General features: G+C 38.7%; 3 protein-coding genes and 1 pseudogene across 6 annotated transcripts in view; all 4 read right to left on the minus strand.

The window, feature by feature from the left end:
• Positions 1-7,418: 7,418 nt before the first annotated feature.
• On the minus strand, positions 7,419-38,512 carry LOC122640861 (metal tolerance protein 9-like). 4 transcript variants are annotated; one of them, XM_043834125.1, is made up of 7 exons: positions 21,322-21,523; positions 21,100-21,221; positions 20,766-21,011; positions 19,342-19,422; positions 18,668-18,898; positions 18,225-18,594; positions 7,419-7,431 (listed from the first exon to the last, which is right to left on the minus strand). In XM_043834125.1, exons 1-6 carry the CDS (start codon positions 21,494-21,496, stop codon positions 18,250-18,252), a joined length of 1,200 nt encoding a protein of 399 aa, XP_043690060.1. In that variant the 5' UTR covers positions 21,497-21,523; the 3' UTR covers positions 7,419-7,431; positions 18,225-18,249. The 4 variants fall into 4 exon arrangements, with proteins under 4 accessions (XP_043690060.1, XP_043690061.1, XP_043690059.1 ...); XM_043834126.1 differs by lacking the exons at positions 7,419-7,431; positions 21,322-21,523 and adding exons at positions 17,994-18,171; positions 38,424-38,512 and having other exon boundaries at positions 18,224-18,594; XM_043834124.1 differs by lacking the exon at positions 7,419-7,431 and adding an exon at positions 17,994-18,174 and having other exon boundaries at positions 18,227-18,594.
• Positions 36,335-38,598, minus strand: LOC122639228 (annotated as a pseudogene).
• A 6,521-nt stretch (positions 38,599-45,119) lies between these two features.
• On the minus strand, positions 45,120-51,926 carry LOC122640978 (ras-related protein RABB1b-like). Its single transcript, XM_043834283.1, has 6 exons — positions 51,764-51,926; positions 51,463-51,602; positions 46,537-46,619; positions 46,233-46,437; positions 46,018-46,086; positions 45,120-45,488 (listed from the first exon to the last, which is right to left on the minus strand). Exons 1-6 carry the CDS (start codon positions 51,807-51,809, stop codon positions 45,396-45,398), a joined length of 636 nt encoding a protein of 211 aa, XP_043690218.1. The 5' UTR covers positions 51,810-51,926; the 3' UTR covers positions 45,120-45,395.
• An 8,817-nt stretch (positions 51,927-60,743) lies between these two features.
• LOC122640372 (copper-transporting ATPase RAN1-like) overlaps positions 60,744-72,089 on the minus strand; it is a 12,355-nt gene continuing 1,009 nt past the window's right edge. Inside the window, exons 2-9 of the mRNA XM_043833539.1 lie at positions 65,886-66,500; positions 65,346-65,775; positions 64,853-65,178; positions 62,857-62,915; positions 62,429-62,771; positions 62,090-62,290; positions 61,716-61,973; positions 60,744-61,461 (exon numbers count right to left, since the gene is read on the minus strand). Coding sequence (XP_043689474.1) covers positions 60,985-61,461; positions 61,716-61,973; positions 62,090-62,290; positions 62,429-62,771; positions 62,857-62,915; positions 64,853-65,178; positions 65,346-65,775; positions 65,886-66,500 — 2,709 coding nt within the window. The 3' untranslated portion in view covers positions 60,744-60,984. The remainder of the gene's footprint in view (positions 61,462-61,715; positions 61,974-62,089; positions 62,291-62,428; positions 62,772-62,856; positions 62,916-64,852; positions 65,179-65,345; positions 65,776-65,885; positions 66,501-72,089) is intronic.

Genomic DNA, 72,089 nt, shown 5'->3' on the forward strand with positions numbered 1-72,089 from the left:
GACTTGATTGCCGATCTATGAGGGTCGATCTTTGAGGTCGGCCAGGTCTATGAGGACCGGTCTTACGACTTGGTTGCCGACCTATGAGGGTCGGTCTTAAAGGTCGGTCACGGTCTTACGACTTGGTTGCCGACCTATGAGGGTCGGTCGGGTCTATGAGGACCGGTCTTACGACTTGGTTGCCGTCCTATGAGGGTCGGTCTTTGAGGCCGGCCAGGTCTATGAGGACCGGTCTTACGACTTGGTTGCCGACGACTTGGTTGCCTTCCGTCCTATGAGGGTCGGTCTTTGAGGTCGGCCAGGTCTATGAGGACCGGTCTTACGACTTGGTCCGCCTGACGTGTTGTAAGTGCGCTAAGCAAGTAGAGAAAAGACTTTATTTCATTGAATCAAGAATGTCGAGGCCGAAGCCGAATACATAAATGCTTGTCATGAACTGTGCCGAGAAAAATACTTAAGAAAATTACTGAAAAAATTTCTTCAAATTTTCTGAGTTCCAAGGCCCTGGTACCGTCTTTGTTGGGTCTTCGTCACTAAGGGGGAACGGGATGAGGTCTTCCACGGGCCTTTTGCGTCTTTTGGTGAGCTCATCCCGCTAGTCTTCGGGGAGGTGCTCAACGCACATAGCCATTCCTCGGACATTTCCTTTGTTTTGCTTTACAAAGGTGGCGTAGCACTCTTGAGCTCTCTTTTGATCACCTTGGATTCTCCGATGCCGTTCTTTGTGGGGAATTTCATCTTCAAGTGTATTGACGAGATGATAGCTTGGAGGCCGGTGAGCGATGGGCGACCAAGTATGGCGTTGAAGGCCACCACCGACCGTACCACCATGAACTTGACTTGGATCGTCGCTTGGTATGGAGCTTGCCCGAACGTGATCAGGAGGTCTATCGACCCCTTAATCGTGGCGGCAGCCCCCGAGAATCCCTGGAGTGAGGTGGCTTCTGGTTTGAGCACCTCATCCCCAAAGCCGAATTGTCGATACACGTCCAACGACATAAGATCCACGGATGCTCCCGTATCGATCAATACCCGTTGAACGGGTCTCCTCGCTATTTCTACCTGCACCACCAAAGCATCATCGTGAGGTAAACTTATACCTTCGAGGTCGGCCTCAGAGAAGGAGATCGTCACCTTCGGCCTTTTGCTCGACATCTCCGCGACTCTGACAAATCGTGCATTCGCCTTGGCTTTTCGGGTGGATTCATGTCCGGGCCCTCCGAGGATGGCGTATATGGGAGCTCCTTTCTCATTGCTCGGCCCGGATCCGTCATCCTTCTTTTCGGCTCGGACCTTGTCCTCGTCGTGCTCAGTCCTCCGGCTCTCAGACCTCGGCTTAGACTTCCTTTGATCGCTGTCTTCTGGTCGTCGACTTCCATGTTCTTCTCGGCTCCCCTTGATGTACCGCTTCAAGTGCCCTACTTTGATCAGCTCTTCGATTCCTCATCTTGCGGATGAAAACCTCCGATGCTCGATTCGCCCATGGATGAGCCTGCAAAAACCAAGCGATGAGCACAAGAGAGTCGGTGTGGCTCCGGCCAAGGACTCTCCGACGCTCAAGTCAGGTCTCCAATGCAACAACGTAACTGCGTAGTGAAAGCAAGATGAGGAATGGTGCTCCATACCTGGGTATTTATAGAGTGAGGATGAGATGAGGCAGTTGGGAGAGTCCTAGTATGGTAGGAGTCCTTTTTTTGGAAGGCTCTCTCACGTAGAGCGGAGTGGAGAGCTATTTTCGGGGTCGGGCTCTTATTAAGGTAAGAGTCCATGTAAAGTGTGATTTCATATTGCGTTGGGATCGTTGCTCGATCCTTATCTCGTGATTCTCGAGATGTGCTGACGTGGCCCCGCGATCCCTGGCAGGTCGGTCTTGGCAGTCACCTCGGCCTAGGAGGTCAGCCTGTTAAGTCGGTCTCGGCAGTCAGCCCTGCCTAGGCTGTCCTGTGTATGCTCGGTCAGGAGTTTATGGCTGACTTGTGCGAGCTCGGCCTCAGCCCCGACTGACTTGTGTGAGCTCGGCTCTGTCAGGTGACCTATTGGAGATCGGGTCGGCCCGATTTCCTATTCAGCTCAGTTCGATTCTTGGACTGACCTCAAGTCGGCCACGTGGCAGCTTCTAATTGGTGAAGTGATTTTATGCCCTATCACGGCTTTAGTGCTCGACCTCGGCCTCGGATTCAGTTCTAGTACGTTTACGTGGTAGCTTTTGGTTGGTTGGGGGATTCTATGACGCATCACACACAATGCGCACAAGGATTTACGTTGTTCGACAAAGTTGCCTACGTCCACGGTGAGATGAAATATGTTTTACTATCAATGGAGAATAGGGTTAACTTATAACAAAGGCAGTTAAACTTTCTATCTTTGTTTCTTTTTTTGGGTAAAATGAGTTAAACCTTTCTATCTTGAGAACGTAAAATCATATGGTATCTATTGTTATATGTGCATACTAGATTATTAGCAGTAGCCAGCTTGGAGAGTGTCCAACCAAAGGTAAAATGGTACATTGCTAAAGAGTATGGAATGATGACAACATTACACTTTTATTCCAATCCAATGGCTTTAAAAGTAGTTGTGTGGAATATGCACTACCCACGCAACCAAGTAGAGTTCTTTCTCCCATATTTTATAGATAATTACTCTAATTAAAGAGTATGGAATGTCAACATTACACTTTTATTCCCAAATTAATTATCAAAAAAATATATATATTTATTGTCAGAATCAACAATTTTATTACGGAACACTGTGGTAGGATAAATTTTGGACTAAAGGATTACAAGAAGTAATGAATGAAAGGCAAGGGGGGGGGGGGGGGGAGAAGCCACCAGAAACGGGATAGAAAGAAACAGGAGGCACCCTTAGTTGCTAAAAGGTGAGTCTCATGTACAAGAAAGTGAGAAACTATAGTAAAGGAAACATAAGTAAAATAATGAGATAAAATTAAAACATCATCTACAACGGCCAAATGACCTAGTCCAAAGAAGACGAAAAAGCGCCTAAAGGCCAACACAACAGGACGACAGAACCATTAGGTGGATAATCTGCAAGCTACATCTGAGAAGATAATGGTCACAAATAGCCAAACTAGCCTTACACTAGGCCCCAAGAAAGCGACCATCAAAGTCACGTATAAGACCTAAAAAATGACTAATGTTTGATTTTCCAAATCAATTTACTGATCATTAATGTAAACTACCCCACAATAGAACTGTAGATCTTTCTTGTGTGTGTATGGGTGGGGGGGGGGGGTTAGAAGGATAGTAAAGATACCAATCTGAGAGGGCGAGAAGAATAATTAATTGTATATTTTGGATATTATTCTATAAGAAAGAAGAAGTTGTTTCTTGAGCGATTGATTCCCAAGTCTTTAGAAATTAGGAATGGGTTGATGTGGGACCAATGACAGGACGCAAGGCGAAAGCTTCTTTTAATGTAAAGATTTATTTATGTAAAAATATATAAAATTAAATTAGGAAACAAATTAGTTATTTGTTAACAGAAAATCCGTATTTTTAATATATAGATTTACCCACTAAATAGAAGGGACAATTAATACATTTAAATTAGGTTTTTTTTTTTTTTTTTTTTTTGAGGGGGTGGGGGGGGGGGGTTTGTTAAGATGAATCTAAATTAGATTGACAAGTCTTACTACCATAAGAGATGGAGGGTAAGTATTTTAAGGTAAGGGAAGGGAAGGGAAGGAGTAATTTTAGGAGGTGAGGGAGTGAGAGACGTAGGTGAAGATATATGAGACTCCCTCCCCAATTAATTGGTATGCAGGATTGGATGACGGGGAAGAGTGAGATAACTTGATCCAATATTCGGCCATTAATTAATTACTGGATTATTTATAAAATCCTTACATGTATGTGGGTGCTTAAAAACCCTACTATTTTGAAGATAGATCGATCAGCCGCTCGCTCGCTCGTTCAAGGCACGTACTTCTCAAATATCCTTTGTTTTTTTTTCTTTTTTCAACACAGTGTGCTTGTTTGTCTTCATTAATAATAACAATGAAGTGAGAATCATTGAAAAAACACTCCGCAAGAACTACTATTTTACTTAATTTTATGGTTAATTAACCAACTATGCAAAAAGAGGAAGAGGTGTGCAGAGAATGTTCACGTACATGATTCTGAACGGCAGCTGTGAGTCATTCACATATGCTCATACATATATGAACATTGATCCCCTTCAAGAAGTGCATCACCATCATCATCATCACTAGTCCCCGATAAGACTCCCTCCTAGCTACTTTAATTAATTTTGTGTGTGTGTGTGTGTCTGTATATTTATTTACTCACAGTGATCATCTCGATCTCATGTATTATTTATTTATTAGCAGGTAGCGTGCAGGTTTAATAAAGATTCCCAAACAAAGTACAGTACTACTTGGGTATCTTAATTTCTTCTTATCATATCTCAAGTTAGCTAGCTAGTTAGCATGGCGGCTTCCCTTCCGATCATACATTATTCGGTTATTCCAATGGTGTAGCAGTAGTAGTATTCGAGAATGAGAATAATAATAACAATAATAATATTACAGTGGGAGGTGGAGCAGTGATCCCTGGAAGAGCAGATAGACTTCCATCCGCAGGAGGAGTTAGAAGAGCATTTTGCATGGAAAAAGATTGTGGAAGGGAAGTATTTCGCTTTCATGAATTTAGACCAAAGAGAGTTGGAGGGTTGTAACAGCTCCCAACCTTTCTTGGCTAACAATGCTTGGTTCATTATGGCCGACAATTTCACATTTAAGCCCCCTTGTCTTTTAGGAAGACAAATTGTATTCCAGAAGATGGTGGGAACCTGTTTGGAACAGCCATTGGACCAAAAGAAGCTTCTACTGATGCGATCTAGAGATTGGTGTATGGATGAAGGAAGCTTGAAACAAGACATGGCATAAGGGGCATAGCTAAGAGAGTAGATTGCACAAGAACGATCTTCCCTGCAAGACTAAGAAATTGGGTCTTCCAATGTTGAAGCTTCTTGGAAACTCTAGAGGTAAGATTATAATAATAAATCTTAGAAAGTTTCCCACCCATGTAAGGAATCCTTAAATAATAGTCCAAAGAAGAGGTGAGAATAATTTGAAAGAATTCTTCCAATGCATTAACTGCATGCATCGATGTGGCAGACCTCTTTGACTTTAATGTATTGGGGACATCATTTTCATCACAAGGATTCCTTAGACTCTATTATTATGTCTTTAAGACCAAGAGTTACATATGAAAAGCAATGGAAGCTACACTACCTCTTGATTTCCCTTAACCAGCCTGGAAAATTATAGAACTAATTAGTGTGGTCCTAGGCCAATTTGAGGCATTTTGGAAGGATTATGCTCATTCTGAATGGTGCCAAGGATGCTGCAGGCATCATTTTACATATTAATTTGGAATCGATCAGCAGAATCGCCGATTGGACTCGGAATCGATCGAGACCGATACTGATTAACCCCAATTCTAGGTGTATTGAGTTCGATCGAGTTGGATTGATTAAGCCAATTCCGGCCACGTTCAACCAATTCCCCGATTGATTCTAGGATGATTCGAATCAAAATCGATGGAAACCGATCCGTACCCTATTCTGAGTTTTTTAATTTTGGATGCAAAAAATTGAAAGGGAGGTAGTTCAATGGGGAAATTAAGAACAAATAAGTCTTCACTGATCCATGTTGAGCATTCAAATTATCTATATATTACCATTCATAATTGATTGAAATTGACTCAAGTTTGTGATTAGTCAGTCAATATTGAGTGTTGAGCGGGGTTAATTTGATCTATGAAAACAGGGGAACCTCCACATTTCCTTCTCTGTTATTTCCATGAACGATCGAATTTGAATCCAAGTTTGTGACCAGTGATCAGTCAACATAGAGTTCTGTTGAACAACAGGTATAATCTATGAAGATGTATAAATAGGAGAATTAACCTCCATTTTTCCTTACCCATCCTTGTAAGCTTGTTCGTTTCTCCTACATATTTTTGTTTGTTATATCCCAAGACTTAATATGGGAGATCTCCCCATGGCTCATCTTCTCTCCTTCTGTTTCTTCTTCTTCTTCCTATTGCATTTGACTCAAACCCAAGCAACCCTCTTGATGGAGCACCATATTTGCCTAGATAGCCAGAAATCTGCTCTCTTGCAATTGCAGCTAGACTCCTTTATTAATAATACCAATCATGTGAGTTTATGGAAACCAGAAACAGATTGTTGCTCATGGGTAGGCGTCGCATGCAACATGACCACTGGTTACGTGATCGGTCTCGACTTGAGATTCAACTACGGAGGTATCGATTCCGACAGCAGCCTCTTTGACCTCGATCATCTCCAACAGCTCAATCTTGCTTACAGTGACTTCAGGCTCGCTCCAATCCCATCTGGTTTTCATCGGCTTTCAAGCTTGACCCATCTCAACCTCTCCAATACCTGTTTCTCTGGCCTAATACCCTGGGAATTCTCACGCCTAACAAGGTTGGTTTTTCTTGATCTCTCCATCCAAAAAGGTAATTGTGCTCCAAATCTAGGCTTAGACCAAATCCGCATACAACTGGAACCACCAAACCTTAAGGCATTGATTCAGAATCTGAATTCACCTCTCTACACAAGGAAGCGATTGGTCTCAAGTCCTGGCGGAGGCACTTCCCAACCTCCGTGTGTTGAGCTTGTCTAACTGTCGTCTTTCAGGTCCCATTCACTCCTCTCTCTCGCAGCTTGTCTTCCTCTCCGATCTCCGACTTGATGAAAACAATATTTCCTCTGAAGTACCAAAGTTCTTGGCAAATTTCTCTCATTTGAAAATTCTTAGTCTAAGATCTTGTGGATTGTATGGGGAGCTCCCTAGCGGTGTTTTCCAGCTACCCAATCTTCAGATCCTTGATGTGTCTTACAATTTTCATCTCACTGGTCAATTGCCTGATTCTATTGGAAATCTTCGGTTTTTGAGGAAATTACGACTTTTGGCTTGCAATTTCTCTGGATCAGTCTCACCTTCCCTAACAAACCTTACCCAACTAACTGAGTTGGACCTTTCAACGAACACTTTCACAGGTTCATTTCCATCTTCTTTAGCCAACCTTACCCAACTAACTGAGTTGGACCTTTCATGGAACACTTTCACAGGTTCATTTCCATCTTCTTTAGCAAACCTTACCCAACTAACTGAGTTAGACCTTTCAAGAAACAATTTCACAGGTTCATTTCCATCTTATTCTTTAGCAAACCTTACCCAGCTAGTCATTTTGGACCTCTCCTTCAACAAATTTAATGGTTCAGTCCTTATGTTTAAATCAATTTCTCATCACCTCTCAAGACTTGAATACCTCTCTCTGGGATCCAACAATTTTAGTGGCATCGTGAACTTGGACATGTTTGGGAACCTTGAGAACCTTAAGATTCTTGACCTTTCAAACATCCTATTGTCACTGGAAGCTGGCAACAATACCAGTTCTACTCTTATTCCCCAGCTTCAAGGGTTGTACATGGGATCTTGCCACATAAAAGAATTCCCAAATTTCTTGAGAACTCAAGATAAATTGCAGAGTTTAGACCTTTCAAACAACCAAATCCAGGGATATGTACCTAGTTGGGTATGGAAGGGGACTCTTTCTTTTTTGGATCTTTCTCACAACAACTTGAGCGGTTCAATTCCGGAGGAATCAATATGTATCTAAAAATCTTTGTTGCCTCTTCCAACAATTTGAGCGGTTCAATTCCGAAATGTCTAGGCAACAGTGGCACCCTCTCAGTATTGAATCTAGAAGGGAATAATTTTCATGGAATAATACCGCAACATTTTACAAGTGCAAACTGCAGCCTGAAGAGGCTCAATCTCGGTGCAAACAAATTAGAAGGCCAAGTGCCCAAGTCATTGGCTAATTGCACAACACTAGAGATTCTAAACCTTGGGAAGAACGAGAGAGTTGATACTTACCCTTCCTGGTTGGAGAAATTGCCTATGTTGCAAGTTCTTATATTGCGGTCCAACAGTTTCTATGGCCCCATCGAACCCCCTCGAACCTCTGAAGGATTCCCAAAGCTGTCAACAATTGACCTCTCTTCCAATAGATTTACAGGTAATTTGCCAGCTGAATACTTTGGAAGCTTGAAGGCAATGATGTCCACAAATGTAGATACTACATCAGAACGATATTACAGTGCTGAAGATTTCTACTATATAGGATCAATCACGTTCGGAGGGAGGGAAATAATTATTCAGAGATTCATGTCGTCCTCCTTGGTAGCTCTGGATCTTTCCAACAACAGATTCCATGGGGAGATACCAGAAGTGATTGGAGATCTGACATCGATTAGGGCTCTAAACTTGTCACACAATGACCTAACAGGCCAAATCCCATCATTGTTTGCAAGCATGTTACAACTTGAATCATTGGATCTCTCATGTAACAAGCTCTCTGGGCGAATCCCTCCGCAACTTACTAGTCTTACATTTCTTTCAATCTTCGATGTCTGCTACAATCATCTTGAGGGACCTATACCACGAGGCTATCAATTAGATACATTTTCAAAGGATTCTTACATTGGGAATGAAGGATTATGTGGTTATCCCTTATCAAGGAAATGCAGATATGTCGCTGAGGAAATTGTGTGCGGAATGTCAATTGGAATTGTGGTAGGACCTGAAATTTGATTGGAAATTCAAGATGTATGGATGGAGAATGATATAGTTGGAATTGTCATTAGGACATAGCTAGTCATCTTGATCTCGATGAAACATGAGCGACATACAAGGACAACTTTTCCGTTGCCACCACCAACTGGGAGCTTGGGAGTGAAAAAGGTGTGATCAATTGTGGTTTCTTTTCTTTTTTTTTCTTCTTTCTTTCTTTCTTTTTTTTTCCATCCACTATATATCTATATAAATAAATTTGTAATTTCCTTTTTATTTTTTTTCTTTCTTGGGTGGTAAGAAAAGGTACTGAGTCCTTTATTGTGTAATAAAACCTTAATTGAGTTAATTTTGTCTACTGTTGTCTAGAACCCCAAAAAAAAAAAAAAAAAAGAAAATGATCATTTAGTCTAGCTATCTTAATCTTATACTGAACAATTATCACCTCCAATTTGCAGGCACCTTCAATTCCTCCAATTCCTCTAATAGGGGGGAGTGGATCCTACCTTGGGCAATGTTTTCAGGCAAGAGGTAGAATGGTCATTTCTATCCCCATGTGAGGAATTAGAAGAATTGGAAGGGACAACATACTACTGTTCAATCCAATAATCAAATCCCCTTCTCGTAATTGGCTAAGAAGAACTAACCAAAAAGTCAGCCTAAGCCAAACCCCATAGAAGACTAGGGTCGAGTCCAACTGCAATAGCCCAATACAATAGGCCTTGAACTTTACACACGCGGGTTGATGGTTGAGGGTTCAGAGTCAAATGTTGTGGAGTTGTAGTGGGTAAAATCAACTCTCTCAATAGATATCTAGACGGATTGGTATATGCATAAGGGTGTCAATAGAGCACCAACCAAAATGAATGTGACCATCAATTTGATATAGCCATTAAAAAAAAAATGTGTTGAGATATTGGATATACATAGATAAAAAATATAAATTTACATTAGAAAATAAAATATAGAATAATAAAAAAGGGGAAATTCATGCATAACATGTGCGTAGTGCTTAGGGTTTAGCTATCCACAAAATTTGAATTGAATGATGAATATAGGGAGTTTTCATGTGTTTCATTGATGTCAACGGTGAGTTGCAAAACCTCATGAATTCTGGGTTCATTTTTAAATCGATGCCAAAAGATGAACTTAGCTTTGAGTTTTCTTGTATATCATCAAGGTTATTATTGAACTAACATTTTTTAAGTGATAAGTTTGATAAAAGTATAAAAAGGAAAAATGTTAATTTTTCGGGTATATGCTATTATTTGAGGTGAACCTTCTTTTTTTTTTCCCGATATGGTTCGATATTAGGTTGATCAGAACCAATACAAATATATATTGGCTGATACTTGGCTAATCCAAACCAATATGGTATTGGATCCCAAAAGCGATAGTTTCAAGACTATGAAACCGATCCCAACCAATACGGCTGGTTTGAATCGTAGCAGAGACCAAAACCGTCTCCGATACTAGTGTGTTTGTATGAAGTGTACCATTAATGTCCATTATCGAAGAAGTTGAGCCCTGATTACAGCAAAGATCGAGGTTGATATGCCATGAAAATGCATCATATCGATCAACATTAGGAAGGAATATCAACTACCATAATAGCATCTTTAATATCCAAGAAGGCCCTCTCCGGTGGCAAAGAAGAGGGATTGATGGTATTTGTTAAAATAATGCCTACTAAATTTTAATAATCAGCATATCTGTAGTAGCTTCACTCACTTCCATGATTTTAGGGATCAATATTAAATCGGTGGAATCACCCAATCCATATCGGTATCAGCGGTCCCCAATCTTGAACCAAGAGCAATTCTATATCTATGGATCAATAGAGACCAAGGGTGGGATTGGTATGTGGTTTGTGTAATTACACTTTCATTAACAAAAGAAAAAAAAAAGAACAGACGTATGAGTTTAATTCCACATCGGGTGTGTGAATATGGTATGTGTTATGTATATCCGTCATTTCACGATCCTAAGAGTCGATTGATGTGTTCATCAAAATAACAGACCAAGAGTAAAAAGGTAAATAAATCCATGTTTTAAATAGAAACTAAGGTTAAATCCGTCTGATTTAAACCGAGACGGAGTTATTCGAATCAATATCAATGAAGACCAAATCCATATCTAATATCGATTCCTAAAACGGTACCCACTTTTGATGGAAAGAAAACATTAAATATGAAAACAAAGGGGTTGTGGACATGTGTTACTATTTTAATTTTGCTACAACCTATTGATAGGTATGATAAAAAAAAAGAATTGAAAGGAGCTATTAATGTCTCAAAGATAAAAGAATACAATATACTTGAGTTTATATTCAGAATAATAACAAAATTTAATTATAATTTTAAATAATATATGACATATATCTGAATCACATCCAACCTATACTAATAACATATAGAAAGTCCTCCATCTCTAAGTATATTTTATTAATTTCTCACCTTTGAGAACAAAATTGTTGAAAATTCTCCATAGTTGAAATTTTTGTAGGATTGATAAGATGAATTAAGCCTCTGATGTGCTCATTCTGGCGCTTTGACCTCTAGGCTGTTGTGATAACTAAAATAAATAATATCTAAAAAAACATAAATTCAACGTATTTATACCTTAAAACTCTTTAGGGTCCATCTCATAGAGGAAAATAAAGACTGATGACGTAATCACTTCCCGAAACCACCCAAACCTGTTTCGCTACAATTCCAAACACTATAAGATATTACAATCTCCATTACAACACAGTTTTTGAAGCTTAAAAATGTGGGTTCACCGAATAAAAAAACAACTCTTCTATATAAAATAACCAAAGACTTTTGACCTTTCTCTGAATCGAGAACCAGCATGAGTAGATCCAAGACCGAGAATTTCAACACAAATCTCATTAATAGCAAAAAAACAACTCCAGCAGAACTAAAACTAGCAGCAAGAACAGTAGATGAGACTAATTCACCTCTTCAGATGCCATGGAAGTTACAAACAAGACCCAGCAGACAACTACCAGTCTACAACTATAGAAAGAGAGAAAAACAGAGACGGAGACAGAAACAGAAACCAGATAAAGAACAGGCCTGGAGAAAATGTGAAGTCTGAAGAGATTTAAAAAGAGGGTTTCGGATAACACCGGGAGAAGAAGGAGAATTGCGGAAGAGATTTAAAAAGAGGGTTTCGGAAAACACCAGATAAAGAACAGTAGATGAGACTAATTCACCTCTTCAGATGCCATGGAAGTTACAAACAAGACCCAGCAGACAACTACCAGTCTACAACTATAGAAAGAGAGAAAAACAGAGACGGAGACAGAAACAGAAACCAGATAAAGAACAGGCCTGGAGAAAATGTGAAGTCTGAAGAGATTTAAAAAGAGGGTTTCGGATAACACCGGGAGAAGAAGGAGAATTGCGGAAGAGATTTAAAAAGAGGGTTTCGGAAAACACCGAGAGAAAGAGAATTGCGTAAGGCAGTAACATCGACGACTGGGGATCGCTAAAGTAGCTTACATATCCGAGCGTCCATATTTAACGATAAAGGTTCACACAGATTGTTGACGTGGATGGGGAATCCCCTTCTTTTGTTTTTTTATCTTCTCCTTTTCCTTTTATACATGAATTACCAAAATTATCTCTCATTTTCAAAATAATCAAAACAAAAATTTGAAAAACAAGTCATCGAGAAAGATAGATCAGATCAAGGTTTTAGATATTGGTATCGGTCAAGATTGATACCATTATCTGATCGATATGAATCGATTAATACACTATGGATCATTTTTTTTTGGATAAATTACATTGTCATTTCCTGAGGTTTGCATTAAATACAGAATGAACCCCTATGTTTCTAAATTATACAATCACACCCTCTGAGTGGACAGTGACTGGATGGTGTTAAATAATATACTTTAAATATCAATTTTGCTTTCTTTTAATATCCTGTTAATACTTAATGGAAAATTCCAACCTTGCCCTCTATTACAAAGTAAAATCTATGAATGAGCAAGGGTAAGAGTGAAAGAGAGAGAGAGAAAACATGAGTAGCCTCTGGTTCGCTTTCTTCCTCCGCCTGCAACTATCTCCCTCACTTGGAAACCCTCGACCTGGCCGACAATTCTTTGCCTGTTCCCTACCGAGCTCTCTTTCCAACTTCTACTCTAAAGGAGCTCTATCTCGACTGGAACCAGCTTCAGGGCCCAATCCCCGCTAGCTTCAAGGGCCTGGCTAGCCTCAAGAGGTCATAAATGCATTACTCTCCTTTTCAAGAGGTGATTCCGGCACGGTTTCCTTCAGAATCGTGAACTATCTCCCCGGAAAGTTCTAACGGATGACACCGTTCTCCCAACACGATTTTCTTCCTCCAAACTGCTTCATCATTGTAATCACCGTCATCATCAATTTTTTCAGAGAAATCTTTTTCGCCATCAAAAGAGCTTTACTGCTAATATTGTTGCTTAGATTCGATAAATGCTTTCGTTGTTTTGTATATGAGTTGATCCCTTTGTCGTGTCTTTGTGATCTTACTCGTTTATGAGAAGCACATAAAATTGATAGAATTGTAATAACTGAGAAGAATGCTATTAGTCCAAAGAAGGTAGAACTGAAATAACTGAGAAGAATGCTATTAGTCCAAAGAAGGTTGTGGAAGCCGGTAAGAATGAAAACTTTTCCATGGGGAGATGGAGAAGAGGCCTTGCCTGGTTGAGATTGCCATGAGGAACAACAGGAAGGGAATCTCCCGGAGAAAATCAAAATCAGGGATTTGGGGTTTCTGCAGGTGATGGATCGTACTCCACTATCTCCACGACACCTTACAGAGAAGAAAGAAGACAGACGCAGCGTAGAAATAGTTAAGCAAGAAAACTGCCTTTTTTTTCGTCCATCTCCCGTGTTCCTTGCATCATCCATCTTTGAAAACAAAAGTCACTTGGCAAAATTTCGGGGTTTTTTGATATGTAACCGTGACGATTTTACTCATAAAACTGAAACCAGTGAGATTACTCTTCAAATCCCATACATACATAGAGAGAGAGAGAGAGAGAGATTTTGAGGGAATAACAGAGATGAAGCTTCAATATGTTTTCTTGTTCTTAGAAGTAGTTCTGTTTCTCTCAATTGGAGATGCAAATTCAGTCTCAGTTGCCTCCAAATTCAGTCTCAGCTTCAACATTCATGTGGATAATATCGAAGTTGTCGACCCTATCGTTGGAGATGAACAAGTTCACAAGGAATGACGGGGGAAGCTGTCGGCCCTATCGTTGTAGCGTACTCTTGCGGGGAAGTTGGGGGCTGGGGAAGGAACAAAGGAAAGGGGAGGGGAGGGTGGGGTGTGGTGGTGGTGGTGGTGGTGGTGGTGTTAGGTTGCAGGGGGGTGGGTTGGGTTGCAGCAGGTGGTGGGTGGGGTTGCAGAAGAGAAGAAGAAGGAGGAGGGAGGATGGTGATGGGGTGGGCCCCATTAAGTTTATTTCAAAAGTAAAATTGGGAGAAAAAAAATTAACAATTAGGAGCATATTAATCATTTTAAGTCATGAATTACCAACACTGTATCACTTAATGGGAATGATAAAACGGAGTGGGGCAGTCTGTAACAACTAAACAAACCTCAAGGGTTGTGGCTGTATAATTTAGAAACACAGGAGGTCATTCTGTATTTAATACAAACATTAGGGGGTGGTAGTGTAATTTCATACAAAAAAAACTATTTTGATCCTTTATTGGCACAATATGATCGATAATGGTATCACCAATGATTGATACCGATTTGATACCATGAACTAAATCCTTGAAGATTAAATACTCACCAATGATATTGGAATTGATGTCCATAATAGTCTCAACCCATTACTAATATGATATCGATACGGTTTGATTGAAAACAAGTGTAACTTTAGAATTGAACCATTTTTTGCTCGATTCATCGGATATGATGTTGCAAACTCCATCGATACCGATATGCATCAATACCTAGCATCATGGTCTTTGCTATGCGGGAGCCATGTGTGCAGGTCCAGTTCTAAACTGTTTTAGATAAGATTCTTTCCCTCTTTGAACAAATCAAAACAATTACTTTAAAAAGAATTTCTTATTGACACCTCTCAAGGTGTCAAATAATTTGTAACGTTACTTTTTAATTTGCCTTCCTAGTATAACATAAATTGGGTGAACATAATGTGTTTGACCCTTCATAGAGATTCTTAGGTTATTCATGTAGCTTAAGTTAGGTAAGCATATAAATTTAGGAGAAAAAAACACTACTTGGTCGCGTGGCCAGCGTGCCTCATGCGCCTAGACACAATATTGTCATGCCCCTATTGAAAGTATCGTCTCGACCCCATGAGAAGGCAGAAATCCTGCTCAGGTTGATACTCGCGAATTGCTCCCATTGACCAATGCACACAAACAAATTCTAGAGGCCCAAGCAACAATCCCTTACTCATAAATTTACTATTATTTATTTCAATTAATAAATACTCCAATGTGATAAGTTAAGGAGGTATGAGTACCGAATTTCCAAATCGAGGTGGCACTTGGTTAGGATATTGTTATGTATTTAATAGGACTTGATCTAATGTATGGGCACTAGATTAGGTCAGCCTAGTATAAAATAAGTTAAAAGAATTATGTCCATAACATTTGGTATGAGAATTGAATACCACATCACGGATATGAATCACGAAAAAAGCTACGTGGAGTGGCTTGAAATCCATCAAGAAAGGGTGATATGTAATGTCAAGAGTGCAGGATTTTTTTTTGAATTACAAGTATTCAAAATTTTGGAACCGTTCAATTTCACAATCAATTTTTATGGAAACTGACGTTCACAGTACCTCTTTTTCTTATTCAAGTTTCAAGAGTCTCAAATCCATCAAACTTTTGAGATCAATAAGTTCATCGTATAAGATTCTTAATTTTTATTAAACATATGTCATTACATTGTTCCATCATGACTACTCATGTGAAAGTTATTTTATATATTTTATCTTAAATCCAATTTGACCACTCCACTCTCTGTTTATTTATAGTTTTATTCCTCATACTCTGCTTATCAGTAAATAACAAAACAATAATGGAAGCCAACACTAATAATCTTGGTATAATGAGTAAGAGAGAGAGATGAGGGGAGTCAATTGATCTAGATTGGGCTATTGGTCTGGTTTTTTAATGGTTCCAGCTCTCTAGGGTCAAAACTAGAACTGGACCAACAAGCTAATCGGTCCTAAACTTGAGATTCTAGACCATTAACTAATGGATGGGTTGGTTCTGGTTTTTAAACAGTTCCAAGCAGCCCAAACTTTTATAAAGGAAAATATATCTGAACACATGTTACATATATTTCATAATAGGGGCCCTTAATAATATTATAATAAAACATTAATTTCAATTATATGAGATAAGCTTCATTTTTTTCCCTCAAATCACATGACTAATCTATACTACCTCATGTTTTGTATTAATTAATAGGGAGACGAATGGTAACCGGGGTTGTGCCTTGGTGTATCAATGCCTAGACAGACGTGTGAAACAACCAATCCGCTAGAAAGACGGAAAGGGCTAGGGGTGCGCCAACCATTCATTTCATACATGGCTGTGCTGGGGCGCAGGTATACACCGAAGGACAATACCGATTAACATTCATTTTCTCTAACTAATAAGTAAGAACACCAACCTCATGAATTAGGATTATACTAACGTATGTTCTTAAGTTAGCATTCCCAAATGAACCTTCAAATTTTTAGTCAAATTTTTGGTAAAATAGTATGCAATCAAAAGTACCCACAAAAATTGAAAGACTAAAAAAATAAATGGTTTGACCTTAGCTTTCATGACCTCGAGTCTTAAGAATTATATAATATAGGGTTAGTATGTGGATTTATTTTAGTTCCACCGGTTCCTAATTGATAGATCTAAAACAATAACTTATCGATAGACAAGGTTTAGAGTATCGGTATTGGGTATCGTATCGGTTGGGTAATTTTAAGAGACGTATCATTTTGGAGATACATATCGAACAATACAAATAAGAATAGAAATGATCAAGATACACATGAAAATACACTTTTGGAACAAAAAAATATATAAATAAGTAATATATAATAAGTGTCATGCAAAAAACCTAAAACGTTGAATAATATATAACCAAACAAGTGCATTAAATTGAAATTGTTATAAAAGATGAAGTTTCTCACATGTTGTAATAATCTATAACCATGAAGAGTATTGGATGATGTTATAGTACTCCTTCATTCGTTTTTTAGTTTAAAAGTGTGAAAAACTAAGATTAAATGCAAGATTTTAGATTCTTGGTTGAGAGTTTTCCTTCATTTTTTCGTTAGATTAGAAATTGTATCGAATTTGTGAGTGAACATGGTGTTTCTATGCAATGTATCGATGATATCGGTATGTATCGATGTGTATCGATATGTATCGATGATGTATCAATATGTATCAAACCGTATCGACATATATTGATACGTATTAAACCACCTACTGAACCCTTTACTAGACGTATCAATGGTATCGATACGTATCAATCGCATCGATACATATCGGCCCTTATCGATCAATACATTTCAATACAATTCCAGACAATTCATTTTTTTTTTAAAAAAAGACGTATCGGTATATATCATATCGGTATCGACCAATACCAATATGTATCGATCCATATCGTATCATATCGATTTGAGATTTAAAGTGGGGAAACTACATTATTTGGAATGCAAGCCACCATTGTCGACTTACTTTTTACATCATTTTAAATTCATGATTCAATGAAGCAAATACATCATCATTTGAATTGTATGCCCATTGTCAAATTAATTTTACGCCATTTTAATTATTGATTTACCAACAATTTTTAACGATTGCTTACTTAATATTATGATTCTAATAACTCTCACACACACACACACCCACACCAGTAAATGTGAATGATCCAATGAGCTCCAAACCCAACATGGGAGTTTCTCATAAATAGACGAATTGGAAACTACAACTAAACCTAAATCATATGATCCAAACACAGCCTTGATGGGTTTCAAAGCTTTAATTTGCCATATAATCAACTTGTGTGGGCTTCTAAGATTTAAGAAACCAAGGCCCTGAGGGAATAAAGTCAAAATGGAATATAAAGGCATATCTACATTTTTTATCAATCGAAAGGGTGAGAAACAATACATCAGGACTCTCTTTAGGACATTGGAAGTTCAGTTGTTGAGCAAAGATGTTTGTAGGGTTAGTAACTAGTAACAAGTACTGTGACATATAGAACAAAGAACAACTGTTATATCAGACGAAGTCTAGTCTTTTTTCAAATCTGTAATACTATGGAAGATAACCAAGATGAAAGTTAAGAGCACTTAAAATGCAGTCAAGATCTCCACAAACCATTATATACGTGAGTACAGAACCATCTCATCCCATTAAGAGAAACAGATCTAAGGAGATCTACACTACAAATCATGTAAGAGACCCTGTGATATTGTAATAACCTATTGGTTCTCAAGAAATCTACTTAGCTACAAATTGTGTTCCACTTGTCTATGAGATTTCCCCCTTTTAAAATTTCAGAAAAATCAGGCCCACAAAATAATCACTAATCACTGTAAGCAATGTCAATCATCATACCTTAGTATTGTGTTCTGGCTTGTGAGAATACTCGAAATCTATATGCACAAAAGCCCGTTCGATCTCTGGGAGTTGCTCAAGCTTCACTTGCAATGTCTCGCCTATGTTATGTGCTTCACTAAGGGGCATGTCTGCTGGAAGAACTATGTCTACCTCTACAAAGTAATGAGAACCAAACGTATAGGCCCTAACAGTGTCAATGTGCTTGATCTCTTCATGATGGTTCCATATGAGAAATGTTAGCTTTGACAAGTAATCTGGAGGTGCTGTTCGACCGATTAATGACCAGACATTCTCCCTTACTGTCTTTGCCCATGTACCCATAGTGTATAATGCTATCTGCATTTCAATGTATCAAATGTTACTAGTCTCAATAGCCACATTATGAGCCACCAAGTTAAAATGAACTTACGAGTATAGCTCCAGTTGGATCAATCCACCAATAGTAACGAGCAGCAAGGACGGCTGCTACTAGACCCGTCGAGTTTGTAATGACATCAAAGAAATGATCTTGAGCATAGGCTTGAACAATTTCATTCTTAAATCTTCGGCAAAATATCATCAGCAAAAATTTTACTATTGTAACGGAAACCATGATCCCTATCATCCATTTTTCCTTCTCATGGTCCAAACTGGTGTGCGACTGCAATGATCAATGAAAGATTAATCAAGCAATAAACTAGTCCATTCATGTAAATTACTGTTTTGAAACATAGTTTGAGATGCCAAGCAAGAATGTAAAAAGGATTGGGATCATCATCCCTCAGTCCAGCGGCCATATGGGTCCACTCTGACCCACAAGCTACAGGTATGCAAAATTTGAATAACATGGATCAATCCCATATATTATCTAAGCTTCACTGATTAAACTAAATGTGTTTTAGTATCAAATTTTGTTGTGCTTGAGGCTTGGTGTCAACTGAAGGTCCTTAAAATTGAGCTCATGGATGGCTCAATCTGACTCAAGCTCAGAACAGCCCTAAGCCTTTGGTTTGACTTTTTTGGAAACCTCCTTTTTTGGCCTTCAAGCAAAATGACTGGCAAGCAGTATATTTCTTGCTAACAGTTATGCTCAAAATCGAGTACCTTTGTAATAAGCTCCCGAACAGACTCAAACAATATTTGAAATCCAAGAGTGGCCATTACTGAGGCAAAAACAATGATTCCCTGTGACACGAAGCAACAAACACGAACACAGTAAACATAAGAGGAGATCAATAAACCAGTCAATTGATGATTTTGAACTTGGTTAGTTACAAATTACCATGTAGCATTTACCTGGTTATAATATATTGTATTGATCCATGTTATTCCTCACCCATTACTTCTTTTTTCTTTTTTTTTTGGGTACGATATTCACACACATTGCATTAGTCATATCTCAACCCAAACTTTTAGACAGGTCAAAAAATGCATCTTAAGTTAAAGAAAGCTGCTTAAATGTCACTAATCTCCATTATCACATAAGAGGTTTGTGGTATTTTCACAATTCTGTTTTTCTTTGAAACGTGCTTTCACCCCTAATACATACACTCATATTTAACTGAAATTGACAGGAAAAATGGGTCCAAGATTCACTAGTATAACTTGAAAACACCCCCATATTGCATCACTGTTGTAATTGGAGAATAAAATACATGATCATTATTAACTCTTTTTTTTTTTCTTTTTTTTTTTTGGAATTACAATTTATATTACCATATCACATGATAATTGAAAGCACATTGTTACTCTCCCAAAGCTAGTCCCTAACTATACAGCGAATGTTAAATTTTAATATAGGAAGAGAGGTGTTGACTTCTGAGATAAACCAAAGGTAGGTTTATGATTCTACCTTTATTTTGAAAGAACTTGCAGCAACCCACCTAATTCATTTTAAAAGGCAAGAAAAGACCCACCTTCCCAGCACAAACCCAACCCCCCCCCCCCCTCCCCCCTCCCCCCTTCCAAAAAAAATGCATCAAGAGGGCTAAATAATTTAAGCCTCAAAACAGATTAAACAATTCTTCCAAGAAATACTAATCCCAGCAATTGTGGAGACTGATTAATGCACTATACCCCTTTAACGATAATGGTGTCCACATTGTGTGGATAGATTCCCAAATTATTTTTATTAATGGGAAATGGGATCAGCAGAGTTTAAACTTTTAAGCAAGTCCCATTTGCAATAGAAAGGGAACTACTTCAAGCCCACCAGGGGTTTCTGCTAAACAGGCCTTTTGCATCTGCAAGTCAAGCCTACAACAGCCCCACCCTTGATAGGATTAGGGTTATTAGAGGAGAACATTAGCCGTCAACAAAGGGCTAGTTGGACTAGCCTATCCCCTTTGATGTCTGCTACAACTAATGTTGTGAGCTCCTCAGCTCTTGTCCTATTTGGATTCCAAGCGATTTATTCTTTGTTATTAGCATTTTGTAATGCAACGCATAACAGTTCACACTCGACTCACATGAATATTAATCAAGAAACTGGTTTTCAGAATAATCTGAAAATGGATTAAAGGGCTTACCACTGGTTGCATCCGCTTCTTGCCGATGGGATACCCATAGTGATTGGGTTTTCTCATGGCATGATCAGTGAACCATAGAATGAAACCTGATAAGAGATCCAAAAGAGAGTCTAATGTCGATGCAATCACTGCCAAGGATCTGCTCTCCACAGATGCATACACTTTCGCTATGAAAAGTACCAAGTTCGCTATGTTTGATGCATATATCGCCATCTTCTCGCTCTTGGCAAGCTCCTTCAGTTCACTCTGCCAAGACACAGAGTATGATAAGTTATTTCTTTTCTGCGAGAGAGAGAAAGAGATAGAGAGAAAGAGAGGGGGGAAAAACACTAACCTCTGTGAGGCTTCCAGGCAAAGAGCCAGATTCAGTCATTGTTTCCATCTCATTGAAACCTTTAAGAAGGTCCTCCTGCCTCTCGTAATATTTTGCAATCTTTCCTTTCTTTCCTTTCTTTCCTGAGAATGAAGGATTTTTAGATGCAAGAAACACCTATAAATCATATTAAGTAAAATATAGATGATGAAGAGGAAGTAGAAGATCAAGTTGAGAGCTTACTGAGAGCCAAAAAGTTTCCAAAACCAAATTGAGAGTGGTTGTTGGGTTTTTCCGGCAAGCGAAATTCCCCAACGTTGAGCCTCCATGACTGATCGGTCGTCTCAGTCCCAACCCTTTCTGGAGAAAGAAGCTCCGTTCTATAGTCGGCGGAATCAGTTCCAAGTTCTCCGGCCATTTTCTCTCAAAACTCCTATTGAAGGGAAACAAGGAGGCAATGAGTTCCTTAAAACCGTATTTCCTTCTTATACAGAGAGAAAGGCGGTCCCCTTTCTTTTTAAAACAATTAACCAGTCCCATTTCATAAATAAAGAAGATTAAACCTCTTCATCAAGAAGATAATAAAAAATAAACAAAGGTTAAAGCTCTCGTGTTCTGTGCAATCCACTATAAAATTACTGAACTGTCCATCTGGTTATTTATGCCAAAAAAAATAAAGAGCTACATGGCGGTTCAGATTCAGACTATGGGTGTCGAACCGACAGCTTGGTTTTGGTCCGGGCTGAATCGGTTTCGGTCTCGGAATGGTGAGATCAAAATCAAACCGTTAAGAAACTTCAATTTTTGGTCAATTGCGGTTTCGATTTATTTCGATTTTTCAATATCGGGTTAATATCGATTTAGATCGATTTGTTTGCGGATTTGAGCCATAATAAAATCTTAAATTCATAATTTATAGTGAGGAAAGATTCGATAAAAAACACTTCAATTCACCTTCCCAAGTCAACAATTATACAACTAAAAATAAGAAAATTGATTTGATATGTTCATGTTATAATTCGAACAAAGAAGAATAAATTATATTTCTAACAAAAAAAGAAGAATAAATTATATGGGGAAGAATGATAGATAATTAATATTCAAATCAATGGATAAATAGAGTTAGTATAGAAATCATTGTTACAAATCATAATTATTTATCATTAATTGTAAGGGGAAGATAAATAAAATTAAAATCAATGAATAGTCACAAAATGAACCCTACTATCAAATCATTTATTTGATAACCAACTAATTTTGTATAATATACAAGAAGATCAATGGAAGAAGCATGGTTACCAAATCAATTAATTTTCATTTTTTCATAACCTCCTACTTATTGATTTGTAACAATTCCCCTTACAACGAGAAATTTGCTTCCTAATATTGAGATCAATGGATAATCAAATCACCTATTCATGATCTTATACTCAATGATTTGTTTTTATTGGTTTCATTCGGTTTGGTTTTCGATTTGTTATCGGTCGGTCTGATGCGGTTTGATTTTCAATCGGTCCCGTCATACCACAATCCAAAACCAATCCAATAAGGATCGGTTCGGTTCGATCCGAGTTTTTTTCGATTGGTTCCAATCGGTCTTAACGGTTCAGGCTAGTTTTTGACACCCTTAATTCAGACCATGGTTCGTAATCTTAGAAATTGGATTGGGATCAACTAATATCAACCTGATACAGGTCAAGAATCAGGATCGTCTTGAATCGAGCTTACCCTTACTTTTTCACAAAATCGATTTTTATATTACTTTTTTAGTCTTTGGTCATATCAATGGATTGGTATCAGATCAATCAATAATTCAATATTTGAGATCAATCTCGACCGATATTGGTCAAATACCGGTTTGATCCAAACCAAATATCGGCCAATCCAATCCGAGATTACAAACCATGGTCCAGACCCTTGGATTTCTAGAGAACAATCTATATTAGCCGTCTGTTAGATTTCAAGTTCATATTCACGGATTGAATCAGTCGATTCGTATTGATATTGACTATGATCAATATCAATACAATACTAATAAGGACCAGTGGTATCAGTCAAAAGGGTTTTTTTGTTAAAAAACACAAAAATTGCCTGATTCAGACTTGATACAGTCTAATCCGTATCGATATTGGTCACAATCAATATCAATGACACTACTGTGCACTAAAACCATGCTCATATTCAACCATATAACATCAAATGTAATTGCATAGATCCTCAATTCTGATAGCTCTATAGAAAATATTTCTCAATGCTTTATTATGCCACTTTTACTTCTATGGTACGAAGAAACTTGATATGTAAGAAGGACCTTAATTCTACCTATTCTGTAAAAAAAAAAACAAAAAAAAACTTTTCCAAAACAAAAGTAAAACTATCTATTAAAATTTTAAGGGTAAAGTATACGTACCCTCTAGAATAGAATGCACCCAATATTCCTCGTACTGGTAAGCGGCTCAATATTCTATGTACCACCCCTGCTTTATACCTCAAATGCCATTTAAGTCCACATTAGGTATTAAATGCTAAAAAAATGATCAAATTACCCTTTTTTCTATTATTTTTAAAATCTAAAGACTTAATTGCCCTGATGTATTTGCTAAAATTGGAAAAAACCAAAATGCCGTCATCTTTTCCAAATCATCATCTTCTTTTAAATACCCACCACCACCACCCACCATTAACACCATCACCACCGTGAAGCCCCACTTGCAGCACCACCTGCAACTCCTCCTACAAGGAACACCAAGACCAAATATTGTAAGCGCCCCTGCCCCTATTTTAAAAGAGGTGTTTATAGCGAGCTTCCCTGCCCCTATTTTCGTGACAACAACGGTGAGTTCTCACAAGCAGTAGCTTTTAGTCTTGGTCCATCTTAGAGCAAATACACCTAGCTTTCATAGTCTTGGTCCATCTTAGAAACCCCAGTCGATTCATTCGCCGGCGAGGAAGCACTTGAAGAGATCGGCATGTGCCGGGAAACCAAATTTGTCGAAATTGGTTTTGTCAAGGAAATCGATGCTCTGGTGTGAGGCGGTAATTGACAGAGACAATGACGGCTTGGAATTTAATGGCGGATTGACGGCAGACTTCGTCATAGTTTGGAATCGGCTGTGAGGAGAGAGAATTCTCCGCCGTGGAAGAAGATGATGATGGGGAGAGGAATAACGTCACCTTTGGTGGTCTCGGTTGGGGTGAAGAGGCGAAACCTGAGATTTCGGTTTGCGTCAATGGTGACGTCGGAGGTTTTGACACCTCTTATGGGTTTGTTGTTGGCAGGGGCTTTGACTTCTCAGAACTTGAGCAAACGACGGTTGATGGTGTCGTTAAGGTGACACATGGTATCTGTAACTGCGGAGAGGATGGTGAGGACGGTCTTCGTCTTCCATGGTAGCACTGGTGACGCCATTGAACTGTTTATGGACATTCTCTCTCTGTCTCTCAATTGCAGAAAACACAGAGTGTGTGTGATGGTAAGTGTGTGGGATGGTGAGTGGTTCATTATATTGTATTGTGGTGGTGCTGGAGATGGGGCTTCAAGATGGTGATGGTGTTAATGGTGGGTGGGGGTGGTGGGTATTTAAAAGAAGATGATGATTTGGGGAAGATGAGGGTATTTTGGTCTTTTTCAATTTTAGCAAATTGGTCAGGTCTTTTTAGATTTTAGAAAAGATAGAAGAAAGGGTAATTTGGTCATTTTTTGCATTTAATACCTGGTGTGGACTTAAATGGCATTTGAGGTATAAAGTAGGGGTGGTACGTGGAATATTGAACTGCTTAGGAGAGTATGAGGAACATTGGGTGCTTTCTTGGGGGTACATGTACTTTACCCAAATTTTAACGCCATTTATACATCTAAGAACCATTGTTATCTCTGGAATAAACACAACCTGATTCAAAACATCAAACATGAGGGAAGGGAAATGAAATTTTCATATGTTAAAAAGGAACTTTTTTAATCATTATCCCATGTGACACCATGTGACAATATATCTAACTCCAAATCATTCCATATTTAGTTATTAAATGTCACTCTACTTTGCATCCATTTCCCTTTGATTTAAAATGTAAAATAAATATTACGATTACGTTTGGTTGCAAGGGAATTGAAAATTTTCAAACTTTAAAAAGAAACTTTTGTAATGATTACCCCATGTGATAATATACACTACTTAAATTTCATACCATATTTAATAATGATACATTTTACATGTAATTTTCATTTTACCTTCTAAATCGAAGGGAATTGGATGCAAATAAAAATAAAATTTAATAATCAAATATGAAATGATTTTAAGTTAGTAATATAGTCACATGGGGTAATGATTATAAAGGTTTTCCTTTTAAGTTAAAAAATTTCACTTCCTTTCCTTTTATATCCCCTTGCAATCAAACGGAGCCTATATGTAAAATGTATCTTTACTAGATATGGTAAGAAATTTAAGTAGTTTATACAATTGCATGGGGTAATGATTATAAAAAAAAAAATTTTAGATTTGAAAATTTTTCCTTTCCTTCCCTTTAATTCCCTTTGCAACCAAACGGAGCCGTAACATAGGCAATCTCAATTTTCTTTTCTTTTTTATTTTGGATGAAGATTGATCATTTTCATGTAAAAGAGTAGAAAAAAAAAGGAAATTTTTTCTATAGAATGAGATTTTTCATTATTTGCTTAAAGGGAAACAGTTTTTTGTCTATCTCTCCTCTTTAAAAGAAGGGGACAAAGGTGCCTTTTCACATGGAGATGAGAGAGATATTGTTTTTTGATAAACGGAGAAGATAGACTCATGGGAATGATGGCATAGACCTCACCCCTAGACAGAGATCTTTTCCCCTTATTTTAATTTAAAATACAAAAAAAAACATACATACTAAAAAAAGAGAGAATGTTCTCTGGGCCGGGGGCGCAGTTTGTGCCCAGACACATGGGGATGGGCACAATGATCACCCTGCCCCCCTGAGTGGCAAGCCCATATGTCTGGGCGCAGCCTGCGCTGTGGCACAGAGAACATGAGCCCAAAAATATCAATCTTTCATAGAAAAAAGTTTTCATGTAAAATATCATTTAAATGTACTAACAAAACAAATAGAGCCAAAAGAAAATAATTCTATAACTCAACTCATCTTTTGCTAAAAGGAATAAAGAAATAAAGGACATCGATGGACAAAAAGGTCTACCCGTTGCCATCGCCATCAACAGTAGTCTTACTAAAGTTTAATAAAATACAAATCGAGTCCTGGATATAGCAAACCAATTAGCTACAAATGACAAAGGAGATGACACTCAAAATTAAGCTTTTTTCAACTAAAAATAGATTTGAATATGTTAATTTTGTTTCACTTTCAACTCATTTTAAAATTTAAACTTAGGGTATGGTTGTCAGCCCAACTCCATATGTATCTTTGGTTTTTAAACACTTTCTCACAAGTTAATTTGAGTTGGACCCATTTTTCCCTCACCCTATCGTGAGGAATTCTTCTTTCTCTACGAAAACTTTATCATTTTCATTTTATTGATTAACCACATTTGTATTGTATAAGAAAAATAATTTTGTGGAGGAACGTGGACCCTGTGCCCAATCATAGAGGGGGCAAAAATGACTGCACCACTCTCATGAAATGTGATATAGATGACCACGTTGATACTTCCATATTCGCTTCCATTGGCCCAGTATACACCCAGGGCCACACTCCTCTATAGGAAACACTGCCCGAAAATTCAATTGTATCACTTCTTTTCTAGGAATTTTAACCATACCGCTCTTCCTCAACGATACATTGAACCACACTTGTAACATTGAACCAGGTTTGTAACAAATAGTCAAATAGCTATATCATATCAAATCACGCTCCTTCAACTTATGTTTTATTTGGACCTTTTATCATATAAAAAGATTTCTCCCTTAGAGTTAACACTATCTTAGGGCAAAAGATTCTATGCATGGTAGGGCCTTCCACCATTGGATGGGAGAGAGAAACGGGGATTTCTAATAACAATTCTGCCCCACCACTTACTCACCTCCCATTCAAGAGTTTAGCTCATCTCCAGGGAGTCTAATACGTCTAGGGTGCTGTCAGCCGTTGGATTGTGGTACATGCATCCCTAAATGTGTATCAAAATGTATACGACATAGTTCAACCGCTGGATGCCCCCCCTAGGTGCTAGGCTCCCTAGAGACGCTCCTGTATGCCCCATCCAATAGTTGTAAAGCACGACCTTGAGGAAATACATCCGTGGACATTTTATAAACAGTAGAATGGAAATTTCCTCCTACCCGGGTGATAATATATTTTTCTAAAATGAACTGCAAATCTAACTCTTTATGGATAGGATAAGTTGTCCAAAAGGCGGTCACAGTGAAGGAAGAACCGAAAAACTTTCCCTTTATGGATATTCATATTTTAAACTATCAAAATGACCAAATTCATGATGCCGCCAGATTTGCGGATGCACCTGTCATCATTTGGAACACCGGCCACTTTTAACAATTCATCTCTAATATAAACACGAAGAGGATTTAGGTTATATCCAAACTAATGATTTACACATGAACAGCACTAAGCATATTCTATTACTATTTGATATACATAAAAATATATCTGTACAGGTGGCAGGATAATAGAAAACTCTTTTGGTACCGCTTGATTCTAATCGAGCTAAGGTGAATGACCTATATGAAAGATAGAGAATGATCGGACGAACCTGAGGTTAATTCGTGGTAACTCTGATGATTAAGTTAGAAATAGACAATGGTAAATATGAGTGAAATATGATAAGAATAATAAATGTGAATATCTATCTTTGTCAGACATTGTTCCTTATATAGTTTGGATCAGTTTGTATTACAATCCGATAGTGAGCTGTTACAGCTAACTGAGTTAAGACGGTTGTATTGGTCGCCTAGGAAGAAGCTCGAAGACATGATATTCAGGTATAATATTAATGATAGGGGACCCACACGATCGTAAATAACTAAAAGACCTTTCTATTATCCTGCCACCTGTATAGGTATATTTTTATGTATATCACTATTATAATATCATGTTAGAATTATTAATATTCTGAAGGATGGAGTTTCCCTCCACCCACGGTGAATAGGATCACATGCAACAAGGGACATGAGAGGCTGTAACATCCTAAGAGGGGTTTGTAAACCTTAGGATAGTGTAGTGGGTGAACCATCCTCTATAGATGGAGGAAAACTTTGTTCTATTATAAATATCTATCTATTAGAAGTATGACTCCATAAGGCAAGACTCATTCTAAGCCACTTTTGACAGCCACACGATGAGCACATCTAGGTTAGCTTATTGGTGTATTCCATCTAAATGAACAACTTTCGCATGAGATCCTTTATAAAATGCATGATTGTATCATACCAAAAGAGGGAAAATGTATGATTTTTATCATAGCAAAAGGGGGGAAATGCATGATTATGTTATACCAAGGGGGGGAAACTACATGCCATATGTGACAATAATGGGACCATCTGATGCTTCACGTACCTCATGCCCTAAGAAAGCCATTTACTTTTCCTAGTGCCACTTAAAGAAAGTGGGCTTATGTCTTCTTCATTTCATATTCCTCTCTTTATTGTATTTAGGGTGGAGTAGTGGACCAGAGAAATCAAAGCCATTATCTTTATTCTTTTAAATTGCACTTTGAAGAGCATATACTGTTAAAGGAAAACTTTCCCACGCAATTTCTCTTTCATAGGATTTTTTCTTTCCTGTATTAAATTTAAAAATATGAATCTTAGAAAGATGATATTTTTTTTAGAACAACTATTGATGTGGCATGTAGATTCCTCCTAACACTAGTGTCATGGAGAACCTTCTTTTAATGTTCAAAATATACAACGTCATACACTACGCTTAGGAATGAATTGTGATCAATGTCTACGATTTGCTAATCATAACATATAGAATGTCGTCTTGTACACAACTATTATAATAAAATTAAAAAAAAAATATTTCCCACCGTCTTTGGATACCTTTTTATGCTCTCTATTCTACTTTGTCTACATATTTCATATGTGAATAATACCATTCTTTTTACCAACCTTGGCGTGGTGTACAAGCATTGTGGGGAATCCTCTCCCTGTAATACATTGTTATTGGATCACAAGTTTTTTGTTTTCCTCTCTACTCTCTTATCATTGTGGGTCTTGATGATACTGTTTTGTGTGCTATCATTGGTGTAACGTATGAAATTCTTTCTATGACGCAGCATGGGAAACCCTCTTCGGTATCTTCTCTTTAGATTTTTTTTTTAATATATTTTTTATTATTTTTTTTATGAGAAGGTATCCTCTTTAGTAGAATGCTTTAATTTAGGTATGAAAAAGTAATGCAGTGCTAATGCTTGTACGACCACAATTATCTAGATAGTAAGAGCTGACTTTCTACCTTATAAGATAAGAGGTAGCTTAAACGCTACCACTCATGCTTGAAAGCAAAGGGACCAATATATCCCTCAAGCAGTTAGCTAAACAGAGCTAGGGAGAAACAAAGCCAACTGGTCGTATGTTGTGGTGTGTATCTAGAGTTGTCAATTCCAGCTTCGGTCCTGCACATTTACTAACCGGGCAGTCCCGGTGTAGAGTCTTAGCCCGTCGGGTGATGGACCGGATTGATCAATTCTAAGCCTGACCTAGCCCGACCCTTTTAACTTATAAACTTGGTTATGGGTTTGGCTCTGTTTGATTTATTGGTCCCAATTTGTTTATGACATTAACTTTTTGTTGGGCTCGGCTTGATGTGTTGAGTATATTTTTATGATATTTTTTAGCTTAAATTTATATCATGGGACATGGGCCAACAGGAGTTGCACTATTTTAGTTTATTTCTAACGAATCGGTCAAGTTCGAACGGTTGAAACATTCAATTTTAATGGAAAAAGACAGAAAAGAGGTGGCAAGATGGTACACCTCTTTGTAAAATTAAAATATTTAGTTTTAACGGGCTGCACCGTTTAAAGCCCGTTTATATTTAAACAGGCCCATAGCCCGATTTTGCACCGTTTAAGACCCAGTAAAGGATTGATTATATTACCCGAGTATAGATCGAAGCCCGACCTAGCCCGACCCGAATACTTAAACGGGCGATCACGGTGCAAGTTTTAAGCATCGTGAGGCCTGGGTAGGCCTGACCGAACTCGACCGAGCCCGATCGATTGACACCCCTATGTGTATCTGCGCGTAGACATAGCCGGGTACGAAATGACCAGCACACCTCTGCCTCTCCATGGGTCACATGGCTGTGTCTGGGCGTAGGTACACGCCACAAAGCACGACCGGGTGGCGTTCCTTTTCCCATAATTCGGAGTAAAACTGGTGTTGTCAATCGTTGGTTTGTATGTACATTGGATACTCAACGTTTGTAAAATTGTACATGAGGTACCTATATTCATATTTACAATTAGAGATGTAAACGGATCGGATAAGAATCGGATGTGATCGGATCCGGATATCTCATGACCAAATACGAATATCCCTAAACAGATATAGATACAAATCAAATTCAGATTTTTGACTATTCGTTTACATCTCTGACTTGTGTAAACTAGACCTACCTCCCCGACAAATATGATTCACTCTCAATCCATGTCTCTCAGTTGTTGTAATTTCATGATTCTCATTTTTTCATTCTTTAAAATCTGTTGAATCTTCAAAAACCCTCAAGATCATTAGTTATTTGATTTTTTATTATTAGTTGGATATCTATTTGGATCAGATAAGGATGAGATTAGGGGTGGGGGCGGCTTTATGGTTGTGGTGAGAGGAGGGAGTGGGAAGGGTAGAGGTAAAGTTGAGATTACAAAAAATAAGGTACCTCAGACAACATATTATGAAAGTGAGGTACTTGAAATGATAAGATTTCAAACGTTGGGTATCCAAAATACAATTAATTTTTTTTTAATGTTACAATGGAGGGGATGAGAGGGATAAGGGAGGATAAAGGGGGTTGTAGGGGAGGAATACTATGTGTGGAACTGAGGCTCGAAACGAGAACCCAAAGGGCCTAGGCGCCTACCGCAAACCCAAACCCAATCTAGCTACGCTGTCCACAATCTATATAATCTTTTACAAACTCTAGCACCATCACTCTCTATCTTATGTAATATCTCTTCTGTGGACAGGTCCGAACCCATTTGGGAGCCAAGACGGAGATTAACCTTGTCTAATTTGAGTTTTGGGTCTAGTGGGATATTTAAGATTCAGGGATGTGTTTTTTTTTTTTTTTTCCGTCACTATGTGCACTTGACACCACATGAGTTAGTCATAGAGGACCAAAAAAACATCTCACTGGTACAATTTCATCTCACTAGTACTTGATCTACTTGGGTAGATCAAGTAGGATATTGGGTTTTCCTATTTGAGTTGATTTCAGTTGCCTAGTTTATGAACTACTTTTTTTTAGGAGTTCTATTTCCTACTTATGAATAATTATCATCTTCAATTTGCGGGTACCTCTAATTCCTCTAATAGGGGGGAGTGGACTGTGAACCCCACTTTGGTCAGTGTTTTTGGACAAAAGGTAGGATGATCATTTCCACCCCATGTGAGGAATTGAAATTTGAAAGAGAGACAGACAGATAAGTTGAGATTAGAGACAAAGAGAGAGAGTGAGGGACGAAAATAGAGTATTGAAGTTTCTATGTTGTGAGTGGGGTGTAAGTGTAGACCGTGTGGCCTTTCTCCATCTTTCCTTCCCGATTTGCTTTTTCTTCAATTCTCCCAATAATCGTTTTTCTCTTTTCCCTCATGTGTAACCTTCCTTTATCTTTTTTTTCTTCTTCTTCCATCTCTCTCATTTCTACTCCTTCTCACTAAGAATCTGAGTATACGTTGCCAACCCATAGACGTGGCAAACCCTTGAGCTTCATCTTCCAAGACCTTTCCAATTGGGAGAAATCAAACCAGCAATCAAGTTCACCTTTTGATCTGTATTCTAAGTGTGGCTTGTGTATAATCCATATAGTGAATAATTCCTCTCCATTGAGGTTAACCACCAGAATCGATCTCACACTATCCATTGGGTGTGAGGACAACCTCATGGCTTAGCATTTAATGATTCTAATACCTACCATTGAACCTAACCTTGCGTGGCTTAGCATTTAATGATTCTAACACCCACTTTTATGTTAGGAAAAGAACCACTTAACACTTAATACATATTATGGATCAATAAATAGAAGGGATCCAAGAGCTGAGGCGATGGAGGGTAAGAAAAGAAAAAGAAGAATGCCCTCAGCTGATCGGTTGGGTACTTGGGAGTAGAACAAACCTACCTGGCTTTGATGGAAGGTAAGAAAAGAGAAATGAGCACTTAAACAATTTGGATCCTCTATGGCACGCTGCCCGTCCTACGTCGTGTTGCACAAACACAGGGTCGTGTACAATGACCACTTTATTCCATTCGGGCAAGGCGCTCAGGCAGGGCTAAGGCGGTCATTACGCACGTCGCAGGACAGGCAGTGCTTCAACAATTTGGATCCTCTACTGCCGAGCTGGCCGACAGGACCATGCTACGCAGACACAGCAAGGTAGAAAAGGACCGCCTTATCCTTGTTCAAGCACCTTGTCCAAATGAGGGTATGGTGATCATTTCCTGCCTTGCTGTGTCTGCGCAGTAGGGATGCAACAGGGTCGGGTTGGACCAGGCTTTACAGAACCCTAGCCCAACCCTGAGTCCCCTTACTTGGGCCTAGGCCTGACCCGACCCTGACTCAGGGCCTGAAAATCCCAACCCTGACCCACCTTCAAGGTTGGGTCGGGCTGACCCTGATTGGGCCTGATCATGGAGAGGGGGAAGGAAATGCATGGGTTGGAATGGACCGCGAAGAAAATTATTAATTTTACGTAAAATAACACTATAATAAAATATATTATATAATTGATTATCTTCATATATAATATATTTTATAATAAAATATGGACGACATTTAAAGTTTATAATATGGGTTGTTATTCATGTAACAAGGGTGGGTTCGACTAATACATAATAAACAATGAGACATTGGAGGATCAATCAAAGGGGGCAAATTAGACATTTTACTTTTTTTATTAGAATCTCATGGCTATTTTGCAAATTGGCATTAAAAATGGTAATTTTGTCATTTCATCAAACTCTCTGCCCTACCCCTCTATCGTTTCTAGCGGGATGGAGTTCCTGTTGGCTCAAATTGAAGCTTCGTCCTCGATGAAGACACAAGCCTACAGCCACCGCGGTCCAAATCTCATCGTCTTCTTCATCTTCTAAACCCAAATACCTAGAAACCCCATCTTTACTCTCTGCGGCCTACACTTTGTAGACATTGGCGTCCAACAGCGGGCGGGCCAGCTATTTCAAAAACAGTAGAAAGAGTAGAAAGGAGAAAATGAGGAAGGCCGAGTAAAGAGAAGAGAGAATCGGGAATTGGGATTTTTCAGGGCGAAAAAGGATCGTTGATGACTTGGGCTTCTTGAATTCCTCTTCTCTGTGAGAGCATCCCTCCTCCCCCTCGTTTGCTTTGACTTTGTGCTTGGAATTTATGGCTAGAGAGAGATAGTGCTTCGTGGTTTAATCTATGAAAACTTTTTCTGGTTGAAGTTTCTGCCTTTAAGCTTCAATGGGTGCTTCGAATTTGCATATTTTGCTCCAGTTTCATTCTTATTACAACCAGATTGTAGAGAGAGAGAGAAACCCGGAGTTTTACCTCAGTTATAGAGTCCATGACTTAGCCGTCGCACGGTGTTGCGCTGCGCTGCCTCCGTTGCAGAATCCGACAAATGCGGAGGGAACGAGGTTATGAGGGATGAGGGAACGAGAGACTGGGGCAGAGGGAGGCAGAGGGAGTCGAGGGAGAGGAACCTTTAGCTTCGCCGGAAACAAGAGAAGGGAGAGAGAGGGACGATACAGATGATTTTGGGGAATATGGGTTGTGCTCAATTACCTTTTAACCCTTTTTTAAAAAAGTTAATCAAAATACTAAGTTTTCTTTGATTTTTCAATAGTGAATGCGATTTCACTCAATTACCCTCATAAATTTATTTCCAACCATATCCCTAACTGCAGTTTTAAGAGAGTAGTTACAGTCTTGTTATGTTTGGATAAATAACAGACTCTTGCTATGTTAATAATTCCCCTTATAATATATATTATATCCATATATATTTTATAGTATAACTTAAAACTGGGTCGGGCTGGGCCGGGTCAAGCTTAGCCTGAAACCTCAACCCTAACTTGACCTGACCCTGACTCAGGGCCAGAATTTCCAACCTTGATCCTCCCTCAGGGCCAAATATCTCAGGGTTTGGGCTTAGGGTGGGCTAGGACGGGTTTGGGCCGACAGAGCCAAACTTGCACCCCTACCGTGCGGCGTACAGGATCTAGTTTCATACTTAAAGGTAATTGTGGGAAGAAATAACTATATGTATTGATGAGATGAGAGAGAGGTGGATATCCAATAGACTAGCTAGTACTTTAAAGGATTAGGATTGTCTTTAGGGAGTAGGGAATGTCCAGGGCACTGCCAGTTGTTCGACTGTGCCGCACATATCCCTAGGTGTACACCAAAATGCGTGCAATACATCTCAACCTTTGGATGCCTCTTGACAGCACCCAGGACGCACGCCTCTATAGAGGCGAACTAAATTCCTTTATACGGAGAGAAATAGCTATATATTGCACAGTGCAATGAGAGAGAGAGAGAGAGAGAGAGAGAGAGAGAGTTGTCGAGGCTTCACTCAATAGGGTCAAAAGAAATCAATTGTCGAGACTTCACTCAATAGGGTCAAAAGCAATCAATTAATAGATAGAAACGATCCAAGAGATGGATGGTAAGAAAAGAAAAGGACGAATGGACTGATTAACATGAACAGTTGTGATTTGCTTTCAATTCCTTCTCTTCTCTTGGACTTTTTGATAAGCAAAAAAATACTTATCAACTCAACCGCCACAGAGAATCGTAAAGGTTGGTGTAAGTAGTAAATGGAGATGAAAGATAAAGGAAGCAATCCAGCACGTTTTCCTATTTCAAGGAAATCTTCACGTCGTAATAAAAATTAATAATGGAAAGAAAATCCAGAAAACAGTCTTCTTCCTCGCTATAGAAGAAGTCCCCACTTCTGAAGTTTATCGCCCGAAGAAGCCACGACTCCACACTCGTCAGGGAAACAGGTTGTTAGGCGTTTCATGACTTCGTGTCAATTGTTGTCTCTCTTTCTCTGTCGCCATTTTCTTAGAGATTAAATCTTGACTTCTCTCTTACCAAACAAAAAAAATCTTGACTTCTCTTTTCTGTATTCTTTGGTTTCCTGCAACCATTGACGACCGTTCAACAACCCATCATTTCTTTGTAGAAAGTTTTCATCGGTGAAAGATACGGCAGAATTTCATAGGAGCATGACAGTCATTTTACCTGTTCTTTTGTTTGATAGGATAAAGCATAATTTCTTAGGGGGCGCAGCGGTGATGTATTCAATTTAATTTACATAGAGGAACCATGGGCACCCTCTAGAAAGGCAGAAAGGATCAGGGGTCCACCGATCATTTCTCTCGCAGCTGTATCTGGGGTTTGCCAACCATTTTGCCAACTATATTGCAAGTGACTGTGTTTGGATGCAAGTACATGCCATGTTACACGACCAGTCAACATTCCTTTTTTCCTTTCGTCTCTTTAATTTTTTTTTCCATTTCATAGCCTTGCTATATTTCCAAGGCTTTATTTTGCCATATTATCAACTTGGGCGGACTCGTAAGGTTTAAGAAACCATGGCACTTTACCAACCCCACCCCCACCCCCCCCCCCCCCCTAAAAAAAAAACCATGGCCATGAGGCAATAAGATCAAAATGCAATGCATGGGCACATCTACATCGATCAGATGGGTGTGAAACAATACATCATGACTCTCTTTAGGGCGTTCGGCTCTCCTCCAGCCTTGGAGGGAGGTGGAGGATCCAGTCCAACAAAAATAGGAGGGTTAAGGTCATTTCACAGGCGGCCCAAGCCAGGCCCCTATTTAGGACTTTATCAGTTCACTTATTGAGCAAAGATGTTTGTAGAGTTAATAACTTGTAACAATGGAAATATTTAGAACAAAGAACAACTTAACATAAGTGACTACGGAACTATCTCATCCCAATAACAGAAACATAACAAAGGAGATCAAAACTACAAATCCTGCTATAATGTAATAACATATTAGTTCTTAAGAAATCTACTTAGCTACAAATTGTGAGTCATTTAGTTATGAAATTCCCCCTCTTAAATCATTCCTTGGTCTTGTGTTCTGGCTTGTGAGAGTACTCAAAATCTATATGCACAAAAGCTCGTTCGATCTCTGGGAGTTGCTCAAGCTTCTCTTGCAATGTCTCGCCTATGTTATGTGCTTGACTTAGGGCCATGTCTGCTGGAAGGACTATGTCTACCTCTACAAAGTAATGAGAACCAAACGTATAAGCCCTAACAGTGTCAATGTGCTTGATCTGTTCATGATGATTCCATATCAGAAATGTTAGCTTCGATAAGTAATCTGGAGGTGCTGTTCGACCGATTAATGACCACACATTCTCCCTTACTGTCTTTGCCCATGTACCCATTGTGTATAAGGCTATCTGCATTTCAATATATCAAATGTTACTAGTCTCTCAACTCTAGTCTCAACAGCCACATTATGAGCCAATTATAAGTTAAAATGAACTTACGAGTATAGCTCCAGTTGGATCAATCCACCAATAGTATCGAGAAGCAAGGACGGCTGCTACTAGACCCATTGAGTTTGTAATGACATCAAAGAAATGATCTTGAGCATAAGCTTGAACAATTTCATTCTTAAATCTTCGGCAAAATATCATCAGGACAAATTTTACAACCGTAACTGAAACCATGATCCCTATCATCCATTTCTCCTTCTCACGGTCCACACTGGAGTGAGACTGCAACAATCAGTGAAAGATTAATCAAGCAACAAACTAATCAATTCATGTAAACTACTGTTCTGAAACATAGTTTGAGACGACAAGCAAGAAAGAATGTGAAGAGGATTGGGATCATCATCCCTAAATCCAGTGGCCATATGTGCTCACTCTGACTCACAAGCTACAAGTATGAAAAATAATCAGTTAATGACAATGAAGTATGAAACAGTTTTAATATCATATTATCTAAGCTTCAGATTAGACTAAATGAGGCTCTGTTTCAACTGTAGATCCTTAAAATTGAGCTCACTCTCACGATTAACAGCTCTAAAACCTTTTTGATTTTTTTGGGGAAACTTCTTTTTGGGCCTTCAAGCAAAATGACTGGCAAGCAGTATTTGAGTTGCTAATAGTTCTGCTCAAAATTGAGTACCTTTGTAATAAGCTGCCGAACAGACTCAAACAATATTTGGAACCCAAGAGTCGCCATTACTGAAGCAAAAACAATGATTCCCTGTAACATGAAGCAACACAAACACAATCACAAACACATTAAATAAAAGAGGAGATCAATAAACCAGTCAATAGAAAGGTTGTACCCCAAAAAAAAGAAAAAATTGCAATAGAAAGGGAAATACTTCAAGCCCACCAGGGGTTTCTGCTAATTAGGCCTTTGCATCTGCAAGTCAAGCCTACAACAAACCCACCCATGATAGGATTAGGGTTATTAGAGGCAAACATTAGCCGTCAACAAAGGGCTAGTTGGACTATCCTAGCCCCTTTGGTGTGTGCCACAACTAAAGTTGTGAGGGAGCTCCTCTGCACTGTGTCTTGTCATATTTGGATTCCAAGTGATTTATTCTTTGAAAACAATACTGGATTAAAAAGGGCTTACCACTGGTTGCATTCGTTTCTTGCCGATCGGATACCCATAGTGATTGGGTTTTCTCATGGCATGATCAGTGAACCATAGAATGAAACCTGATAAGAGATCCAAAAGAGAGTCTAATGTCGATGCAATCACTGCCAAGGATCTACTCTCAATGGATGCATACACTTTTGCTATGAAAAGTAATAAGTTCGCTATGTTTGATATATTTATCGCTATCTTCTCGCCCTTGGCAAGATCCTTCAGTTCACCCTGCCAAGACACACAGTATGATAAGTTATTTCTTTTCTGTGACAGAGAAACAGAGTCAGAGAGACAGAGAACACTAACCTCTGTGAGGCTTCCAGGCAAAAAGCCCGATTCAGTCATTGTTTCCATCTCATTAAAACCTTTAAGAAGGTTCTCCTGCCTCTTGTAATATTTTGCAATCTTTCCTTTCTTTCCATTTTTTCCTGAGAATCAAGGATTTTTAGATGCAACAAACACCTATCAATCATATTAAGTAAAATATAGATTAAGAAGAAGAAGGAGAAGATCAAGTTGAGAGCTTACTCAGAGCCAAACAATTTCCAAAACCAAATTGAGAGTGGTTGTTGGGTTTTTCCGGCAAGCGAAATTCTCCAACGTTGAGCCTCCATGACTGCTCGGTCGTCTCAATCCCCTCTCTTTTTGGAGATAGAAGCTCCGTTCTTTAGTCGGTGGAATCAGTTCCAAGCTCTCTGGCCATTTTCTCTCAAAACTCCTATTAAAGGGAAACAAAAGAAGAAATTCCTTAACAACATTTTTCATCTTATACAGAAAGATCTCTTATACAAATTGATAACGAAGAAAATGGATTAATTCTCTCCGACTCTCCTTGAACACGTGTCGCAAAGTCACTGTGCCAGAACAGCAGTTGCAACTTACAAGGCGGTCCTTTTTTAAAAAATAATTCACCAATCCCCAATGCTTCATTCTTATTGCCATGTTTCATAAAAAAACAGAAGGTACAAGCTCGTGTTCTGTGCAATTCACTGTGAAATGACTGGATTGCCCACCCAGTTGTGCAAAGTAGATAATGGGTTAAACCTAACCCCGAGCTCAATCCTGAGTCCTCTTAGCTCAGTGTAAGCCCAACTCGGCCCTAAAGTCGGGTTGAGTTACTCAACCCAGGCCCAATTCTGTCGGACTCAGCCTAGCCCAACCTGGCCCTGATTGACCCTAATTAGGCCGGTCTAGGCAGGGTTGATCCTGAATTAACCCTGATTCTATGTGTTAAGAAAATAGAGACATATGATTGGTATCACAACTTGAACACATATAATTTTGCATTACAATTGTACTGAAAATGAAAACCTCTGGTGAGATGTTATCATACAGTTTAACCAAAAAACGTAAAATGTTAAAATACTTTTGTCAAACTTTTGTTTAATAAACAATTACACTCTAAACAAAATTTGTAAAAGGTAACGCATAACCTAACATAAGGTTAGGTCAGGCCACACAGAGCTAAGCCCGAGGCCTCAACCCTGGCTTGTCATGACCTTGACCCAAAGGCTAAAAATGTCAATCCTAACCAGCTCCTAGGATTGAGAAATCCAACCCAAACCCTAAACAGGTTCGGGCCCATAGGGTCAAACGTACACTCATATTGAATTACAGGGTAGTTCAGACCCTAAGATTTATAACGAATAATCTTAAAATCGTCTAATCCATACCAGTATTCACGATCATCAATATTAGTGCCGTTACAATGCACTAAAACCTTGTTCATATTCAGCCATATAACATCTAATGTAATTGGCATAAATCCTGAAAATCGTGATAGTTCAATATTTCTCATTGTTTTATTATGCCATTTTTTCAAATCCATAATAGGAAGAAACTTGATGTGTTGGAGAACCATTGTTATGGCTGGAGTAGGAGAGAAAGAGATGTATAATAACACTCCACCCCTCACCCCCAATCCAATAATTGTAAGGCACAACCATATACATACACGGACGTGCATAAAAATTAGGTCTCTATCTCATTACCAAAAAAAAAATTCTTGAGAGAATATATCCATAAACATTTTATACATAGGAGAATGAAAATTTCCTCCTACCCAGGTCATAGTATATTACTGTTCCCTTGATAGGATAAGTTGTCCTTAAGTGTCAGTGAAGGAAGAATCGAAAAACTGCTCCCTTTTTAGATACTTTAAACTTTCTTACCGCCCTAATTGACCAAATTTGGGGTGCCACCTGTTCTCATCTGGAACAATAGCTTTACCAATTCATCAAATACAAACAAGAGGATTTAAGTTATATCTAGCTAAAGGTTTACACATGAACATTACTAAACACGTTCTATTACTATTATAATTAAGGAGGAAGCACACTATCTGGGCGCATGTGGGGCTCTACTCGATCTTCCGCTCAGACACAAGGGCGCACGAAATGACTTTAACTGTCATTTTGTGTATCACTATGTCTAAGCACAAAGACAGCACATCAAACACACCTAGATAGCGTTCTCTTTCCCAAATTATTAATATCATGTTCGAATATTTCTATCTATTTGAAGTGTGACTCTATAAGACAAGACTCACCAAAATCCACTTTTGACAACCACACGATGAGCACATCTAGATTAGCTTATTGGTGTGTTCCATAAGAGAGTGACTCACCAGTCAATCAGTCATCACCACAAATATATCTAGGAGCTTAAGGTAAGAGCTCACTTTCTGTGAAAGAAAATAAGAGGTAATTTCAACGCTACTCTTGCTTGAAAACAAAGGTATCACTTTATCAGCTCCATAGACAATGACAATCACACTGTTTATTATTCAGTTCCGAAGTAATATATTTTGTTTCTATTTCCTTAAAAAAAAAAATGTAATGTTTAGATAATAGAGCTAACTTCGGAGAGAAAATGATCTGTGTATGCTGTCAATGGGAATGTGACGGGAAAGGGGGATTACTAAGTGTGGAACTTGTTGGAACAAGAATTGGCTTGAAACTTCAAGGTGCGTTATAGAGTCGCTTTCCTTAAGATGAAATTCGTCCCTACAGTCTTATGCAAATAGGTTGCAGACAAATTGTCTCCCAGGATACAGTGAAGCCTCAAACAAAGTTGATTATCTTGACTGCGTATTGCACAAACGAAACCAAAAACGATATTAGAAAGCCTTTTGAGAAGCAGAAAAGCCAGAAGCAAAGAAATCTGTCCCTGCAGCAAAATAGATTCCCTGCAAGAACAATTTTGAGAATAAGGAGAAGAAGAGAACGTTTTGGGATCTAATTCAAATTTGAAATATCTCTGGATATTAATAAGCCACTTGGCATCTGTTCCCAACAGATGGATTCTTCCATCTTTGAATCTGGTTCGTTAGATCGTAACTGTACGATCTAAGCCATCCAAACACATAACAGTCATAATTGTTGATCAACTTTGAATCTAGTCCATTGGATCGTAACCGTACGATCTATACCATCCAAAAATATAACAGTTATAACTGTTGATCAACTTTGAATCTGGTCCGTTGGATTGTAACCGTACGATCTATACCGTCCAAAAATATAATAGTCATAACTGTATACATTGATCTTATCCAGATTCAAATCGAACCACTAGATCAAAAGGAACGGTCCAAATCAGATCTTGCTCGAAGCGTGCCAAGTGCTAAGTGCGTGCGCCACTAACTCCTCTACAACCCACTGCCCACGTCGCGCGCTCGGACAAAAGTCCTTGCACATACACCGTAGCATCCACCTTGTTTATTAACTCAAACAATAGATAGAGCTTTATTAAATATACTCAAGTATTCACCTCTACGTTTCCGATGTGGGACTATTCCCAACATCATTATGTTGAAAAACTCCAACAGAACTGAGGCTCAAAACTAAGACCTAAGGGGCCTAAGCATCTACCGCAAGCCCAATGCAGCTGCGCTAAATAGCCGTCCACAATCTATATAATCCTTTACAAATGCTAGCCCCATCTCTCTTTATATATCTATGCAATATCTCTTTCGTGCAGAGCTACGAACCCATTTTGGAGGCCAATTCGGAGATAAACCATGTCTATTTTAAGTTCTGAGTTTAGTAATATATTTGGGATTTAGGATTTTCTTCCATGTCACTATGCCTAGTGAAGTATAACACTTCATTTTTTTTTTTTTGGGGGAGGGGGAGAATTGGGAGCTTTTATATATATATTACTTTTTAGGGGGGGTTGGGAATAGCCGAATAGGGAAGGGGTAAGGTACCAGCCAGGAGACTCGAACTCGAGACCTCAGTATAACACCTCATTATGTAGTCCATGTTATAGAAGACCAATATTAAAACATCTCATTAGTACAATTTTATCTTAAAATGAGTAGTAGGAGAGAGACAGAGAGAGAAAGAGAGAGATATATGGAAATCTGGAAACAAATGTAGTCCGGGAGTAATCAAAATCTGGAAACAAATGTAGTCTGGGAGTAATCAATCGATAATAACTTATAAGGGAAAGAAAGAAGAAGATGAAAAGAGAAGAAAAATGAATCCATACCACAGTAGTGTACAACTCTTAATTAAGAGCCCTGGAAGCAAAATACGTGGAAAACTCTCAAAATTCTCACCAGACGTTGGGATCGAAGGAAGTTGGAAGAAGTAGCGAGGGAGGACATGCAGCCCCCTATCCTTCTCTGCGAAAGTATCAAAACGGACAGAATGGGATCTAACCCAAGGGAAGGGCTTTCTCCTCTCTTTAGACTTTAGAGATGATGTGATTCTTATTATTAGTCTACAAGAGGTAATCGTAATTCAGAAAGAATCGAATAAAGGGTTCCATATCGTGCGGTGCAGCAGAAGCCATGTGGCACAATGGGTCTCACATGGTGCACAGGGCCTCTGCAGCCACCGCACGATGCAGTACAGCACCATTCAGTTACTTCATAGGATAAAAATTCGGATCGATGTACACCAAAACTTACCAGCGAGATTCCGTGAAATTTCCTTCAATTCGCGGCACCTCCAGGTTCACAGAATAAAGAAAGAATTTTGAACTTGAATTTGAATCGGTATCAGAATAGATAAGTTGAGATCAGAGACGAAGAGAGAGGGGGAAATGAAATCAGATGATATCGACCAAATTAAGTAAAACAATAATACTTATCAACCCAACCGCCAGAGAGAGTAGTAAAGGTTAGTGTAATTAAGTAAATGGAGATGAAGGAGAAAGGAAGGGAACACATTTTCTTATTTCAAGGAAGCTTCACCACGAAACAAAATTAATAATGGAAGTATATCCAGAAAGAGTCTTCTTCTTCACTGTATAAGTCCCACTGATGAAGTTTACGCGTGAAGCCACCACTCGGCACTCGTCACTCGTCACGAGAAAAGTAAGTTTGTTCGGTGGTTCTTGTCGACTGATCCGTGTCTCTCTCTCTCTCGATTTTCCAAGAGATATAAATCGTTACTTCTCGTTGTTTCACTTTATTCTTTGGAGAAAGTTTTCCTCCACCAATAGACGACGGTGTGCTATTCTGTCCTGCCTGTGCTGTGCAGACACATAGCCATGCACAATGACCGTCCTGCTCCCATTTGAGCAAGACACTAGGGCAGGGGTAAGACAGTCAATGCGTGTCACCTTGTGTCTGCACAGCACGGCAGGACAGGCAGTTCACGTCGTAGAAAATCTGGATCCAGGTATCTGTGGCATATTGGGTGATACGTAATGGTTTTGCTAGTCATCGATTTATACCATATCGGTGACAGGGTAAAAAGGGTAAAACAGTTAAAAATCACTTTTACTCCACCCAAGTGCTTGTTTGATTCACGCCCTAACTGATCTACGATCAAAGAAGCAACGACTGAGCTAATCTACGGCCACTCTCTCTTGATGGTTGAGCTGATCTACAAGAACTGTTGTGGGTTAGCATGCTTTGACGAAGGAGCACTTATTGGTTGCGCACGCCTATTTTAAAAATCCTGTTTTTAAAAGAATGGGGGACAAATTTGTAACCATGCACAAAAACCATGCACCCACCATCCTTGGGTTTATATTCCTAAAATGCCTTTTTCATGCCCTTTCTCCTACAATGATTTGGGTCTCATTCACCATGGACGGAAGAATTTTTTTTTTCCACCACTCAATTACTTCATTTTCTTCTATCATATTGGTCCTGGTCCTGGCCCTGGCTCAAGGTATCGGGAATGTGTCAACAGCATTACCTGATGCATATCAATATCGGCCATATTCAATATTGATATGGATTGAGATTATCGGACCAAAAATTATTATACATTTTGAATTCAAGCTCTTTTTTTTCAGGTAAAAAGTTATGTTCTTATATGGCAAGGCGGAGATAATGTCAGGAAAGAGAAAGACATGGGGAAACTAAGGGTCAGTCTAGTTCCTATCGGTTTCAATCCCTAAGGATCATGATCATAATTTTCCCGCTTACGTAATTGGTTTCAAACCTGAGATTCAGAACCATGGTTTGAGGTATCGGTTTGCAAGTGACCGATCTAGATACTGTGTCCGATACCGTCTCGAGGACATGGTACAGACAAGGAATAAAATGGTCAAAAAACCCTTTTTTAGAAGAGAATCAGGGAAAATTTTGTCCGATACAACTAATCCGTGCCAATACCAATCTGAAACCTTTACAGGTTGACTCATACCCGTTTCGACAGTGCACTAAAACCATGTCAGAACTGTTTATTAATAAATGAGACGATTCCGGTTCCTGACTTTTTTATGGTAGAAATTCCGGTTCCTAACCAATCAGTAAGCATTAGAGGCTGACCTGCAAGGGGTCTTTAGGGGCTCTGAATCTAGCTCAAAATGAAGATCAACAAGACGTGCTTATCGCCATAGATTGTTTTGAAGTAACTAATCTTATTATGGCAGGACATCAAAAGCTGTACTGTGTGTTACATTCCCAGGAACCTAATCTACCCGGCCCATGCTATGGCTCAGAAAGCAAGGGTGGAGTTTCTGAAGTTGGTAACAGTGGTTGATGTTAGCTTATATTTTTCTCAATATAACTTCCAATTCTCATGAAAAAATACTATGGTTAAAATGGTAAAATTAATAAAACAAGATTAACTAATTAGGAAGATGGACAAAAAATTCGAAACAAATATGGCAGCAGCATCTCATTCTGAAAAGCATTCATCTCCAAATGATCTGCTAGCATTTTAACATTGTTCCCAATTGACTATAAGCATATACATCATCCATGGTTGCAACTCAGTTTCTCAGCACTGCTTCCCACCCCACCTTAATAAAGTGATTATGCCAACTCATGATCCTCACAGGAGGGCAATGCAAGAAGTCGAACACCATGCTTCAGAACCTTTGTCTGAAAAACTATAATCCAACCCAAAGAGGATCATTTCAGAAAGAAAAAAAAAATCGAATCAAAAGGAGATACTGTTATCAACACTTGTTCAAGTAACGCCTATACATTTGATGTTACTGAAGATTACATGACTTTGCAAGAAGAGAGTAGATTCTCTTTACAGGACAGCCAAAGATCAATTTCATAAAATGATCGGATACAGATTCCTATCAGCTGCAACATGCTCCCCTCTGAGCAACAGTTCCATCTCGACCTCCTGCTGGCCCTTGTGGACGGCCATACCCAACCTTGATGCCAGATGACTATCATCACAACCAAGAGGATCAGATACCAGGCCTTGTCCTATCTAATTTATATGCAAAAGAAATTGTTTGCTCTAAGGAGGAGGAACCTGCCATCTTTGCCTAGGCCTTGAGACATTCAGAAGGGAGAATCTGAATCTAACATCTGATGGTTCCCAACTGGGCTAAAACTTAAACTGATCGAATGATAAATACATTTTTGTTTGCCTAGTAGCCTATGATTGGCTCAAATGTTCTAGCAGAAGGAGGTTTTATGTAGGGAATATTGGATCGCAGGTTCTGCTACTCCATGGTCTATCCAGATGCAAATTTAGAAATCTACATGTAACAAGTAATTGTGCATGAAGAGACTTGTTTGCATGCATGCATGTGGTGTATGAGTGGGTGGGTGGGTGGGTGTGGGTGTGTGTTACATTTGCTCTGTTCTGAATGCATGATCCCCAAGAGTGAGAATCAGGAGTACTAGAAAATGTTCAAAATGCAATGCATCTCGGGATCAGTGTCAGTTCCTCAAATTAGAGTATTTTACCTCATTTGACACATCGAACACACCTTCTTGTATCTTCTGAAGTATCTTTGCAGCGGTGCTTATGAAGGCCTGGAAATTTATTTCCCCTCCATCAGTATTAAAAGCATCAGGTAATAGGGGTAAAAAAGTAGACAAGTTTAAAATTGTCACAAAAGACTATGGTCCATTGAGACAACAATATACAGAAAGGATTGACTAGGGTTTAGGTACATCACCTCCTCAACATTTTGGGCGGTTCTTGCTGATGCCTCCATGAATATAAGCCCATTCTCCTTTGCAAATTGTTCCCCTTCCTCTTTGCTGACGGCCCTCCGATGGGCAAGATCACACTTGTTCCCAATGAGCATGATTGTCATGTTGGGATTGGCATGCTGCCGGGCATCCTCGAGCCAGCTGAGTAGATGATTAAATGTCTCCCTCCTAGATGACAAGAATCGAAAACACCCTGTTTCAGTTGGAGACATCATCAAAAAGCCAACCAATTTGACACTCCAAACAAACCACCGCATCTACGCCAACCTGGTTATATCATAAACCAATAGTGCTCCAGCTGCTCCTCTGTAGTACGATCGAGTGATAGATCTAAAAGATTCCTGACCAGCCTGCGAAAGATCCAGGTTCTTGATTTAGATTTTCATCACATTATAAAATTTTCCTGCCAAACCTGATATACGATCAACATCAAATATTTGCAGAAGAAACATATTTGATAAGAGAGCAGAACTAACAGATCATCATATCCAGCTCCCATAACTTCTGATCATATATTTATTACAATAAAGAAGGATGATTTTCAATGCGATATATAAAAGCATTTCTCTCTCCGTGGTAGCAAAAAGCCAATTAGAGCCTCATTTACTAAAAGTAAGTAGCTTTTCACACCAGGACAAGTGTCAATTTAGATCTACCATGCAGATATCCTCCTCCTCTCCCTCCCTTCAACCTGGCCACTTGCAAACCACAGATGTCTTGTCCATCTCAATAAAGTAATATATCTCATTTCAACTTTTATTGCTCAAAAAACTCAATACAGAATCAAATAAGCACATTATTTGAAAGCACCCAAATTAACCAAAAAGCAAAGTTGAGTGGCTCAGGCCTGTGATGCCTTGAGGAGGTCCAGGACCCCTTCATTCTAGTCAAAGTACACATCCCAGTCTCCCAGGTTTCACACAACATGGTTTGGGTATCCTCAAAATCCACACATAACCTTTATCTTCTTCCTTTGGGCAGGGGGTGATGCAAAAATGTGGGATTAGATGTGTACTATTACTTGAGCATACCATAAATGCGGTTGCTTGACATGATAGTGGCATTTGCTAAAATGGGTCCAGGAAATCATGGATGACCAACTAAACAGCAGGAGGCATTTTTCTAAATATTCAGTGGAGAAAATTGGAGGTAGTTGCGTAGAGCTCGGAAAAGGAGGGATGACATTCTCAAAATATGGAACAAAAGAAATAAATGGATGGCGTGTTTCTTGGTGATAAGTGGGGTTTTCATAAATACAAATAAAACAAGAGGCAGATCAGCACCTTTAAGACGGAAGGGGGGGGGGTGCATTTTTTTCATTTTTAAACCATGCAGATAATCAAAATATGTGACATGCTTTTACATGGAGAGCTAGTGCGAAATACCAGATGAAGAATCAAGATAAGCGGTTGAAACAATAACAGGTAGTCACTGAAGATGAGCAAACAAATTGACATAAAGGCAATGCTTTAAAAAAACAGGAAGGGCTTGAAATAAGAGTATGGAAGACCACATATTAAAAGGAAGCCCTCAGATGACAAATGGAGTTGCCTCCATGTAAAAGTCCATTTGCCGACCCCATTTAGTTGGGATAAGGTTGAGTTGAGTTGAGTTGAGTTGAGTTGAATATTTGAAGCACTTAATGTCATGTTACAATGCCACAGTTGCATACATTGATTGCTAAATGTTTTTATTTATTAGATACAAATAAATAATGCACCTAGATTTTTACACAAGTAATGGAAGTAGCTAGAATCTCATTTCCTGAATTACTTAGAAATTACATACAACTGTTATGTATGGTGTGTCTATATACCCAGTCGGCAGATCCATATAAGCCAAGTTCCATATCACAAGATTTAATTTAATGGCTGTAGGGCTCTGACTCCTAGATGCATACCCACACATGGTACTCGAACAATACCTATATGGATATTTTCAATACAATATATCATTAGTTTGAAGAGATGTTTTTAAGCAAATGCAGTTTCATGCAAAATGAAAACTAAACCTGTAGAAAGATTGAAAGGAATCCTGTCCCATTCCAACCAATGAAGGTCAAGAAAAATATATATGATTTCTCATACAAGCATTTAAGGGTTAGGTTCAAGGATACCCACGCCTAAACCATAAAGAGGTATTATATCATATTTCCAACCTATAACTTGATTTGGAATCATTAAAAATTATACTTTTGTGGTTAACATGCCTTGAGGGTAACAAACTGGGCCACATCTAAAGATATCATAACTTTCCTTTCATTTCTCAGGATCGATAGAAAGAGAATTGGGAGAAAGAATTAAAGATTGCAATAGAAATCAAAGAAACTCCGACACCAAATCAGAATTTAACTAAATCTAAATAACACAATAAAAGGGTGAAATAAAACTGCCAATGCAGAAAAAATACATTTACACAAAATAAGGGGGATAATTTTCCAAAAGTTGTCAGTAAATTGGCATCCACACCTAACACTATCACTAAATTCTCCATAACTCCCTTAATAGTCAATTCATCTTAGGATCATAACATCTTTGCCTCATTAGACAGGTAGTGAATAAGTTTTCAAACAGCACCAAATCATGTTAATCAAATTTTTACATCCCAAAAAATTGACCAAAAGAAAATCCACGGAATGATGGAAATATAACACAAATGATTTATAACCCAAAAAGAAAGTTTTCCATGTAGTCCCTTGCATAGACAACCTTCGTTGATCTAAATATGGGCTTTCTGACATGAAACACCACTTGTTTGAAGCTGGAAATGCTCCCGCATCACAACCTCAAAAACAAGCCAAGCCAACTTAGCTTAGAAGAATTGCAAGTCAACAACAATGTTCTAGGTCCAGGTTTATGACTAAGGAGGTATCTGATTATGCATAATCCCTGAAAACCCCTTAAATATAAGGGAATGGCTAATGCATTATGGCACAAATAACACTCAACACATAATCAGGCATGAAGCAGAAACAATCAGATGATGTCCTATCCTGAGTATGGAAGAATGCAATATCCAAAACCAATAACATAAAATAGAAGAATAGTACTTTTTCGATGATATGTTCAGGACACCCTCATTCACATGGGTCATTTTCCCCCTAATTGGTGACTTATTTGGTGTGCTATGTTCTTGGAACAAAAAATCCGTTAACAGATAATCATATATAGCTGGGAAAATAGGGCATGGGGCATCTAGCATTCCCAATGACACATTAGTTGTCCTTCAAGGATGGACCAGGTGATCCAGTTGGTGACAAGAGAGGAACTCTCCGAGGAATTTCTTCCTTCTGCCCTTTGTTGAGCAGATTTGAAGGTAAAACAAGTCATTCAACGCAATTTATGAGAATTTGAAAAAATTGGTTGATTATCTGTTTCACGATAAGGTAGATGATGTAGCACACCAGAAACATAAAACTCATATAGGATCATAGAATTAAAGGACTACAGGAAATGTTTTTAAAAAGGAAAAATAGTTAAGAGGGTTAGGACAAAACAGCACCAAAAAGAACGGTTGCAATTTGGAGACAGAATTTGGATTTTTCAACCTTTACAGGCAAAATGATGAGATTGAAGACGAGAGAATGAATGTGGGTTCAAAGGTATTTTTTGTCTTTGTCAATTAATACGTCCAAGTATATATAGATCAAAACAAAGAATAACAGAAATACAGACTATTATAAGCAAATAGAGAAACAAGAAGACAAGGATAGGCTCCAGGAGTATTGATGCAAATTCGTCATCAAACTGAGCTTGTTTGCTTAGGAATAAGTCTAGTGTTGCGTTGTATACATGTTGGGCCTTTGATCCTATGGGTTTTTAATAATAGGCCACTTTTATGGGCCTAAAGTATGGGTAATAATGTTGCAAACGGGATTGCAATTATTAGGACTTAGTTTCTTATATACTTTTTTTTAATGGAACTTGAAAGCTTCCAATAGAATGAAAATCTTACGGTCCTTCAACATCTTCTTCTTGCTGAAAATTTTCCTTTAGTTGACTATGAACTTTCTAGAATCAACACTAACAGGTTGTTCAAATTAAATTAATTATCATAGGGAGAAGTTAACAATGTGGAATTCTTATCCTTTACAAGGAGAAAAAAGAAGATAGCAAATGGTTTACAATGGGGAAGAACCGCAGCCTTTTTTGTCTTGATGGAGGAGGAGGACAGGAGGCAAACCACTGTTTATGCTTTGACCAAACAAAAACCTTCAAGAGAAAGGGGAGCAACCCAAAGAAGAAGAAAGACCCCGAAGAAATCCAACCTTGCAACTAAGACCCAAACAAGGAGGGAAACAAAACGAACCCAACACTCTGCGTACCAGCGGAACCAAAACAAATGATAAAGAATGACTCCCTCTTACTCCCATTCAGGGGGGGGGGGGTGAAAAACACAACCAGTAACCCAACTTTAAATATGAAAAAACCACCAAAACTTCTCTTTTCCAAACCTCGGAATATCACAAACCTACCTATGTAATATTATTATTATTATCAATTACCCCTTCCTCTTCATCTGTATCTTCCACCCTTGACTTCCCTAAGTACAATTTTCTGATGCCTAGGAGCTCTTAGTGTGTTCAAACCACTCCAAATCTATCACAGAAAATCATCTTCTAAAAATTACTGAGTCAATCTTCTCCAACAAGTTCAAATGTTTCTCCAATTATTCTTGTACTGTTTCTTTCTTCAATTAGCTGAGGTATTTAATTGAAAAATGTAGCTCTGGCAAATAAATTTTATAATTCTATGTCAAATATAGAAAGCTAACTACATTACACATCACTTCATTCCGCTCCTATAACTAATAATTATATAAAATAACAGCATCAGAAAGTTAGTTTGTGCCATAATAGTTCTTGTCATTGGTGGTTAATCAAAAACACCGCCCACAAAAGTAACCCATTCGCTCAAAACCCAATTTGACTTCCTTATTTCCCTTCAACCCGTCAGTAGTCTTCCTTTGGCCATAATAAAATCGAAGCATTCAGGTATGACTATTCCTTCAAGTCCAAACATCAGATTACAATACATGAGATATGCAGCAGATCGAATTCCTTTAAAAAAGCCCGACCTCCAAATAATGGTTTCTTGTTTGCCATTTTAGCCTATAATTCATGCTTATCACAAAACAATAAAGAAGATAGGGATTGAAACCAACAGCAATACAAGAAACAGAAAAGATACAGACCGTGTCCCAAATCTGGAGTTTGATGGGCCTGCTGTCGATTGTGACCATCCGAGCACCAAACTCGACACCAATCGTAAGATCATGGACAGGCTGGAATCTCTTGTCCGTGAATTGCAATAGGAGACAAGATTTTCCCACACCTGCAGCTTCGAATTAACATTAAAAAAAAACCATCAAGAATTCTCTCAAAATAGGGCTCGTACTTTAGATTTGAAGAATGGGGGCTTCGTAATAAATATAAAAAGAACGAAAAAAACAGAGAAAAGAACTGTAGAACATCACAAGGAAACAAGTTAATTACCTGTGTCTCCGATGATTATGTATTTGAAGAGATAATCGTAAGACATATCGATCGACGAAAGAAGCAAAAAACCTACGGATCTGAATGTTGGCGATTTCGGTGATGAAGATGAGAGAGATGTAATGTAAGAGGTGAAGCACAAAAATGGGCAGGGGACGGGCGGTATTGGGATCAGTAGCCTACAGACAGGGGAGCTCTGTGAAATTGGACAAACGGAAATAAAAAACTCTCTTTTAAGATCCAAGAAGACAAATTGGATATGCTTTTTTACAAGCGAACACGAAACAGTGACCAGAAAAGGGTATCTTGTGTGATCTTGTCAATTTGATTCGAGAATAAGATTGATACAGAAAATGGTTCGTTAATGATAACTTAAAAAATTATCTATGATTTAGTAATCGGTATCCGACATAGTATCGCTACGGATCGACCTGTAATGGCCTTGGATCGGGTTGCAGTCGGGAAACGGTACATTTTTTGAATCCGACCCCCTGATTGGTCCGGATCGGACATTATCATGGTTTTAAAATTCAGTATCGACCCGTACTGGTCAGTATTGGCTCGGTCCCTTAAGAGAGGCTATTTTTTTACTCGAACCCGGGACCATTATATCGCAATGGAGCAACCTTTTTACCGTCACGCCAAGGTCTGCCATCATTAAATTTGTGTTCAATATTTACAAATTATCAGTTTGAGCAAAACTGTTTTGCATGCATGTTTTAAGAAGGTTTTTTCAATCATTTTATACCCATGTGAACAAATATGTGGTTCCATCCATAGGATAGGGGAAGGATAGCTATTTGTTAAATTTAAGGGAGAAAGTTCTCTGTCTAAGAATATGGCCTATGCCAACTCTACCATAAGTCTATTTCTCTCCTCCTCATTTGAAAAGACACCTCTACCCCTTTGTTTTGAGGAGGAGAGAGATAGACACATGGGAGTACTGGCGTAGGCCACACTCCCGGACAAAAAACTACTTTCCTAAATTTAATATGCAAATTTTATTATTACCCTTTTGTGTATGTTCATGCATATCTATTGTACTTTACCACAAAAAAAAATGCATGCCTATTGTACTCCTCGTAATCAAAAAATTTTCAAAGCTATATTTCATACGAAGAGAATGATAAATAAAAGAGCAAATTACTTAGACCTCTCCTGACCTTACTGACAATTCTGTGAATCACCCTTGCCTTTCTGGCAACTACTCAAACCTTCCTTACTTTTCAAACTGGGCTTCACTTAGCCCCAGTCCGTTAGTTTTTTAACGATAGGTAACGGATAAATGTGAAAAAACTAAAAAAAATGCTAATTATAACTTTTTTACCTATAGGAAGTTACCCTATTGCCCTTACACTCTTTCCCTTTCTTCTTCTTCTTCTTCCTGCAAATCCAGTTGCTCCCGCCCCTCTGCAACCCCATCCATGCAGATCGCAATCCCCACTCTTCCACCTGAGAAACATATTAAAATTTTTCTCTCTCTCTACCATTGCCCTTAATGAATAGGTAAGTCAAATCCCATCGTCATCTTCTACCTCTCAAAATCTCTCAACTCAACCCTAACCTGCAAATAGAAAGGATTTATCTAAAAAAAAAATCTGTTGCATACCAAGAAAGGATTTTTCCTGCAAACCCATCTGGATTATCAGCAATGGAACTGAAACAAGTTCTAAGCTTTTCCGGCCAGAGATGGAGCATTGATCCAAGCTATCGTTGAGAAATGAGATCCTCCAATTAGTTCCATAGTCGCGAGCAAGAAGGCACCGAAAACTGTAGGATCCAATATATAATTAAACCCCAAGCCTGGGTATAAGTAATTAACCAAAGGAAGAAGAAATCATCACAGAATGACACTGATCTAATTAAGAGTACAGCAACCAGTGAACAAAAAACAATTCTGAAGATAAAACACCCACATTTTGGGTGATATCAAATTACTTTCAATTTGAGGGGCAAGTTGCCACCAAAATCAGATCAAAGGACCCTCCAAAGGGCTATAATAAAACCCTTGAAGGACAGCTGAATCTGATGGACAGATTCAGATTAATTGCAGCAGGAAAATATGAAGAAAAATACCCAGAAATAGGGTACTGCCAGTGGAGATTCTTCATGAGACAAATTAACTCAGATCAGTCTTCAACCAAGGATCGAGTGTTCATACCTGAAGGCCCAAAACAGTCCTAAATTTTAATTAACAGTAGCAGCTAGATTGAGAGTACCAAGGAAAACAAAATGAATCGACAATCAAGACATTAGCAGTACCGCCAGATCAAAGTTACAAAAAAATTAATGTAGATAACCAAATAACTCCATGGTCTTCAGGTAGATAGTAGCATTACCGTAGAGAACCTACAGAGTTACAAAAAAAATTGATGTGAGGATTTAAGTGTCTCCGCCTGGAAACATGATTTTGTTTGTTCATTTTGCTTTCATTTGTTAGTGATCTAGGATTTGGGTTCAGTTAGGGGTTTCTCTAGTGATCTGGGAGTGACATTTGATGAGATCGTGGGTTTGTTGCCCTAGAATTGTTCTGCAAGTGATCTAATTCGCTCTAAGGCAACAAGGGAACCTCTTGCTTGGACAAAGGCTTGCACTGCATAAGCTGAGAAATCTGCTCATCAATGTGGCCATGGGAGTTCAAAGGGACGGAATCCACACTCATCTTCTTTTTCTCTATTCATGGGAACCTCCCCTACCCCGAAGGGCATCTGAAGCTATGGAAGCGAAACGAGAAGGATGAGGTGGGTTTTGGAGAGAAGAGTGTTGTTGCATCTCATCTGGGTTCAAGGTTTGCAGGAGGAAAAAGAAGCAGAAGAGGAGGAAGAAGAAAGGAAAAAGGTGTGTTGTTGTTGTGTTTTGTAAGTAAGGGTATTTTGGTCACATCAGGTTAATTGTTAACACTGTTAACGGCCTGGTGTTAAGTGAAACCTAGTTTGAAAAGTAAGGGAGGTCTGAGTAGTTGTCAGAAGGACAGGGGTGGTTCACTGAATTGTCAGAAAGGTCAGGGGAGGTTCAAGTAATTTGCTCTAAATAAATAGAGGATGCTAGTATGCCTTCCACAGTTTTCCCTATTAATATTGTAGAAATAAAGAAGATTACTAGGCTGCATGATGCCTGCGCCCAAATATACGTAGGGTGAAATGATCGCCTTGCCCCTTATGAGATGAACAATCTCACACCTATTGAATGTCCTCATGCATGTTCTCATTGGCCCCCATACTAGTGCAGGGCCAACACAGCCTGATAGTGATCCTCCTCCTTAATATTATTGATTAAATTACGAAAGACATCATAGAACCTAAGGTTTTATTTATACCTTCCTTGGGTAGGGTTTATAATTTTTAAAAGGGGAAAAGATTCTCACAACGCCAACTCCAAATTGAAACTGCACGTCTCTACCCGAAACACTGTAACTTACCCCTAGGAATTATCCTAAATACCTCCTATTGGATAGGGTCATCTTTTCCATCCCCTCTTTCACCCAAAACTGTACATAGGCAGCAGAGGGAACCTACTCCCTTTAAGGGAAAGGTTCTTTTGAGCAAGCGGCATAGAAGAACACACCAATGAGGTACAATAGAATAATTTCGTACATAAGAGGACAATAAAATCATTTCATGTGAGGAGGAAAGAGGTAGAGAGAGAAAGACGACCCGACCCTGCAAACATAGCATAAAATGTAGTGGGTCACGCTTGGTCCACCTATGTTTGCGTCCATCTAAACTGGATTTGGTCTTAAAGTTAGCAAATTTAATGGGTCAGATTTTGTTGATGATGCTGAAACATTATTGGAATCCTTAGTTACATTTATTTGCCGCATGGTATTCTTGGATGGGTTCAGATGAATACATAGTGATATATGTTTTAAGGGATAAACAACGCTAATCGGTCCCATAGCGCGACGTGTACCTGTGCCCAAACACAGGTGCATACTAAATGACCAGCATAGCCCCTGGAAAGGACCAGGGATGCACCGGTCATTTCGTGTACAATTGTGTATAGGCACAGGTACACGCCGTGCTACGGAACCGGTTAACACGGTTAGCGTTCCTTTTCCCACCAGTTCACTGGTTAATTTCAGCTCAGACCAAGGGCTAGAAATGGTCATAAAGTGAGTCCAAAGTTTTATACAACTATAAGTTCTCATTAATGCAACAATCACAACCATAAGTTCAGAAATTTCTTGAAAGGGAGATCCTTTGTGAAGGAGACTAATTCGATGAGCAGCCTTTGCTCTCATGTGAATTGTGAATAGGGGTGTCAACCAGTAGGGCTCGGTCGGGTCTAACCGGGCCTCATGGTGCTTAAAGTCTGCATCGTGACCGCCCATTTAAGTATTCTAAGTATTCAGGCCGGGTCTAGGTGAGTATAATCGGTCCTTAATTGGGTTTTAATCGGGCTGTAGTCATATTTAACTCTAAACGGGCCTTAACCGGGATATGGGCATGTTTACTCTTGTTAAGTTGGGTTTCGTGTTTTTTTTGGGTAAATGTTAAGCTTGGTTTTACATCCAACAAAGATACAGGGAAGCGTGTATCTTCCTACACCTCCATTCTCATCATTCTCCATCATAATATCTATGTACTCATAATCACCTGCACACCAAAAATATATTATTAAGAAGTAAGGACCCCATTTAATTAGTGACAAATTGATTAACACCACAAAAAATTCCTAATGAAATAAAATAAAATTTTGCAACCCCTGTTAACTCAAGTAATACCAATCCCAACTAAATGGGTTGGCTTCACAAATCCTTGTTTTTCCATTAAACCCCTTCAAAGTCATACTCAAGTAGTCAATCCCAAACCATGCATTTGGTTGACACCCTTATTCACAAGGTTTTTTTTGGTAAGCCCTATTCACAAGGTTTCAAAACTAGCAAATAGGTCGGGCTAGCATTCGGTCGGTCCAATCGAGCGCCCGATGGGCTAGAACCTCACACCGGGACCACCCAATTACTAAAAGCGGTTGGGCTTAAGCCCGACACATTTAGTAAACAGGTCGAGCCAGGCTTTCGCTGGACGGGCTCGATTGGCTCTACCGGGCCGGGCCTAGAATTGACACCCCTAGTTGTGATCACTGAAGTTAGAAAAGCTAAAAAACCTAAACTAAGTGGGCTTTACCCTAGGTTACAAACATACAATAATAAACCTATGAGAAGTTTCCTAAACTGAGTGGGGCTTTAACCCAGGTTACAAACATACAATAATAAACCTATGAGCGAAGATTTTTTGAGCAAGTGGCCCAGGGAGAACACTAGTAAGGTATTATGACAAAACCGTATTGTACATAGGAGAGCAGCAAGGTCATTTCATGTGAGAAGAAAAATAGACACAAAGGTGCTAGTATTACTTGCCCCCGGCAGTTCAAAGAACCTCTTCCCTAAACCTACACAAGATAGGTAGAAGGAAAACCCTTCTTAAACTGTTGGCAACTAAGAAAACACTAAGGTGCTAGTTTAGCTTGCCAAGCCATTGTGAAGAAAAGATTGGACCAAGTTTCTCTTCACCCATAGAGGACGGTTCACCCACCATCCTAGGGTTCACAAACCCTTGTAGGGTTTTAGTATGTCCTCAATAATATAACCTCTTGATACCCCCTCCAGTCTCGCGATAAATGGGATCCCATTCACCCTGGGTGGATGGAAACTCTATCCGAAAAGACCCTAGAATGATGCAAACTGGTTTTGAACTGTGATGGCTTGTGTCCAAGGTTTTAAAACACCGAATCGGGGATGGAACCGGTCATTGGTGATTACGATCCGATCCAGATCAAAATCCATCCGAATCAATGCTCAAGAATCCTAGAATTGGTCCTTAGATCCAAAAACAAGGGATTTCTAGGATTCTTGGGTGTGAATTGGCAATGTCGGATCAGTGGACTAACTTATCTCCATCGTCATTAATGATACATTTTCCCTTACTATAAGATGATTAAGCTTATTAGTCCCATATTCCCATTAGGGACATATCATATTGATGAAAGTTTTTCGTGTCACTTGGGGGAAGAGAGAATCTCTTCATCTACAATGATTTGACGTTATGATTGGACTCTTAAAATAGTGTTAACTCCGGTCTTTTCTAACAAGATCTGAAACATTCTTCTTTAGTTAGATCAAAGGTTCAGATCTTATGGATGAAGAGATTCTTTATTCACTATGGGTGAAGAAAATCTTTGTCTTATTACAGTACAAAATGTCAACAAAACTTGGTCCATAAAGGAATATCACAAAATCCACATGATACCAGTAGCTTCATGTATAGCAGTTGAGGTACGACTGAACCTGCAGAGAAACCGAATCCAAATTAATTAAGAGGGTGGGGACAAGTTGTATGACAAGATTCCTATCTGACATCGGATCGGGTAGCGGTCACCTTTAAAACCGATATGATTCAGCTTACTAGTTCCATTAAGTCCGAAATACCTTCTTGGGATTTATCGAAGGGTAAAATCCCGTGGGTGAAGAGATTCTATCTTCTCCGTAGATGAAAGAAAAGCTCAAGTCTCTCAATCACATATGAAGTGTTAGAAAAGAAGATCACGAAACCCACATGACACCAGTGGCTTCATGTATAGTGGCTGGGGTACACCCAAACTGCTTGACAGTGATCTCTATAAATAGAACTTGTGATTTATGCTTCAACAAGGAATGTGGTTCTTGAATGGGAGAATGAACTGGAGGAAACTGATGAACCATTTCATCAATATTGGAGATACAATGGGTATTGGAGCACACACAGAGATGGTTCATGAGTTACCTTTGATTATTCCCCTTCAAGTTTTCTTATTCTGAGGAACATGAACATGGAAATTGAAAGTGAGAATTGGAGGATTCTAAACTGTAAAAACTTTGATGAAATTTGTGTAAAGAACCAGTTTAGTTTCCTACAATATCTCACCTTCAATTATTTGTGACAAAATCAGTCTTCTCTAATATCTCACCTTCACTGGTTTACCAGAGGCATCAACATAGGTATTGAACATGAGAATTGGAGGGAACCAAACTGCTTGCAAATTATATCAAACAGTTTGGTTTCCTCCAATGTCTTATATTCAATGATTTATGAAGCTGTTTATTGTGTTGAGGAACATTAACATGGAAATTGAAAGTGAGAATTGGAGGATTCTAAACTGTAAACTTTGATGAAATTTGTGTAAAGAACCAGTTTAGTTTCCTCCAATATCTCATCTTCAATTATTTGTGACAAAATCAGTCTTCTCTAGTATCTCACCTTCACTGGTTTACCAGAAGCATTCCTCCAATATCTCATCTTCAATTATTTGTGACAAAATCAGTCTTCTCTAGTATCTCACCTTCACTGGTTTACCAGAAGCATCAACATGGGTGTTGAACATGAGAATTGGAGGGAACCAAACTGCTTGCAAATTATATCAAACAGTTTGGTTTCCTCCAATGTCTTATATTCAATGATTTATGAAGCTTTTAGTGTAACACCTAACAAGTAACAACAGGGGCCCCTGAAATAGCAATGATCCAAACCCTCAGCAGAAGCATTGGCATCATCAGCCTCATGGAGCTTCCCATCATGGCTTCCTGAAAGAAGTTACTCATCGCAGGACAGCTTGACACATACCCAAAGAGATGAACCATCCCATGATACCTCTCGAACTCAGCAGAGCCTTCTTCCAAGCTTATCTCGCTCAGACAAGTCAGTGACATTGATGAGAACCAAAGGAGAGCCATGGATGTCTCTTCATCCATGGCAACAAGAAAATGAAGTAAGGGAATAATCTCAATAACCATATGCAAATCATTCCTAAAAGGTATTGTTATTTTGTTCATTCATTGACCCCTTTGAAACAATCATCATAAATCCCACATTACATAGATTCATATTTTTTATTTATTTTTTCATTTGCAACCATGGGTTGGTTTTTGTGTTTCCAAACATGGGTGTCATTCATGAATAACCATAGAGTTTGAAATGATGGTTGCTATTGCTTTGACAAGTAATGGTTCGAACGATTTATTAAGGTTTCTGTTTAGGGATGATATCCTGGAGGAAGACAATTAATGGTTTGAAATGTAATGACTCTACATGCCGACCTATTAATGAGGATCTCCAAATCCTAGAGGCCAGTGGCAGTATAGGAAGATGTGGTTGATGGAGGAATGTTCTTCATTGCAAAAGTGCAGCAGTTGGTGACATAAAGGTAAGCTTCTCTGAAGGCATTTCCAAATGGTTAGCTTTTGATGATGCAGTTGGAGAGTCATGAATTGCTAGCTTTCCAAATGGGGTTGGCATTGTTGGGGCATTTTTAGTTTAAACTACATGTGTTGGGAAAGTATCTTGTATGGAGTCTTGCCTAAGGAAATGAGTTATCTCTGATCAGTCATTAACCAAGCATTACAATGAGACTACTGCCGTTTTACTAATTCTTTACTAAAACCCAATCCTCCATTTGCCTTTGACTGGCAAATTTGTGGCCAAAGCCACTATTGCTCTTTTCTAGTTCCCATCTTGTGGGTTCCCAACTCTCTCCGAAAGGCTTGTATAGTGCTACAGATCCATGGAAAAACTTATATACAACTATGATTCCTCAACAATAGCAGAGCTATGAAAACTTCAATTCCAGAAAAATCCCTGATCGTTCCCATCTTCAGGTTTTTAACCAAGGAGTTGTCAAGTCATGCACTTACGTCCACTGAAACTGCTAAGTGGCCATGTTAACTGTTCTTCCCTCATAGATGATAGATGATAGATCATATCTCGGTGAACAGTCTCGCTGATTACGTGGAAGGACAGAATCCTAACACCCAACCCATTCCAAATTGAACTCAGAATTATCTGCCAGGAACTATTGAAAGCTTGTAATGATCAGTGTTTTTGGATGGAACCTCCTAAACCATGGTCTGACAGCACTCCAAGGAGACTTTGGACTGTTTCACTCATAAATGGCTATAGCACAATCTGGAAAACCTCAAAAATAAATGTAGACATGGAAAAAGAGAGCCGATCATGGAACACATTGTAATTCTTTCATTCAATCAGTAGAAAATGGAGACAGATACACGTACATGTGACATTATACAGAATGGTGGTGCAGATTCAAACGCTCCTAATGGTAAAGTAACATGCTACAAAATGACACTCTGAATTGGGATATGGAATGCTATTTCATATCCATTCCATTCCACATCATTTTCCATTCTTCTTTTTTCCTTTTTCTCCTCCTTTTTATTGATGCTATTATTTTCAATCTATAGTTATCCCAAGTAGAGTTGTAAGTCTGGGTCTTTTGTATCTTCTCAAAAGCAAAGAAGAACATACAACAGTTACAGATGAAAGGGCCATGCATGCCCCAGCTACCCAAGGTGGCAACCTGAACCTCAGTAAAGGGAAGAAAACTCCTGCTGCAACTGGGATGGCAACCACATTGTATCCCATGGCAAACACATAATTCAATCGGATACGGGCAAAGGTTTTTCTCGAGAGATCAATGGCTGTAATGACATCTTCCAAATTATTCCTCATCAACACATAATCGGCAGCTTCTATAGCAATATCTGTCCCTGCTCCAATAGCTATCCCAACATCTGCAGCCGCAAGAGCTGGTGAATCATTGATACCATCACCCACCATTGCAACTGTGCTTCCATCTTTCTGAAATGAACGTATAGCATCAACTTTTCCAGACGGCATCACCTCTGCTCTCACATCTTGAATGCCAACCTGCAGCCATGAGTATTTATGTGGACCTAATCTCAGTACAGCATAGCAAGGTGATAACAGGTGAGCAATAAGATATTCATGATACAAGAATTTTTCCTCATCAAAATTTAGTGACCAGGGACAGAGGGAGAGAGAGAGAAGTAAATCAGTGCTTCAAGAGAAAAGAAACCCATGATTCAACATGCACTTATCAAGTCAAATGATTCGATGCTTGATGCTTAACTACTAAAAGTGTAAACAGAGAGGAAACAAACCTCCTTAGCTACAGCCCGTGCTGTCCTCCAATTGTCCCCCGTTACCATGACTGGTTGGACACCCAAATTCTTCAGGCCTTCTACAACAACAGCAGCTTCTCTTTTAAGAGGATCTGCTAGTCCCAATACACCAATTAGAGTGTCATTATATGCCACAAGTATCCCTGTTTTTCCACTTTCCTCCAATTCCACCAAAAAATTTTCAGCCTCATCTGGTATAGTAACCCCATTTTCAAGCAACAGTTTCCGGTTCCCAACCTGTTCATTAAACAATGCCCAATAAGAAACAATATCCATAAAGCAAAATTCTTTTCTCCATGATATCTATACGAGTATATGAATGTACTTGGACGAAATATAAAGTCAAAACTTACCAAAACCCTTTTCCCATTTATAAAGCACTGAACACCTCTCCCTGGCAAAGCAGAAAAGTCCAAGACATCATAAAGCCATCCAGAGGTATTAGACTCTTTGTGTTCATTATCGGAATCCTTAGCAGCAGATGGCTCATTGAAGAAATGGAAATGGCGAGCATAATTCACCAATGCTCTTGCCAATGGGTGTTCGCTGCTAGTCTACATCATTAGCGGGGAAAAAGAAAAAAAAGAAGCAACAATTGTTAGTAGGATGTTTAGTTTGATTGTCTATATCAATATCATACTAAGTGAAACCAAAATAACAATCTTGAAACCAATAAGGAAATCTGGACTAACCTCTGCAGAAGCAACCAAAGTAAGGAAGTCTCCACGATCTATTTCCGTATAAGTTTTCAGTGTTGTGACTGTGGGTCTTCCCTGTGTAAGGGTACCTGTTTTATCGAACACCACATACTTCACCTTCTGAGCCCTTTCCAGAGCATCTCCTCCTTTTATTAGGACACCATTATTAGCACCAACGCCTGTTGCAACCATGATAGCAGTTGGTGTTGCTAATCCAAGAGCACAAGGACATGCAATCACTACAACTGCTATTGCAAACATAAGGGAAAAAACAAAACAGCTGCTATTTTCAGGCAGCCACTCCTCTGGGTACATTCCAAATGCTCCACAAATATACCTGCATGGGTATGATATGGAACAACTTATCAAAATTAGAACAGAATGGTGTATATGGTCACTAACTCATGCCACAGTAAACTTACCATCCCAAGAGTGTCAGTAATGACATTGTAACCACTGTAGGGACAAAAATGCTTGCAACCTGAAAGCATGACAACTGAATTAGGAACAGAGTTCATGGTTCTCATCCATCCATATTGGGTAGCAGAGAGCTAAGAAGCCAAATAACACATGGGTGTCAGCCGTTCGGGCCTTATCAGTCCTACACATCTGAAGACCGAAACTGACCGATTATGTAATTGGTCCTCAAAGCCAAAACTGGTTAATAATTGATCACTCAGTTTCGTTTTTTAATCAGTTTTGGCTAATCAGTCCTTAATCGGTTGGTTTAGTCATTTTTGGGATAATCGGTTGGGTAGTTATTGGTTCTTGATTGGTCAGTCCATCAGATTGGACCGAGATCGACCGCTTACTTAAAAAATGCACAACCTCAAAACTGAAATGGACCATCTTTAAAACCCGGTTCAATTTTGGTCTTATTCGGTTAAGCTTGGTCTGGCCTAGGTTTGACACCCATAACATAAACGAATACTTGAACCAGGAAAATGAAGAATACAAACATGATGACCAAAGTTCGAGAACATCAACATATCTAAGGCTTGTTGAATGCTAAAACCACAATCAAATGTTTTTCTTTTCTTTCATTCCTTTTTTTTTTTTTGGATTGAAAGCTCCACACCTAATCTGTGTGATGAACAGATTACAATCCCACCCCCTTACAGTGGAACACACCATTCAGGGGTAGGTACTACTATATTTGGGGAGACTACATTGAACATGTGGAGTTGGAATTTTCCTACTAATGCCCATTCCATGCAGTTAATGCAGAACCTATTTTATAGTCTCTATTGGTTTATCAGATTGCACAATTAATTTCTATTGGTATTTTCAATTACTGAAAGTTGCTGGTAATTTCCACTACTACCATAATTAAGTTCCACTCTGTTCCTTTTCCCTCTTTTGATAAAGAATGAAGAGATATTATTGAGTCCATCAGTCAATCTATTTGGCTTAGCTTAAAGTTTTAATTTTCTATTCGGTTAGTTGCCATAATCAATGCTTATGAAATTCAGTGCTGGCTAAACACTAACTCATCCTAAGGGCAAAAAGAAAAGAGGATATATGTTTCTGAACAACCTCGTCCAAAGATTTTCAGGATGAGCACAGTTAGTTTTTCTACATGGAAGGGTGATTTGGCAATTCTGATGTTGGATATGTAGGGAATTTTCTGGATTAGCCACATGTGACATTTCACATCCAAATTCAATCATTTACTCTCCCATGTATGTCCATGCACCCCCTCGATACTCTGCACCCTCTTGGTATTCCTGAAATTTTCACTGCTCTAGCTCCATTTAAGCTGAAACTTGATATGTGAGCAGGGGACTTTGGGTTCTACCAGTCCACAAAATTTCAGCCCTATCCAACATTGCCACGTGGCAAACAGTAGGTGCCAGTCCAGAAAAAGCAACTCAAAAACCATGCAGAGTTGGTCTGCTTGAAAAACTCAAAATTTTAACAAGAACGAAAAACAAAAGGTCCAGCAGAAAGTAAACCCAAATGTTTCCACCATTTAAAGCCCCAAGAAAGGCAAGATCCTGGGAGAGGAATCATCAGGAAAAGGGGCTCTCATGATTATGTCAAAAAAGACATCCCTACTTGAAATCAATTCATTAAGAAGATAATTCTTTCCTTCTATTGGTACAATATAAAGCCAGTTTTGGTGAAAGAAAACCGTTTAGATTCCTTACAGTGTACTGGTAAATACTAAAACACTGGTAGACCCATTTTTTGAGGAAGCATGAACACACATGTTATAGTTTGTAGAATAGGTACAAATTAGTAACAGATGAGGTAGAGGAAAGAGCAATACTTCAACAGTGTAAAATAAATCCTACTCACCAATTTTGCATTCCCACCCCCACCCCCCTTTTTTTTAGTAAGCCAATGAGACTATCAGAGATGCAGTTGACACTAACTAGCACATTCATCAGAGAAGACTGAACTACATGTACTTACAAAATCAGCAAACTTCTGAATGGGAGCTTTTGACATCTGTGCTGTCTCAACCAAAGAAATTATCTGACTCAAAACTGTGTTAGACCCTACTTTAGTGGCTTGTATGTGAAGAGCACCATGAAAATTCATTGTACCTCCTATAACCAATGAATTGACCTCCTTCAAAACTGGTTTAGATTCACCGGTTACCATACTCTCATCAACATAACTTGAACCCCACACAACCACACCATCAGTAGGAACCTTGGAACCAGGAAGAACTTTTAGTGTGTCACCAGGTTGAATTAGAAAAGCATCTATCTCTCTTTCTTGAATACACTTCCCTCCTGCAACCCAACATTAAATGAAACAAACCACCAAATTATCGCAAATCAGCACAACACAGAGAGGGTGGTTCTGGTCTGCCACATACTGAAGCAAAAGAGGAATTATTATGAATAAAATTCCTGCTAGTACAACTTAAAAGGGAGTTCTATTTCAGGGAGAGGCACACCTGCATCTTTGACAAGCAAGATAGCTGTTGCTGGAGCAAGTTCTACCAACTTCTTGATAGCATCTGATGTTTTTCCCTTGGCAAGTGTTTCCAAATACTTCCCCAAAAGCACAAACGTTATTAGCATTGTACTAGTCTCAAAATATGTTTGCGACCAGACCCCAGTGATGGCACCATATAGAAGGGCAAAGACGGAGTAGAAATAAGAGGCTGAAGTTCCCAGCGCAACCAAAACGTCCATGTTTGTCGATCCATTCCTCAGCGCTCTGGCAGCTGCTACATAAAAGCGCTTGGCAATAACAAATTGAACAATACTCACCAATGCAAATTGCAACCAATCACTCATCAGGAAGGGCCCACATCGCCAAAGAAGTAGAGAATAGAAAAGGTGTATGTGGGGACAAACTACCCGTATCAGGAAGACAGGGATCTGTAGACATGTCATTGAGTATCAACAATAAATTGAAAAGATCAAAAAGAAAAGAAACTACAAAATCACAGTAGCAAGCATGGTAGTTCATCGCAAAATATCATACTCACACTGAGAAACAGACTAAAAATGAAAAGCTTCAACATGTTTGAAGACTCTACTGTATGGTTTGAAGTCATTCTCGAATAAGGGCTCTGAACATTAACTTTAAATTTTCCATTGCTTCCTCCTTCAATCATATCAACTATAGATCTGGAACCTATGAGTTCAGGATCAAAGAGAACTTCTAGTTCAGCCTGAGTCTCGTTGAAATTAAATTGCCTCACCCCTTTCAAGTCCCTAAGTATGCCATCTAAAAGTTGTAGATCCAACTCAGTGGACAACCCAGCTACCATCAAGAAAATCTTATCCTGTTCACCACTCTGTACAACTGCAGCCTCAAAACCAGCATCTTCTATCGCATTAACTATATCATCTTTATTAATGACAGCTGGATCATACTCAACTTCTCCTAATGAAGTAGCCAAGGCCACAGTTGCTCGTTTGATGCCAGGGAGCTTTATTAAAATACCTTCTACAGAATTTACACAAGCTGCACATGTCATACCTCCTATCCTGAACTGCCCCAACAAAGTTTTCTGTGATTTTGTTCCAAATGTATTGGAATCTGGTAAAATCTCAGCATCAAAACCAGCGTCTTCAATTGCAGTCTTGATATCTTCATCCTGCACCCAACAGATACAGTTGTAAATGAGAACATAATTTCAGAGTTTTTTGTAATCTACGAATCCACCAATTTTCAGAAACTCAGCAACATTCAAGCAAACACAGAGCTAATCCTGCAAGCATGATGGAATGCCAGTATGACTAACTTTATGACAGAAAGGATAAAGAGGAGAAGGGAATTATCCAGAACATACTTAATTCAGTGGTTCATTACCCTGACTCCAAACCAAAAGTTCTAATAGAACACAGAGGGCTCCTCTCCAATACCAAGAATGGTAAGAAAGAAACCATATGCTGAATATGGCAATGGAAAGTAAAAAGACAAATGTAGAAAACCTAGGACCTATAACCAGTAACTTTAGAGAGGAGAAAAGAGAGAACAGAAGATGGAAGTTGAATTGATTGTAATACTTGAATTATTTAATTGATAGGTAAGCCCCTCTATTTATAATAGAGGATAAATTACAAAGTGACTAAACTAGGCGATGTGGGACTAAAACCCACATAGCCGACATAAACTTAATAATACAAGAAGAATAAAATTACCCCAAAAAGACCAGAATATCCTCATGGTATTCTAGATTGCATATTCCAACACTCCCCCTCAAGCTGGATTAGACAAATAAGAAAAGAAGGAAAATCCAGCTTGAACTAAATTAAAAAAGAACTCCATAATAATGCTAACACTCCCCCTCAAGTTGGCGCATACAAAGTACTAATGCCCAACTTGAACAAAATGGGAAAAAACTAAGGTGCAGTAGAATCCAGCTTGACATATGAATGCAGCTCCCAAATAAACCTTCAAGAACTTGAAAAAATAGATCTTCAAAACTTGGACAGACTTGATCAGTAAACCGGGACTAGAATGTCTTCCAAAAAAGGCAGCTTTCAACAATCTTCAATAGCTATCCAGTGATGAATCTCAGATTGTCATAGTGACATAGAATCTTGAAGTGAAATAACTAGAGCAGTAAGCAGCGAAAACAAACTGAATCAGGCAGCGAAAAAAAAACTGTATCAACCCAATCGAAAGTCCTCAAACAGGCAACAACCAAATATCTTCAATACTTCAATCTCCCCCTTACGGCAAACTCAACCCAATAACAAAGTAGAATCTCCCCCTTACGTGTAGTACACGTGGACATAACAGAGATAATGTAAAAGATAGGGCAAAAACATAATATTCCAAAATTTTCTAAAAGTGCTATGGGTAATTAAAAAGGAAGGAATGGTAAAATTGTAATTTACCAGAAGTTTCCAAAAGTGTTATGGGTAAATACCAAAGGTATAGGATATGAAGGGAATTAGAATTATTGAAAGGGAACAGTGTTGGAAAAAAAGGATGGCATGGCTGTAATTTGGTGGAAATCCACTTTGAAATACAATCCAAGCCAAAGGGCAAACTGGAAATAAACCAGAATTTTCAAGGATCAATTGGGTAGTCAAATAGGGGAATGTATTAAAAAGTAATGGCAGTTCCCTAAATAACCAAAATTTTGCAAGGGGTTTTGGTAAACAAAAAGCAATGGGATGCAATTGGTAAAATAATGGCTATGGAGAGTGGCTATTTGGTAAATAACCAGAATTTTCAAGGGGTTATTGGAAAATAATGAAGCAAGGGGACAGATTTGGAAAAGAATTTAATTCCCTAGTAGAAAGGCTAAACTAGGAAAAGAATGTAAAAAAAAGGATTAAAGCTAATAAGAGATAAATAGAAGGGTATTATCGGAACTCAAAAAAATAAGGTTTTAAGAAACCAATTTATGAAGGTTATCTTCAACCTTACGACAAAGAATCCAGGAAACCAGGGAAGAAGAGGAACCAGCGGCAGCGGCAACTGCAACTCACCATGGTGTATGATCTCAACAAGAATACCTCATCAAGAACAGAAAATCGATGAACCAAGAACCAGCCGCACTTCTACCAAGAACTAGCAGCACCATCTCTAACCTCCAACGTGAATCAGAGGCGGAAGTATTGTCTTCAATCTCTGGACGCAACAAACACCAGACCACAAAAGCCAACAGCACCATCTTCAACCTCAAGACTCGATCGAATCAAAGAAAGTAGCAAAGAACTCGATCACATAAGAGGAAGCAACGAAGAATTCTATTACGATTCCAACAGAAATACCACGATACCAAGAAGACACCTTCAAGTCCATCGATTGAACCAATAGAACCACACAGCAGCAGCAACAATGACGAGTTCGATCAGCATATCATCCCTAGTTCAGAAAAAATAAAATTGGTAGAAGCAGATCATCAGTAGCAGCCATCGACTCCATCCTTCAAACCACGAAATACCAGAACCCTAGCAGCGGCAGCCAGAGGAGTAGAACCAGAGGCTGAAACAGCATCTCCTCTTTGAGGTTGATTGTAGCAACGATACTTGGGAAGGACTTTAAAGAATCGTGGACCAAGGCAGGGAACAATGAAATCAGATTCGAACAAATTTGATGCAGCAAAAACGAGAGTTCCAATAGATCAATTCAGAAAATTGATGTCTGTTCTTCAAAAAACCAGATCTGAAACCTGGAAGACAAAATCGAGTTTGGAAATCCCTGCAAGATGGAGAAGAAAAAATCTGAAACTGAATCTGGCGGTAGCAGGTTGATCATAGGGACTCCATAAAAATGCTTCAAACGATGGGTATCGCAGTAGCAGCAGGGCATCCACTCTACCATATTCTGCAATCAACTCCTTTAGAATCAATTCCAGCGGCAAAAAAGGGCATATTAGCACCTGATAATTATAGCAGCGGCAATAACATGTCGATAGCAGTAGCAGCAGATGCAGACCAAGAATGATAGTCTGCGGTGCTGAAACAACCAGAAGAAGAAACCAAAACGAAACCCTAGTTCTCCTTCTTTTATGAACTAGGGTTTCTCCATATATCAGAGAACCTTGACACGACTCTCAAACCGGCAATCTTGGAGAGAATCAGTCACTAGTTGCCTAGCTCTGATACCATGTAGAAAACTTAGGACCTATAACCAGTAACTTTAGAGAGGAGAAAAGAGAGAACAGAAGATGGAAGTTGAATTAATTGTAATACTTGAATTATTTAATTGATAGGTAAGCCCCTCTATTTATAATAGAAGAGAAATTACAAAGTGACTAAACTAGGCGATGTGGGACTAAAACCCACATAGCCGACATAAACTTAATAATATAAGAAGAATAAAATTACCCCAAAAAGACCAGAATACCCCCATGGTATTCTGGACTACATATTCCAACAACAAACAAATAATCCTGAACATCAAACTCTAAGTTCATTCTTCTTTACCAAGCAATAAGTTCTCAGTACAACAAGATGCATGGGAATATCAAGGGAATAAACAGGAAGAAAATTTCAAGGCTACAGTATTAGAGAGAGCATATCAATAATTTTACTGAAATCATTGACTTAATCACTTGCTTTCACAATACCTGTCTAAAGGCATATGAACTACTAGGGCTTCGCCTGTTCGGAGCCATTACAATAAGTTACTTAAACAACAAGACTATGCAAATTCTGGGCATGGTACTGAGAAAGGAAAAAATTTGTAAGACTTGTTCACAATAAATCTACTCAGCTGACTAGACCAAAGAAACAGGAGAAAGGGAATCCACTCATCAATGAAATCCATCATCTGAAGGGAGAATGATGACCAACACTGATGGCTCTGCTGTTCCAATATAGGAAACAGCCAGAGAAAGGGATGCTCATGATTTATTTGTTGCAAGTTTCTCCACCATTTAGGAGAAACCTAACATACGCTTGCTGATGTGTGGGCAAAGTAGAAAGAATATGAAATGGAAGGAGCAGAAGGAGCTAGTCACATGAAATAGGAAAGCAAATCCTTCAGTATAATGCAGCTACTTTTGATAAAGGAGATGGTACATAGCACTTTGGAGACATTATGGATGAATCCATTGGAGCAATAACCTCTTTTGTTTAAACATTCTCTAAATACACTATTGAAAACTCTGCATGAGCTTGTCTTGCTAAGGTAGCAGCTCCACAAAATTATTAGAACAAGAACATACACTCCTCCTATTGACTTGAGGTCCTTTTTACATGAGGATAAAATAGGAATTCGTATTCTACCAAGAAAAAAAAGGAATTTGTAGTTCACGGCTTCATGCCATTAATATGATCCTCTATATTTGCCCTAAAAAAAGAAAGGAAATGAAAATATAATACAAGGTTTGGTGACATTGACCAAATGAAGGCTCTTATGACAAAGAAGAGGCCAATAAGGACTCCAGTCATAGAGGGAGAAATGATGAGAGGACTTGCCATTTTACAAAAGACAGGACCTAAATAGAGAAGAGTAGTGAAATAGGATTCATGTGGCTGGCAAAAAATAAAAATAAAATAGGCTTTGTTAAGTTGAGCCTAATTTTAACAACTTTCATTAAATTTTAAGTGAATTCATATTCTTAATGCAATTTTGAAGTTCAATAGTAAAAAAGAAAAGATGCTCAGTGTTATGCTCGAACACTATCCATACATGAGAACCCATAATGCCCTGTGTCCGTATTGATATTTGATCATAATGTCATTTTCCCTTCCCATTTTCTCCCAACTTTACTTACTATACAATTTAAACATTTAAATTTTTCCACAAACCAGGATGAAAAAAAAAAAAAACAAAGTTTCTTTTAGTTAAAGACAAATGGACCTAATTGCATTCCAGCGTCAAGGAATGCTAATATAGCTTGTGTATAAAAGAGCTTGCGCACGCGTATGTATGTAAGAGAGAGAGAGAGAGATTACATTATATTGATATTGGAATCCAGCCCTTAATGTCTTGGAGGAGTCAATCGAGATGATGAAGGGATGATGCTTAGAGCTTTGTCTGGCCATACCTGAAGGCAATTCAATCAGGGCTGAAATGCTGGCTTTACGCACTGGCTTGGACAACGTTATTTCTTTTGCTATGGACTTTGAATTAGAAGGAGATTCGGTGGTGATGTTTGATGGATGAGAAAGAAATCTGATTAACCTTAGCGAGTTAGCAGCTCTCGCATCTGACCAGACACAAAATTCACCTCACTTTCTTAGCGAATGTCCAGTGGAGACTGAGGTCAGCAAATGACATCGCTGAAGATCCACTGATCAGCACAGCAAGAGTAATGAGGCAAGATTATACAGTGGGATTGTTTGCCTTTGGGATGTGTAATGTTAGTTCTTGTGCAGTCCAAATTCTTGTTGTGAGATAAATCGTGATTCCCCCCCCCCTTAAAAAAAAGAGAAAAGAATCTACTGGATATTTTATCATCAATTACAAATTGGACCAAAATAATTTATGAAAATTAGTTGTTTCTTCTAGCAGACTTTTCCAGAAAAGGAAACCCATGCTGCTTCTTATTTGTATTTTGATGCTATAAATTCTTCTACTTAATAAGCACATATTTGGAGCTTAAGGGTTTCAACTCCCATGATCATAGGAGACATGCTCGACAGATTTAGGGCTAGTTGGCATTTAACTTCCAATGAAACAAGGAATTGTTAATTCACTGGAGTTAAAAAAATCCACCTATTTAGTTGGAGGTTTCAATTCCCACAATGGTTCGGAAATGGATAAGGGGATAAAT

Source organism: Telopea speciosissima, chromosome 9, assembly GCF_018873765.1.
Source record: "Telopea speciosissima isolate NSW1024214 ecotype Mountain lineage chromosome 9, Tspe_v1, whole genome shotgun sequence".
In the NCBI taxonomy this organism is placed as follows: Eukaryota; Viridiplantae; Streptophyta; class Magnoliopsida; order Proteales; family Proteaceae; genus Telopea; species Telopea speciosissima.

What these genes read in the sequence shown, in the direction of transcription:
- LOC122640861 (XM_043834125.1), bottom strand. Translation starts at nt 21,496, where the DNA reads ATGGCCGGAGAACTTGGAACTGATTCCGCCGACTATAGAACGGAGCTT. An exon ending in TGGAAACTTTTTGGCTCTCA is followed by an intron (nt 21,222 to 21,321) that starts GTAAGCTCTCAA and finishes CTTCATTCTCAG; the next exon opens with GAAAGAAAGGAAAGAAAGGA. An exon ending in TGCCTGGAAGCCTCACAGAG is followed by an intron (nt 21,012 to 21,099) that starts GTTAGTGTTTTT and finishes GTGTCTTGGCAG; the next exon opens with AGTGAACTGAAGGAGCTTGC.
- LOC122640978 (XM_043834283.1), bottom strand. Translation starts at nt 51,809, where the DNA reads ATGTCTTACGATTATCTCTTCAAATACATAATCATCGGAGACACAG. An exon ending in AACTCCAGATTTGGGACACG is followed by an intron (nt 46,620 to 51,462) that starts GTCTGTATCTTT and finishes GATCTTTCGCAG; the next exon opens with GCTGGTCAGGAATCTTTTAG. An exon ending in CCGCCCAAAATGTTGAGGAG is followed by an intron (nt 46,087 to 46,232) that starts GTGATGTACCTA and finishes ATAAATTTCCAG; the next exon opens with GCCTTCATAAGCACCGCTGC.